At 41.2% G+C, this 72,089-nt stretch overlaps 4 protein-coding genes across 4 annotated transcripts in view; 1 reads left to right on the top strand and 3 right to left on the bottom strand.

Moving 5' to 3' along the window:
* Nucleotides 1-18,919: 18,919 nt before the first annotated feature.
* On the bottom strand, nt 18,920-32,601 carry LOC307253773 (NUAK family SNF1-like kinase 1). The gene is made up of 7 exons (XM_080031939.1): nt 32,167-32,601; nt 27,586-27,706; nt 26,993-27,144; nt 25,484-25,549; nt 22,690-22,809; nt 21,424-21,556; nt 18,920-21,257 (listed from the first exon to the last, which is right to left on the bottom strand). Exons 1-7 carry the CDS (start codon nt 32,488-32,490, stop codon nt 20,032-20,034), a joined length of 2,142 nt encoding a protein of 713 aa, XP_079888065.1. The 5' UTR covers nt 32,491-32,601; the 3' UTR covers nt 18,920-20,031.
* Nucleotides 32,602-35,233: 2,632 nt separating this feature from the next.
* On the bottom strand, nt 35,234-38,739 carry LOC307252879 (kelch repeat and BTB domain-containing protein 12-like; the record flags this gene model as incomplete). The annotated part of the gene is made up of 9 exons (XM_080030703.1): nt 35,234-35,382; nt 35,757-35,954; nt 36,131-36,278; nt 36,446-36,719; nt 36,813-37,141; nt 37,242-37,475; nt 38,007-38,139; nt 38,234-38,415; nt 38,569-38,739. The coding sequence occupies 9 exons, from the start codon at nt 38,737-38,739 to the stop codon at nt 35,234-35,236; spliced, it is 1,818 nt and encodes a 605-aa protein (XP_079886829.1).
* Nucleotides 38,740-46,364: 7,625 nt separating this feature from the next.
* Nucleotides 46,365-58,274, top strand: LOC307252878 (solute carrier family 26 member 6-like; the record flags this gene model as incomplete). The annotated part of the gene is made up of 19 exons (XM_080030702.1): nt 46,365-46,510; nt 47,331-47,470; nt 48,678-48,788; nt 49,029-49,195; nt 49,330-49,494; nt 50,909-51,061; nt 51,269-51,351; nt 52,498-52,645; nt 53,870-53,983; nt 54,220-54,297; nt 54,477-54,572; nt 55,823-55,929; nt 56,049-56,118; nt 56,646-56,738; nt 56,934-57,044; nt 57,146-57,508; nt 57,684-57,738; nt 57,999-58,129; nt 58,245-58,274. The coding sequence occupies 19 exons, from the start codon at nt 46,365-46,367 to the stop codon at nt 58,272-58,274; spliced, it is 2,361 nt and encodes a 786-aa protein (XP_079886828.1).
* A 1,516-nt stretch (nt 58,275-59,790) lies between these two features.
* LOC307253274 (sodium- and chloride-dependent creatine transporter 1) overlaps nt 59,791-72,089 on the bottom strand; it is a 14,247-nt gene continuing 1,948 nt past the window's right edge. The window contains exons 3-14 of the mRNA XM_080031250.1: nt 68,761-68,892; nt 68,253-68,586; nt 66,869-67,001; nt 65,351-65,485; nt 65,097-65,200; nt 62,690-62,814; nt 62,455-62,567; nt 61,635-61,766; nt 61,176-61,278; nt 60,986-61,086; nt 60,725-60,895; nt 59,791-60,496 (exon numbers count right to left, since the gene is read on the bottom strand). Coding sequence (XP_079887376.1) covers nt 60,368-60,496; nt 60,725-60,895; nt 60,986-61,086; nt 61,176-61,278; nt 61,635-61,766; nt 62,455-62,567; nt 62,690-62,814; nt 65,097-65,200; nt 65,351-65,485; nt 66,869-67,001; nt 68,253-68,586; nt 68,761-68,892 — 1,712 coding nt within the window. The 3' untranslated portion in view covers nt 59,791-60,367. The remainder of the gene's footprint in view (nt 60,497-60,724; nt 60,896-60,985; nt 61,087-61,175; nt 61,279-61,634; nt 61,767-62,454; nt 62,568-62,689; nt 62,815-65,096; nt 65,201-65,350; nt 65,486-66,868; nt 67,002-68,252; nt 68,587-68,760; nt 68,893-72,089) is intronic.

Here is a 72,089-nt window from a genome sequence, read left to right as displayed (position 1 = left end):
CTGCCACTGCAAGTAGACCAACCAGTAAGACGTGTCAAAAATAGCTGTACTGGTTGTGGTAGATTTGAATGGTATTCATCAAGAGTGCTGAGCAGATAGACTCTAAAGGTTAACGTCGGATCCCTAGATGGACGTGTGGTTGACTCGGTGTTGCACAAGCAATGAAACGATATGTCTATTTGCAGATATTAAGACACATGATACCCCACACACACAGATATAAACGGGTCCTGTAACTAGCAACTTCAGTGCCATTGCGGCCTCAGCCTGCTGCTTCGATGCTCCATGAAATCCTATGTCTGATGTCTGCTGGAAATCTCCTGAAATAAACCTCTTTGAACCACAGTGATGATTGTCCTGGCCTCACCCTTTGTCTTGGTCGCAACGGGGGATTCGGCTACCACATTTGGCGTCACGATAACGGATATAACAGGAACACGATGAATCTACCTGTACTTGGACGGAAATCATCTGATGAAATGAGAAATGCAGAACAAAGTGGGAATCCCGGATGAACGCCCAAGTTGAAAGGTTCATGTCTGTTCCAGTATCTAAAAATAACTGAGAACTGCTACGGGAGATGATGTGTAAACGGCTGATAGTGCTCTGTGCCAAGTTCAAGGTCACGGCGTGAGCGTCCGGTCTGGGGGACTACACAGAGGCTCCGTTATGGCCAGGTATCCAGTAGTTCCACTGTTATAACAAAGAAACCGTGTGCTGGTTTTATTGACTAAGACTTTGGGAAAAAGGCTGGACTGGATTCGAGCTTGTTACGTCGCTCTGTGCTTTATGTACGCTAAGGAATGAGGAAAAAGATTGGAGACCAACTTCTGTCATCAAGAATGCTGACTGCTCGGGTTACTGCCCCCGCGCTGTCGCAAGTGCATTCCGTGGTCATGGCTGATAGAGGAGATGGCCAAACGCATACCAACCGCATACCAGCTTGGACTTTCCTGGGCCGGTGGCCAACGAAAATTCCACGTCTGGCGGAGTCTGCCAATTATGTAATAGAGGAGCCATCCTCTGTGCCAAAGTTGGATGGACTACATTTCCCATGCAAGCTGATCACGTTTCAAAATATCTGAACTTGAGACTCTTGAGACTCGGCTGCAGAGGGCTCTCGCACCCTATTCTCATTTTATCTTCGTTCAGTGTTTAAGCTGTTGCTTGTTGGTCCCATTCATATGTAGTTTGCTGCAGTAATGTGTTACACCTATGCATTGTCTTCTACATTACTCATAAAGAGTGTTTTTTGTGTTTTGTTGTAGGTTTCTGTTAGGCCATTCAAATATGTTTGGTTACATCTGATTTTGGTAGAAGTATTTACTTCTAAATGGAGGAATGTGGTAGATTTGAATGGTATTCATCAAGAGTGCTGAGTAGATAGACTCTAAAGGTTAACGTCAGATCCCTAGATGGACGTGTGTTTGACTGGGTGTTGCACAAGCAATGAAACGATATGTCTATTTGCAGATATTAAGACACATGATACCCCACACACACAGATATAAACGGGTCCTGTAACTAGCAACTTCAGTGCCATTGCGGCCTCAGCCCGCTGCTTCGATGCTCCATGAAATCCTATGTCTGATGTCTGATGGAAATCTCCTGAAATAAACCTCTTTGAACACAATGACGAAGTCCAGCCTGTTCGAGTCTTTGTCAAGCCATGGGGAAGAATTCGGCTACCACATGGTTTTAAAAGGCCACATGCTATTACATATCTACACCCTATAATTAATAACACTCATACTCATTCACCTGACCCGTCTGTTTTTTTTTTGTTATGTAACTGTGTAACATTTATTTGTCAGAGTATGAACCTGCACTACATTTTCAAGATTACATTTCAAAGAAGCTCCTCCACCTCCATCAGATTATCTGGTTCACAATGAAAAAATATAATCTTTAAGGACGCTAGGGGCTCTTAATGTGATCAGTAGTATTTCATAAATATCTTCAGCTTCACGGTCCAAAACCTATGCCATGTAGCAAATTGTCTGGGCTAGAATCGAACACAAGGCTGTTTAGACAAGGACTTGGCCTTAATGGTATGCACTGAACCAGTAAAGGAGACCTGAACTTTATGACAGCTTGTCAGCAGTTTGCACCAAGGCATATTAGAGGAATTGAAGCACCCTGTTCATTTCACAAGTTCATTTCTATTGTCAAGAAATGAGACTAACGTTTCACTTTTTTGCTCTCACACATGAAGAAGACTTCCTGCAGCAGGCTTGTGAGGCTAGAAGGGTGACTTGAGGGCAGCAAAACACAAATCAATCCTGGGCGAAAACCTAATAAAGTCTGAAACAAACTTGAATATATCACCATTCCTATATCATCACCACTCAGTAAATTAAATAAAACTAGTGGTGGCTGGTATTACACCTTCTCTACCATTGTGACCTTGAGCAAGGTACTTTGGGCGCTGCACTGTGGCTGACCCTTCGCAAGGACCCTCCTGGAGTGTGGTGTGAAAAAGGGATATGCGAAAAGATCAATTTCAATGGAGCCAATGGCCAATAAAGCTACTTAGCTTAACACACCCAGTCTATTAATGAAACAAAAGAGTATAGCACTCCGAGCTCTCCCTAACATTAAACTTGTATTACATCATTTCATACTGCATTCCTTTTCCTTTTAATTTTTTCCCAGCCTCTAATTAAAGCTTCACACGAGTGGCTTGAATACATGCCAATGGGTTCAATACCTGTAAGAACTAAACAAAGGAAAACTTGCACAAACCTAGTCTATTAATGCAACATAAGACCAGGGCTGGGTAATTAATCAAAAATTAATAGTAATCGACATTCAGACCCTGTAATGCATTCAAGCTAGCACATGTCGATTATTTTGATTAGAAGTTTTTCCATTAATCTTTTGAAATAGAGGTGCATTTGATACAGTTGAGTGACAATGGATTTCACAACAGAGAGTTAAAGAAGCACAATCCTGATTTTATTTTGGATAGCATGTTTGTAAATTAAACTTGACCAGTAATGTAATGCTGTTGATTGCGCTTATGATCGGTTCATATGAGCACAGGTGGACTTAATCCGAAAATAAACCATTTTCTGAAAAGTGCGTGCTGTTAAAAAAAGTTAAGTGAATTGGACTTGAAATGCTGGTCAGAGCCAATGTCACAGAACAAATTATGAGAGATTAAGGAAAGGAATACGAAAATGTTGCATGAACCCCAATGCGCCCAAAATAAGGTCAATATTCTCACTTCATACCCGCAATCTTCCTTCACATGTATTTTGCTGTTGAAAGACAATGGACTGTACAACATAGTTAAAATAGCTCAATTCTGATTATATGGTTTTCGCAGTTCATTTACCTTATAGCGTCCCTTTTCTCTTTTCTCTATAAATGCAGTGATGTGTTCATGTTATATAAGCATGTCTTATTATATTATCAGCCACAGCCTCCTTAACAACAAACAATCAATAGAAAAAAATTTGGTCCATTTAAGTTCTTATAGGTTTCCCCACTTTTAATTCACTGCCTGCTTTGCTTTAACTGTATTATATTCTCAATATTCTCACTTCATACAGTTGAGTGAACATTAAAACAGCTGAAAATATACAATCCAGACTTCTATTTGTCCATTTTATACTTCACACTTTGCCTAAAGACACTTATTTATAATTAGTGCAACAGGTAGCCGTTATATCTGCCATTTTTTAAGCACGGATAAAGTCTTGAATTAAAAAAGCGCTATAGTCTTATTTAGGCCAACGAGATACAAATTAACTATTTAGTTTTCCTAACCAAAAACAAACCTTTCTTGTCAACTGGTAAGAATGGGGTACTGGGAAATGGCCCATGCACATTAAATTTAATGTGATGCATTCATCGTTCTAATTTTTACAAGTCTCTCACTGACTGCACACTTGTAGACTGACAATGGATTCCACAACAGAGAGTTAAAGAAGCACAATCCTGATTTTATTTTGGATAGCATGTTTGTAAATTAAACTTGACCAGTAATGTAATGCTGTTGATTGCGCTTATGATCGGTTCATATGAGCACAGGTGGACTTAATCCGAAAATAAACCATTTTCTGAAAAGTGTGTGCTGTTAAAAAAAGTTAAGTGAATTGGACTTGAAATGCTGGTCAGAGCCAATGTCACAGAACAAATTATGAGAGATTAATCAAAAATTAATAGTAATCGACATTCAGACCCTGTAATGCATTCAAGCTAGCACATGTCGATTATTTTGATTAGAAGTTTTTCCATTAATCTTTTGAAATAGAGGTGCATTTGATACAGTTGAGTGAACATTAAAACGGCTGAAAATATACAATCCAGACTTCTATTTGTCCATTTTATACTTCACACTTTGCCTAAAGACACTTATTTATAATGTAGCAAATTGTCCGGGCTAGAATCGAACACAAGGCTGTTTAGACAAGGACTTGGCCTTAATGGTATGCACTGAACCAGTAAAGGAGACCTGAACTTTATGACAGCTTGTCAGCAGTTTGCACCAAGGCATATTAGAGGAATTGAAGCACCCTGTTCATTTCACAAGTTCATTTCTATTGTCAAGAAATGAGACTAACGTTTCACTTTTTTGCTCTCACACATGAAGAAGACTTCCTGCAGCAGGCTTGTGAGGCTAGAAGGGTGACTTGAGGGCAGCAAAACACAAATTAATCCTGGGCGAAAACCTAATAAAGTCTGAAACAAACTTCAATATATCACCATTCCTATATCATCACCACTCAGTAAATTAAATAAAACTAGTGGTGGCTGGTATTACATCTACGGTGGCTGGTATTACACCTTCTCTACCATTTTGACCTTGAGCAAGGTACTTTGGGCGCTGCACTGTGGCTGACCCTTCGCAAGGACCCTCCTGGAGTGTGGTGTGAAAAAGGGATTTGCGAAAAGATCAATTTCAATGGAGCCAATGGCCAATAAAGCTACTTAGCTTAACACACCCAGTCTATTAATGAAACAAAAGAGTATAGCACTCCGAGCTCTCCCTAACATTAAACTTGTATTACATCATTTCATACTGCATTCCTTTTCATTTAAATTTTTTCCCAGCCTCTAATTAAAGCTTCACACGAGTGGCTTGAATAGATGCCAATGGGTTCAATACCTGTAAGAACTAAACAAAGGAAAACTTGCACAAACCTAGTCTATTAATGCAACATAAGACCAGGGCTGGGTAATTAATCAAAAATTAATAGTAATCGACATTCAGACCCTGTAATGCATTCAAGCTAGCACATGTCGATTATTTTGATTAGAAGTTTTTCCATGAATCTTTTGAAATAGAGGTGCATTTGATACAGTTGAGTGAACATTAAAACGGCTGAAAATATACAATCCAGACTTCTATTTGTCCATTTTATACTTCACACTTTGCCTAAAGACACTTATTTATAATTAGTGCAACAGGTAGCCGTTATATCTGCCATTTTTTAAGCACGGATAAAGTCTTGAATTAAAAAAGCGCTATAGTCTTATTTAGGCCAACAATGAGATACAAATTAACTATTTAATTTTCCTAACCAAAAACAAGCATTTCTTGTCAACTGGTAAGAATGGGGTACTGGGAAATGGCCCATGCACAGAAAATTTAATGTGATGCATTCATCGTTCTAATTTTTACAAGTCTCCCACTGACTGCACACTTGTAGACTGACAATGGATTTCACAACAGAGAGTTAAAGAAGCACAATCCTGATTTTATTTTGGATAGCATGTTTGTAAATTAAACTTGACCAGTAATGTAATGCTGTTGATTGCGCTTATGATCGGTTCATATGAGCACAGGTGGACTTAATCCGAAAATAAACCATTTTCTGAAAAGTGCGTGCTGTTAAAAAAAGTTAAGTGAATTGGACTTGAAATGCTGGTCGGAGCCAATGTCACAGAACAAATTATGAGAGATTAAGGAAAGGAATACGAAAATGTTGCATGAACCCCAATGCGCCCAAAATAAGGTCAAAGGAAGCTCCACCCAAGTTGCTCCTGAGAGAAAATTAAACTACTGTTGTATTCTCACTTCATACCCGCAATCTTCCTTCACATGTATTTTGCTGTTGAAAGACAATGGACTGTACAACATAGTTAAAGTAGCTCAATTCTGATTATATGGTTTTCGCAGTTCATTTACCTTATAGCGTCCCTTTTCTCTATAAATGCAGTGATGTGTTCATGTTATATAACCATGTCTTATTATATTATCAGCCACAGCCTCCTTAACAACAAACAATCAATAGAAGAAAAATTAGGTCCATTTAAGTTCTTATAGGTTTCCCCACTTTTAATTCACTGCCTGCTTTGCTTTAACTGTATTAATATTTACACAGGTATTTTTCTACACCATAGGAGTACTTTCAGCCACTTAAACCAAATTACCTGGAAATGTTTCTTCCACTTTCCATTTCCTAAATTTCAACAGCTTCTCCTTTGTCGTTTTCTCTTGCATTTTGAGGTTTTCAGAGGTCATTTCTGCCTATTACTAATGTTTCCAATGTGTATAAGTCTTGTTGTAGATCTGTCAGGGTATCACATGCATGATGTTATATGTGACTTTATATATAGCTGACCAAGGAAGACACCCAGTGTTTGAATAATACGTGGCTTTAATTTCTCCACCACACCTATCAGATTGGAGTGTTGTGATTGGACAAAAAATATTTAGAAACACAACAATCAAAACTAAAAGAACATCAACATTTCTGAAGGCCAATCAAAAACACAGAACTTTATTGTATATAAGGGTGTATTCACACTGGGAAAGTCCGCTAGTGCACTTGCTTTGGTCCAGACCAAATAGAGTTTTGATTTTTTTTGTTTGGTGTGGTCCACTTTCATATTGCCCCTTTTGCAAGTGAACCAGCATTACGAAGCAAAACCACACGTGATCTGAGGTCATTCATTCATTGGACAGACATTCTGGGGTGGAGAGAAACAGGAAGCACGAAGTTTAAACTGCGAAATATATATCATTGATATAATATGGGGCTAAAAATAATAAAAGGGCCTACATCTAACCTATAAATAAAGAGGAAAAACATCAAATTATTGTTGTTTCATATGGTCATAATGTGTAGCCTTATGTCAATGCCACGTTATGTGGCTTGTAGCCTACGATGTGAAACATAATTTTTACTGTATTTTTGGTGCTGGATGCGCGTCACGCGAGAAGAATAGGCTCAAGCTGACACTCAGCTGATTAAGATGTGTATCAGCTGGGTCGGCGCAGTTCAGCTCCAAACTGACATGGGGATAGTATTGACGGTCCCGTACATGGGAAGCAAAATAAAAACACACACTTCTTGCGCAGCGTGAACCTGTAGGCACTGTGCGAGAGACGCCCCTCTCCTTCATCTGATCGCTGATCGCTGAACACATTCAGCATTTATATTGTTCTGGGCTCCCGGTCAAACCACAACTAATCTTCCTAACAATGGCGACAACAACACTTTCCCATAATGTGAAGCTGACGGCTATTTATTAAAAAAGAAAAGAAAGAAAAGGCACAGTGCCTCCTGCATTTGGGTCGGATCGAGTCCGAACAAATTCACACCACAAACGAACTGCAGCAGAGTGCGTTTGGAAACGCACCGAGACTACCTCTTCAGCTGGGTCTCGGAGCGTTTGTTTGGTCCGCACCCGAGTGCGATTGCTGTATTCACACCTGCCTGAAAGATGCGCACCGAAGGCAGAAGTGCATCTGAGTTCGTTTCAACCGAACTAAACACAGCATGTGTGAATACACCCTAAGTCTAGGGATAGTTACATAAAAAGTGTTCTTATTTTGTGTCCCTAAGCCTACTGAAAAACTTTCTAATAGTTGGGGAAGATCTGGGTATTAGATGAATATAGAAACATCAAATCATTGTTAACTTCTTAAATATACCAACCAAGGTCATAATATTTATTTACCTGACCTTCACCAAGTACATCGAGTGGATCCACAGGAAAAAAATAATGCTAATCATGTCCATTCTGTTTACCTGCCACTGCAAGTAGACCAACCAGTAAGACGTGTCAAAAATAGCTGTACTGGTTTTAAAAGGCCACATGCCATTACAAATCTACACCCTATAATTAATAACACTCATACTCATTCACCTGACTCATCAGTTTTTTTGTTGTGTAACTGTGTAACATTTAGTTGTCAGAGTATGGAACTGCACTACATTTTCAAGATTAAGTTTCAAAGAAGCTCCTCCACCCTACTGAAATGTAGTTGCCTGCAGTGCCCTCGGGGTCCTGAAAGATGATAATCTTTTCTATCTATTGAGGTTTTTATCGTATAACAATGAAACTCAATAAAAAACTCAAACAATCAATGGAAGAAAAATATATACAAGAGAAAGAGCATGATTTTCCCCACTTACACACTGTCTGCTTTATTTGTATTAATATTTACACAGGTACATATTCTACACTATACGAGTACTTTCAGCCAGCTACACCACATGTCCACCAGATGTCCCTGTTGCTCAACTGTTTAGGGTTCACTTCACTTTACAGTGAGTGATCCAATAAAACGTGCTGTGCTGCTCAATGAATGACTAATTCTCTTTTGAGATAACTCCTGTGCTAAACCTGGATGGAAATGGAAAACAGGCAGACACTGATGTATGGAACCTGTGCAATCAGGTCAAAGATTTTCTCTATATATGGCGATTAAATCATTCCACCTTCTAAGAATGTGTATCTACAACATCCATAGTATGACTCGTATTTGGATGCTGTTCTGAATCTATCTCCAGAGGTTATGAAGATAGACTATACACTATGGACACTATGGAGATAGGCTTTCCTGTCCTATCCAAAATGGTAAGAGGCTTTGCTCTTTCAAACAGCAAGAAATCGGGTTCTATTTGGTCTTGTAAGCAAAGATTTGTTGATTTTAAGGTAATGTATGGTTTGAATATCAGTTAGTACCACCATAGTTGCTGTTTGGTCAGATAACCCCAGATGCCTTGGCATCTGACTAGACTGAGGGGTTGGTTCACTTTGTGTTGTCAATACATTGTAACCTAATGTCTAGGCCAGTATATTGGGGTTGTGAAGAGTATCAAAGAAAACGTTTAGTGAAATGTTTTTTTTTAAATGTTGTGGTGGTTCCTGAAATGTTGTTTTGTTTTCTGTCTTTTTCTTTTGTTTAGACCCTCAAGGTCACCATAAACTTGTCTTCTAATATTGTAAAAATGAAATGTTTTCTATTTAAAATCCATCTGTTCAATACATCAATATACTTCAAACCCATTACCTAGCATACAGATCAACCCTACTCTGTCTCTTCCCTCCTTAATGAGATTTTCTCAAGTCATACTTTAGGTGTAATTTTTCCTTTTTTTTATACATATCTGTTAGACTAGCTACAACATTTAGCATAAGTCTTAGGAGCAAAGTATTATCGTAATGTAAGACTGCAAAATAAATCACGATCAGTGCTTTCAGTTGAGAACATTTTCCTGAAAACAATTTTTTTACATTAGTCGATTGTAAAAAAAAATTGACTTTAATGGAGTATAAGTTATTTCAACTGTGGGCTGCATGCTAAAATAAAATGGTCATTGTCAGGGATGCGTAGCCACACAGCGTGTGGGTAATGAAGGATTTATCCATCGTAATGCTACTGTTCCCTTACTGCCTGAGCCCCAGTAATCAGCCTAGAAACCAGTATAGTCTGGCCGCTTTTGTTCACTCAACGTTTCTTTTATCCACACGTGAGGGGAAAGGAAGAAAAGCCCTTTGGCCTGCAAGACTTTGTTGTAAACCGTTTTGCCCTTGTTTGCATTAATGATCAATGCAGATATGTAAAATACTTCAACATCTTTAAAGTCCTTGGTCGTTGAGTCCATGGAAGATGACAATGTGATTGTAAATACTTTAAGCTGTCGTTACCCTACAAGTTCTCCTCCTCTGACTGTAAAAGCCAAGTCTTCAATTAAGCTTCTTGAGCTAAGCAGGCCATTGCTGGGATCAAAAAGCATACAGAACAATACAGTTTCAAATACACCTGACCATATTGTCCAGATAAACTACTTTGGAATTAATTTGGTGAGATATTGCATACTGGCTGGTATGCAGATATAAGTTACAACATAAATCCACGGGGTCATACAATGATTATGATTGAATAACAATTTTATGAATTTTAATGTGAAATATTGGATATTTTTACCTAAACGTGTTTAATCCATGCAAGTGGGTGGTATAAATTGAGCCCTATGTTTACGTCAGCCATACCAGACTTCTCCACATCCAAATAAAACCTGTAGGTGAGCTTTGCTTTGTTTCGTCTTAAAGGAGAAGCTAGTGATATGGTCCTTTAAGCTAACTTCCTGTCAGTGACTGCAGTTAGAAGTCCCCTCCCTCGTCCCTACGTCACCAACAGATGAACACACAGCGGTCTTTGTCAGATGTCCGCGATGGAGAGCAGTGAGTCATCGTTTTGTGGGCTCATACACCCGCCTCTTTATAGCGCTGTGTCTACTGATTGTATAAAAACTAGTGGGATACTCAAAATTTTAACTGTCAATTACAGCAAAACTGAATGATAAGACCTGTGTTATGAACTGCACATACAGTTTAAGTGATCGCTGTATGAATATATAGAATGATTTAACACTTATATTAATAAAAAAATATAAAGTACAATACTTCTCCTTTAATAGTGTGAAGACTTGTATGTCCCAAAAGGCAGAAAATAAGGAACAAATAGACTTTTGACAATATGAACTAACTTTCGAAAGGGTTTCATGTGTCTAGGACAGGGGTGGCCAACCCGCGGCTCGCGAGCCGCATGCGGCTCTTTGCCCAGCTTCGTGCGGCTCTTCAGTTCATATCAAATTATGTGATTATATATTTTTTTTTTTTTTTTTTTTTTTATACTTTTTTTTTCTGGGCCTATGTGTGTGCATGTTCGCAAACGTTTCATGCGGCTCTTACGTTCGTTTTACATGTTGTCTATTATTTAATTTTTTATTTTATTAATGTGTAGGCCCTATGTGTATGCCTGTTCGCAAATGTTTAATTGAGGACGCAACATAACGTTCGCAAACGTTTGGTGCGGACGCAACATAAAACTGCCCGCTCAGCTTGGAGGGAGGTTTTCCGTGAGTAAACTATTTGTGTCAAGTTCGCTCCGAAACAGAGTGGGAGAGTTCATATTTTTTGTTGAACGTTATGCCAAGCCATTCTGCCTCATATGCCAGGTGTCATTTGCGCATTTCAAGGCTTCAAATCTTCAGCGCCACTTCAGCTCTCTCCAGGGGTGGACTGGCCATCTGGCATACCGGGCATCGTCCCGGTGGGCCGGCAGGCATTTTGGGCCGGGCCGGGTCCATTTATAAAAAAAAAAAAAAAAAAAAAAAAAAAAAATTAAAAATCTTTTTTTTTTTTTTTTTTTTTTTTTTATGGACCCTCGGCTGTGTGACTCGGCCCGGCCCGGCCAAGTCACACAGCCGAGGGCCGAGGGCCCTTCCCTCTCGGGAGTGCCATGGACATATAATTGTGCGTGCAGGCTGTCAACTTCACCTGAAAGTTAAATAAAACTTTGTCCCAGGCCATTACTCATTATGATTGGTTCTAGGCTGGGCCTGGCCCAATCACACACACAGCAGAGGGCCGCCCATTCAGAGGCTGCATTAAATTGTATTATCATGCATTCAACTTCTACTCGGTAATTATGAGCATCTGACGATGGTCAGTTACGTTCAGGGCCGTCGGACTGCGGACAGGCTTGGGGGGCCCAAGGCAGAGGGGGGCTGCACCCAAAACATTTTTTTTATTCTTTTTTTTACTGGCTCAATATAGGCCCCTGATCTTTGAAGGCCCAGAAAAACGTTATTTAGGGAAAAAAAAAGATTTCATGGGCCTTTCATTCGTCAGTACATTTATGTTATTTTTTAAATAACATTGTTCGGGGCTACGAAGATCAGGGGCCTATATTGGGCCATTAAAAAATACAAACAAAGGAAAAAAATTCCCGAAGCTGACTGGATTTTTTAAACATGTACATTTCTTCTTTCTGCTTTTTGGTCATCTGTGTCTATACATTATTCCAGCAAATAATAGCCTACTAAATAGCTTACATAGGAAACAGTTGATTTATCCTTAGTTTTCTCTTCAAAGTGCACCAGATTGATGAATTTTACTTTAACATTTGAAAAAAAATCTTCCGGGGGAGCATTCCCCCGGACCCCTCTAGAACAGTGGTTCTCAACCGGTGGGGCGCGGACACTCTACCGGGGGGGCGCGAGGGGGATGAAAAAAAAAAACTTCACTTTTTTTGATAGGTAGTTGCCAAGTTCATCACACAAACACTCCAATCCACTGATATGAGATCAGTTTGCAATTTTCAAGTACTGAATTAATGGTAGGACTGTGGCCACTAGAACTGGTCTCTGGTCAGCAAAGGTCTTGAAAACAGCATAAGTGTGCTTGTGACATGTGTGCCACCCATGCATGTGTATGGGCACGTGTCCCAGCAGATTTTTGAAATCTGAATAAAAAAAATTAAGTTTGTAGTTAGCAAGTGTAACATGTTCTTAGGGCAGAATTTCATAAATAAAGGTTTATTTTTTTAGCAAGATATTTGGTCAAAAGCTAGTTGTCATCCGTCCCTCTGTCCAGTTGTTAGGCATCTGGCTGCTAGCAAGTTATGTTGTTTTGCTAATTTTACTATTCATCTGAACTGAAATGAATATTGACTTTTTCCTTTATTATCTTCGCCAGAATGCACCAGAATGCTTAGATTACATGTTAAAAACACAAAAAAATCTTCTGGGGGGGGGGATGCCCCCAGACCCCCCTTCAGGGGTTTAGTTTTCTGACAAACATTACAATGGATACTAACATGATTTGGGCATTTGGGATTATAAATCATCTTTGAATTGGTTACAGCATATCACATGCTATTAATTCAGGGGTGCGATGGCCACCCCACTCTAGCTCTGTGGCCCACCTTGGCCACCCCCAGTCAAAATTTCCTGGAATCGCCACTGAGACACACACAACTCCGCGTTCAGGCTGCACAGCACATTAATCGCAGGTAGCATTTTGAGCTAAATCTGGCCACTTTCCAAATCCAAGACTCAATAGTTGAAACATTCTCTGAACTGGGTTGTCAGACAGCAGTGTTTCCCATTGATCATAGACTTTGTTTTGTGAAGCTTTTTCATAACAGGTATACCTATTGTAGAATGTATTCTGTGTATGTTCTATTTAGGCTACTATTTTCTTCTCTTCTAAGGAGATTTAAAAAAAAAACATTTCCTCAGTGTCACATAAAAGTGCACCAGAATTTAACGTTAAATTATAAGAAATTTCCGGACCCCAACCCTAAACCCAACTCAAAGGTGCACCACTGGCCTAGCCCTTGTGATAATAACAATAATAGAGTATCTATCTATCTATCTATCTATCTATCTATCTATCTATCTATCTATCTATCTATCTATCTATCTATCTATCTATCTATCTATCTATCTATCTGTGTAGGGTGGTGTGTGTGTGTGTGTGTGGGGGGGGACGGGGGGGAGGGGGGGTTGTCAGGGTCGGTGGGGGGGCCCAACTGCAATGACCCAGCTTTGGGGGGGCCCAGCTTGCAGAAGGTTGAGAACCCCTGCTCTAGAAGGTCCAGGGTCCACGACACAGTCTCTCAAATTCCTGTGAGAAACACTGTGTGTGTGCATGGTTATTAAGAGTCATTAGACCAGGGGTTGTGTTCAAGTACGCGTAATGATTTGGTCATTCATCAATAGAAACATTGTGTTGTTATCTGGCTCAGAGAGTGACCAGTCACTCATACGTTTTGGACTATAGACAAACATAGCTTTTACATGTTTGTATTGTAAGACCGCCTCTCAGAGGGCCCATCAGGACTTCCTGTATAGGGGCCCAGAATTTGGAGCAACGCCCCTGCCTCCACATATCGTATAAATAATCATGGTGGGCTGCCTTGGCCAAAAATGCCAGGGCTGAATTTTTGTCCCAGTCCACCCCTGGCTCTCTCCATGCTAAAAGTAAGTCCCAAAAAGCAACATGCATAGTAAGAGAAAAACGTTATTTTAAATTGTTATATTTTTGTTTGTGGACTTGGTTGAACTGAGAGTTTGTGTGTGAGGCAGTGCACACAATGTTCATTGTTGAAAATGACTGCCCTGTCGTCTTTAGTCCAGTCCTGTCATTATCACAGGGGCGGCCTTAACGATCTGGGGGCCCGTTTCAAGTCCTAGTGTGGGGCCCCCTGTTTTTTTTTTGTTTTTTTTTTAATAAATAATGCTTGTGCATGCATGTGGAAGCTCCCTGCGAAAATAAAAACGCCCCCCCCCCTGAAATCTTACTGGCCACCCCAGTTCAAATGTTATTTTTTATTTTTTATTTTCATTTTATTTTTTTAATTACATTTTTTTCCTGATATGTATCCTAGTTTAGAGATGATATGTATTTTTTGTCTTTCTTAACTTTTTTTGATAGGTAGTTGCCAAGTTCATCACACAAACACTCCAATCCACTGATATGAGATCAGTTTGCAATTTTCAATTACTAAATTAATGGTAGGACTGTGGCCACTAGAACTGGTCTCTGGTCAGCAAAGGTCTTGAAAACAGCATAAGTGTGCTTGTGACATGCGTGCCACCCATGCATGTGTATGGGCACGTGTCCCAGCAGATTTTTGAAATCTGAATAAAAAAATTAAAGTTTGTAGTTAGCGAGTGTAACATGTTCTTAGCAAGGGCAGACTTTCATAAATAAAGGTTTATTTTTTTAGCAAGATATTTGGTCAAAAGCTAGTGGTCATCCGTCCCTCTGTCCAGTTGTTAGGCATCTGGCTGATAGCAAGTTATGTTGTCTTGCTAATTTTACTATTCATCTGAGCTGAAATAAATATTGACTTTTTCCTTTATTATCTTCGCGAGAATGCACCAGAATGCTTAGATTACATGTTAAAAACACAAAAAAATCTTCTGGGGGGGGATTTTCCAGGGGTTTCAGGGGTTCCAGACCCCCCTTCAGGGGTTTAGTTTTCTGACAAACATTACAATGGATACTAACATGATTTGGGCATTTGGGATTATAAATCATCTTTGAATTGGTTGTACAGCATATCACATGCTATTCATTCAGGGGTGCGATGGCCACCCCACTCTAACTCTGTGGCCCACCTTGGCCACCCCCAGTCAAAATTTCCTGGAATCGCCACTGTGTGTACCCGTGTGTACGATGTGGCTCTTTGCAGTAACACAGTAAAAAATGTGGCTCTTTGTCTCTGACTGGTTGGCCACCCCTGGTCTAGGAGGTTGACGAATCTATGGAAGAGAATGCAAATCTTAAATATTTCTATATGATATGACAGCTGGGTGGGCACTCCCTATAAAACAGCTTTTCCTCTTTGTAACAAATTATTAAATAAAATGTAAACTAGCCTATACCTGAAGTGACGCATCATTTTATTTCAAATACAGATAGTGTACATTCTCAAATGACCACCGACCATAAACTGCATTTAAATGGTTTCACTTAAGCCTCATCTGACGTCCTCTGCTGAGTATTTTCTTCTTTCAAATTTATTTTAATTTATGTTAAAGGTGAAGTAAGCGGTTTATTTATGTTAATATAAGTGTTAAATCGCTCTTTATTCATACAGTGATCACTTACATAATGTGCGCATTTCATAAAGCCGATCTCTCAGTCAGCTGCTCTGCATGTAATCGGCAAATACACTTTTCGGAGGATCCCGAAATTAATATCCAATCACAATAGAGAACGATACAAACCCACACCCGTCTCACTCATGGTCTCACTGCCGGTGCACGCCAGAGAGACAGATGGGTGAATGTTTATGCGCCTACAATGGCGGAGCAGGTAAAAATCCTTTCCAATGTCTGTTTAGATGGTTTTTATCATGTTTTATCACACTTATGGATCTGAGATGATGCTAGATAACTCACTGCTTGAATACCGCAGTGCATTAATGTGGTGACGTAGGGACGAGCGAGGGGACTGCTAACTGCAGTAACTGACAGGAAGTTAGCTAAAAGAACCATTCCGCTTACAGCACCTTTAATGGACCATAACGCCTGTAGGGTTAATAGAGCTCTGTGTTTATGGGAACTGTTAACAGAATTTAATTTGCTTTATTGTATAATATTTTAATGCACAATACATGCTTTCTGGCTGTTGAACTTTGTCCCAGTTGCTACAAGTTGTTGTTTAGCCTTGAAGAAGAAACTGCCTAATAAGATTTTGGCACATACAGAGGTATGACGCATTCATGTGCACAGTAAGAAAAGACTCCCTAAATTTCCCATATCCTGTTATCTGCCTAATTAAAAACATTTCTGCTTTCGCCAGCAAAACGGGCTGGACACACAAACCGAGTGTATACGCCTACACATTTCACTACATATAATCTCTGTACACTGTTCATTCGATGTATTCAATCATGTAAGCCCATTTGTGATACATGTTGTTTGACCCTTGCATGCTGTTTGCAAGTAAATTCACCTGCTTCCAAGAAGGCCTGACTCAGTTTCAATTATTCAAACACTTGGGTAGTTTGATGAAATAATTCTAGTAACAAATGGTCCTTCGAGTTGCCGGATCCAACATCCTCTTCTCTGGACAAGAAGAGCCTGCACGTGAAGACGGGGGAGTCTGGGACTCTCCACAGAAGACCTCCAGCCCGTTGCTACAGGGAGAGGCCGTCAGCAGACTCTACTTGGACGGAGAGGGGGTGACGGAATCCAGAGCCTGAGCGAATCGAGGCTTTCTTGAAATCAGGTGAATATTAACAGCTGATTTTGTTTTGTTTTGTTATGTTTGTCGATAGTCTACATCTGCTGAGTAGATTTATTAGTTTTATTTAGAATACATCACATAGGGTGTTCTAGTTTTAAATTGGTGAATTTTGTTAATCAATTGGAGGGAATAGGGGTGTTCACCCTGTTTAAATAGATTACTGGGTAATTTGATATTAGATTTTACATTTTAAAAAATTAAATTACTTGTAAAAGAGTGAACAGTAAAGAGAAAGGTGGTGGCCAAGGAGATGAATAAGAGAATGTTGTTGAAAGTGTAAGAGGAAAAAGATTGTTTGGAACTGATTGTTTATGGATGTTATAAAGAAAGAAAAAGTATGTAGGGGAAGGGAGATAGAAGGTTTTGTAAGTGTGCATACAATTGTTATGCTGTTATGATGGGTTATAAAATACTTGTCTCCTAAAGATGACCAGAGTTCTGACTAAATTGCTAAAAGCTTTAAAGTTTAGAGCTAAATATCTTGCCAATCCAAGCCCCATAGTGAACCTTAAAGATTAAAGGTGCAGTCAATCATTTAAAGTCCCAGCATAAACTTAAAAAAAAGCGTTCTTTTGTGTTCTTTTTATGAAAATGTTCACTAAAAGGAATTATTCAATGCTTTTGATTTGAACTACAAGTTAAAAGGGATTTGTGTGCTGAACAATGTGATCATAATGTGTTATGTGATAGATGAAATGCATGTTTGAAAAGAGAGAAGGAGAGAGCACACGTAAAAAATGTGTGTGGGAGACGCAGTCTCTGTGAGGTGAAAAATGGGAGTATCTGAAGGAAAATGTGTGTGTGTGATTCAGTCCCATTCAGAAAAGGGAGGGCCTGCCTGCCTGTGTGTGCTTGAATGCTGCCCAAACACAGACAAAAAATGTGAACTGAAGAATGAAATCAAACCTATCCTAAAATGTTGTTGTGCGTTAATTGTGACATCTAGAGCAAGCAAAATGGATAGGATGATATTTTAGAAACAACCCTGGCAGAATGATGAGCATTTCTTTTGAGAACATGTTACTGCTCAAATTCATTCTGTTTCAGATGCAAGGAGAAGACGAAGCTGACCATGCTTCAATAAGGACAATTGGACACTGAGGAACAATCTGAATAGGTTATGGTAATATCCTACATAACCATTCCCCCAGTGACTGTGATATGAAAGACACTTTGCGTCAGAATGCCACAAAAGGGACTTGTTGACCATCAAGACGATCTTGGTTCCTGTTCCCTGGCTTCTACAAAGACTGTCCTCTCTGAAACTGTACATAGACTGTTGCACCAGTACACAAACTTGCATTTTCACAACTGTGATGTTGATGTACTTGATATTATTCTGCTTGACTGAAATATATTTACTCATATGCTTTGCCCTTTTGCTTTGAAGTGTTGCAAAAAGTTGCATTAAATATTATAAAAAGGGTGGAATGTTAACAGAATTTAATTTGCTTTATTGTATAATATTTTAATGCACAATACATGCTTTCTGGCTGTTGAACTTTGTCCCAGTTGCTACAAGTTGTTGTTTAGCCTTGAAGAAGAAACTGCCTAATAAGATTTTGGCACATACAGAGGTATGACGCATTCATGTGCACAGTAAGAAAAGACTCCCTAAATTTCCCATATCCTGTTATCTGCCTAATTAAAAACATTTCTGCTTTCGCCAGCAAAACGGGCTGGACACACAAACCGAGTGTATACGCCTACACATTTCACTACATATAATCTCTGTACACTGTTCATTCGATGTATTCAATCATGTAAGCCCATTTGTGATACATGTTGTTTGACCCTTGCATGCTGTTTGCAAGTAAATTCACCTGCTTCCAAGAAGGCCTGACTCAGTTTCAATTATTCAAACACTTGGGTAGTTTGATGAAATAATTCTAGTAACAGGAACACATAATAAAATGTATCGCTTTTGGTCTACCATAAACAACGTTCCTTGAAATCTATGTATTGTGTTATGCTCAAGGCAAAAGGAGAAGAGGTCCCTGAGTAGAGGAGATGTCACATTTGGAATATCACATTCATTTCACCTCTCATCTCCTGCTTTCCTTGTTCTTTCAACAGCAAAACAACCGGAACGTTTTTTATATTCATATCATTTAATCCCTTGCTTGAACAGTATGAAAATGACAGATTTAAAATCACATAAATCTACTGCATACATCGGCCATTTCAATGTCCACAGCAGCATTTATGGTGTCACAGTAAAAAGCAATGTGATCCGTCTGCTATTCACACTGTGTCTGTTGGTGCAAAGGAGCAAAGTGTTCGCACATACAAATATACTCAATAATGTGATGACACATCGTATTTAGCATGGGGTAGGCAGTATATAAACATTTAAAGGTCAGTTGAGCTTTTCAAGGTAAAGAGTTGGTGCAACAGATGGTTGAAATTCTCCAGTCGGGTGCCATCAAAATAACTGCAGAAGAAGAGGCCACAACACGATGCCTCAATTCAAAGAGCAAACCTCAAACAGTCAAAAAACGAGTAGTTTGACACAGTCTGATAGAGTCACACCATCTGTGACATTGTGCGACTCAAAGTCTGTTTCTATTGCACTTAGTAGCATTTTGCTTTGGTCAATACACTGACTCTTCCGCCTCAATCTCCCCCCACCCCCCAAGATTCCTCTCGGGTTTCTTATGTGCAAAATGGCCGTAAACCAGGTGCATAGATACACACTTAATATATTTTCTTGGTTTTAATGTCACCATTGACATATTCATGCATGGATTCACATAAAAGATTGCACACTTTGCTAGATCACTGTATTCCCACTCAAATCTTGAGGGCTGATCTTGAAACAGAAATCTGCTTTAAAACCTACAATGAGGATTTATTGTACAGGTGTGGTCAGAGTGAGTCCATCAAACAGAGTGTGCATTCTGCCTCATTGGGACCCAACTCTGCAATTGGTCAGATCCTCAGATGAGTCACTTATATGTGTCTAGGCACTCTCTGTATTACCTCGCATTCACGATACAATGTAAATGACAGTTTAATTTACCATGCGATACTGACAAACATGTCAAGAAATGGTGCTTAACATTGACAGTACAATGCACACTAGGGTCCACGTACTGAAGCTGCAACCCTTTTCAGAGTTCCGTAAAGTCTTTTCAAGATTGCAGGCTGATTAACACAGAGGAGTGAACCGAAGAACCGGCATTTCCACCCGATATTTTCTCGCCACTGATGTTTCCATCATTTGCTATAGGCTTATGTGAGCATGTCCTTCTGTCCTTCTCCACGAACCTTATCCGCCTGAGCCCTCAGCTGCTCCAGGTCCTCCTCCGAGCTGCAGGCGCTGTGCCGCAAACCCCGGGAGAAGATCCTGCGACGGGACTGGGCGCTGAGGTCTAGCAGGTCAAAGGAGTCGCAGGAGAAGAGGCTATCCTCGCTCACCACACTCGAAGGACGGCTGCTGCTGCTACTGCTGCTGTGCCCCTCCGCAACCCCTGCTGCCCTGAGGAGCTGCTGCAGAGCCTCTGGGAACATGGCCGGCATGGAGGCTGAAGAAGGAGACTCGTGGCGGTCATCGGGTAGATCCAGACTGCGAGAGAACTTGCCGTTGCGCTTCAGAATCCCCTTCCTTCTCCTTACGGCCTCTGTGCGCATGGTGGGACTGTCTTCTGCTGCCGGGAGACACGTGTGCTGTTTGTGGGAGTACAATGCATCAGCCGCATCCCTCTCTTTAACTCCCGCTCCAGAGATCCTCCTTTCAGAAGAGGGTCCATAACCCGACTCCCCTCCGTACAAGTTCTTAAGTATCCCCTTCTTGGGCATTTTGGACGAGGGCTGACTGAATGTAGAGGGTGGTGGCAGACTGGTGGACAGGACATCAACAGCATGTGTGTTTGCATGTGTATGTGTTCGATAAGGCTGGGTGGCAGCGTTACACGGTTGGGAGGGAGGGATTTCCTTAGGAGGGCTGTGAAAGACCGAGTCAAAACTCCTCTGGGGTTTCAGAATACCTTTGGGTTTTTTTCTTTCAATGGACGAAGTGGAGGAAATGGCAGCGGATGAGGCAGCTGCTGCACAAACACCACCACCAGAAGCTCCCAGTGCATTCTGGGGAATTGCATTCTCCTTGCGTGACTTCCTGACGCTGAACATCCCCCCGCGTACCCTTCCTCCCGCAGCATGCTCACTCTTCAGAGGGAAGCTGAAGTAAAAGGGGTGTGGGGAGGACTGGGGAGGACAGGAGGAGTCTGAGGAGAGGCAGCCCGGGTCAACGGTCATGCTGCTGGTAGCTGCGACCCGATTCTGCCAGTCGATGTAGCGAGCCAGCAGGGGGGAAGGGCATTCTTGGTGTGGAGATGAAGGGCAGTCACACACACTCTCTTCAAAACCCCAGTTCACCCACCAGTGGTTGGCCACGTCCTCTATCGTAGCCCTCTCGTCCACACGCACTGTCAACAACCAGTCGATAAGAGCGCAGGCGTCTGGAGGGAACAGAGTCAACAGTTATTTATAGCAGCAGCCGAACCGACCAGAACTATTAAAAAGAATACTTATGAGAATAACAATATAAGCAATCACACAGCACACTCGGCTGAATAGAAATGTGTTTATTGTGTTGATGGAGACATGTACATTGTAAAAGTTTACCTGAGGGGGGGTTGGGTCTGCGGTAGCGACCTTGGCTGATCTGCTCTGTGAGTTTGGCGTGGCTGGCTCCATCAAATGGCATGCTGCTGTACACCAAGGCATACAGCAACACCCCAAGCGCCCAGCAGTCCACCTGGCATACAGAAACACACACAATGATAAGACAATGGCATGCACATGACTCAGAACATGTAGGCTTAGATTTGTGACAAGAATTACAGACAAGCCTGTGAACTATCGAGTACGACCATACATGCCCCAATCTGGCAAAACCATGCCTTCCCCCCATCGCTCACAGATTCAGCATTCAGAGATTGGAGTCGGAAGGGAATAGTAACAGTTGAGGACCTTTATATAAATGGTCACTTTGCTATTTGATCAGTTAGTATCAAAGTTTTCACTGTCGAAAGCTCAATTCTTCAGATATCTACAGTTAAGGAATTATGTCAGACAGAATATACCATCCTTTGAATCCCTGCCAGCAGATGACTCATTGTCCAAAATTGTACTGGGCTCACCAGAAGCTAAAAACCTGATTTCATCTTTTGTGGGAATATTTTTAGACCGGCAGGACAAATCTACTTTAAAAATAAAGCAAGCCTGGGAAAAAGACTTAAACATTGGAATAGCTGACGATGCCTGGGAGGGAGCGCTAAAAAGCATAAAATCCTGCTCTATAAACTGGGTGTTGTGTATGTATTGTATGTGTTTACTTATTCTGTTTTCTTTTTTGTCCATATGTAAAAAAAAACATAAAACCACTAAAATAAAAGTTAAAAAAAAAAGAAAAAGAATTACAGACAGGAAAATGTGCCTTATGTTTAGATTTTTCTGTAACATTCAGCCTTATAGAATCAAATATGTGAGATTCTAAAAAATTATATTTTGCCTCACCAAAAACCAATATCTGTAGCATACACAATAGGGCCTACTAAACCAGTGCTTTAAAGCTGCACAATCACACATATACACAATATTTAACGCGAAAGGTGTCATTTGATGTTGGGGAACCTAAAGTAAAATGATCACCTGACCTTCTAGTGCCCCTCTGGCCTACTGATCACTTCATTATCTTTCAGTTAGTTTTTATGTTCACATGCCACAACTTCACTGACTTGGTTGGATGTGGTGCATTGTTATACAATTCACCATAGGTATTGATGTATTGAATCAAGAGGGATGCAATGTGAACAACACACAATTAATTGAAACACATAATGTTTTTAAACAGTTTCTCATGAGGAAACACGCGGAGTGTTGACCCACTTCAGGCCCATAGTAGGGCAGTCCTTTCACTATCTCTGGGGCAGCATAGAGCGGACTTCCACAGTAGGTCTGCAGCAGTGTGCCCCTCTGGAAATGATTGGAAAGGCCAAAGTCAGCCAGCTGCAATGTCAGAAAGAGAGAGAACATAAAAATGAAACATTAGGTTATAATTATTATTATCTATTTATTATTCCCCAAAGTGGAAACTGGACAAAAAACAAATGACAATACATATTAAAAAAATTGTAAATTAAAAAATACAACACATCTCTGAAAAAGAGTCATTTGTCATTCAAATATTCTACAGGAGTGGCTACAAAAGACCAGTCTGGGAATGTGTATCTAGGTTTTCAAATACTCGACACTGCAGATCTCAGTCCAGACCTCTGTTTGCTTGTGTCCGATACACAACGCTTTCATTTCACATAACATGTTGTGACATAATGGTGTCAACACTGAACACATCTCGTTTGCTCTTTTACTTCAATGGAAACAAATTCCTCGCGCAAGTCAGATTCCTCTTCTGTGAGTATGCTCTGCAAACTCTAACCCATGTGGCAGAAACACAATAACACACTGCAATTCCTTTTAAAGGAGCCAAAAATAGGTATGCGGAGCGTTTGCCAATGTTAGTGTGAGTGAGGGAAAAAGAGGAGGGCCAAAAACATCAGGCTGCTCGTGCTCACGTAACGGAACAATCACTCACTCCAGGCTGCGAGAGCCACACGCAGACGTACCGAGGCTCCTCTCTATCTGGACAGAGATTATTTACATGAGCACAGGCCCCTGCACTATCAGCCCCTCCGGTGTTAAAAATACTCGACGTGACAGCTTTATTTCCGTCACCGTGGAACAGAGGTTTGGGGTAAACAGAGACCTCACAGACACTGAAGAACTATGACGCTGTGTATGCCAGGCACAGTTTATATAATATGTAAAGAGTGTAGACTAAGCATGTGCAGTTTATGTACTTGCTGCAAGCTATACTGTGTGTTTGTTTGTGAATGCATCCTGCAGTGTGAATTCACTTTTGCCACGTCATCCATTTAAAGGTTCCTGATATTCAACAGTGCCCAATGATTGTATAAAACACACTCTTTCTTCTTCAAATACAAAGGACTACTGTACACGGTGCCTGGGTATTATAATGGACTGTTGTGAGAAGCCACCCATCCCTTGTGCACAGCCTAAATTGGAAAAGTTTGCAGGCAAATGTTCAACAGCATGTTGCATTGAATTCTTCAGCTGCCTATTGAGGTTATTGTGATAATATCATGTGAGGAGAAAGTGAGACGTGGCGTGACTAGCCAAATGATCTGCTTCGTCTGAGATAGGATCAAGTCTTATTTGTGTTTGGCGTCATAAAAGGAAACATTCAAACCACGCTCACTGATACAATCTGGTAAAATGTATGATTTCAGTACTGCTATTTCTCTAAACATCAATTAGGGATTCACTGATGCATTGGCATATTATTTACTTTGCAATTGCGTGATTGGCTGATTTGTTTGCTGCGTCCCCTGTACTTAAGGGTTAAGACTTCGACTACAACATGCAAACGTCCCTGGTCCAAGTCTGACTGGAAAGCCTCCTTGCATGTTTCTTTCCTTTCATTTCTCAACTAAGTCTATCTAATAAAGGCAAAAAAGAGAAGAAAATCAATAAAATGTCTAAATGGCAATGATTTAAAAATAATGATATTGGCTGCACACCTCCAACTCTTAGAAATGCATCATAATAATGTGCTTGATGAAGGATTTAAGTGCTTACTCAAACTCTAGCATGCCACGTATCTTAAATCAAAACAGTATGCAAAGTGTCAGAGTCTATAAAATAGTTCACAAATACGTAAGAAAAAAAAGTCAGTTCAGAAAACCGGAAAACAAGCCATCCCATGAGGAGACTTAAAAGATATAAACAGTTGAAATTGAAAGCGAATTTTGTAGATTCTTAATGACAATCTGTGACTCTAAACCTGACCATGACCCACTCTTTCTGGCTGTGCTTGACTTTCACACTTGTCACAGAGCAGCTATTGTGCAGACAGAGCACGCACATGCATTGCACAAAGGCTTGGTCATGCTGTGAGAGGCAGATGTGACCAACTTCGAGGTTCGCAATGAATGGAGGTCTGCACGTAGTGTTTTCTTTACACAGACAGAGCATGCTTATAATAAAACCCTTGGATTGGTGCGATTGCCTCTAGATTCCCAGCATTCCCCTTTGTCCGTGCACAGCTCCCATATAAGGAGAGGAATACCCAAATAAGGGAAAAAATTACCCCAGTTTTTTCTGTTCTTTTTTATAGGACCTGGCAGTACGTTTGTGCTGGCCGGGTGCATGGCTTAACAACACATTCAGATAACTGTGGGTAGAAAGAACTCCAGAGTATGTTCTGAATGTGTTCTTTGTATGCACTTTATTTTGTTGGCAAGGTTTAATCCATTACCAGCTGCGCTATGCAACGCTTCCTTCCAGCATGCTCAATACAGCAGCAGTGGAAAAAGATTGCCTTCTGCAATGCATCAGACAGTGTGTCATAAAGATGTATGCCTTCATGTTCCAAAACAACAGTGCAATCAGGGACCTTCGGACAATCTATTATAAACACCCATGATGTATGCAATGCTCAGACATAAGACATAACACTTACTACACGAGTACCTAACTTTTTTTTAAATTTTAATCTGGGTCTAAATATCTCAGCTTTGGAAGGTGACTGTTTTCTGCCAAACATATAACAGTAAATATTTGTTGTAAAGTGAAAGCTCTGTGTACATTTAATCAGTCTCACCTTTACATTGAGGTCTCGATCTAAAAGGACGTTCTCCAGCTTCAGGTCTCGATGCACAACTCCGTTCTGAAAGAGAACAGAGACAAATAAGGTCCTGTGCTGCTCCACCTCCTGTTGATAGTTCCATGTTTTGTCTCTGCATGCAAACACAAGACTCAAGGGTCTAGTTTACAATATAAACCCCCAGCCTGTGGTTAAGGCTGCGTTTTTCTTTCACGTATAAATGTATATCCATTAACATTCCACTCAGGCCTCGTCTTTCAGGGCCAAGTGTTTGACCAATCAGAGAGCTTTGAGAAAAAGGCTTTTGGCTGTTTAATAGTCGATGGACGCATGGACGCAACAGTCTGTTTCAGGATCACTCGTGTTTCCCTGAATTTGAATCAGCAGTAAATCATAAGAAGAGACAATCCCACTGTAGCTGACTGTGGCCACCCATGAAGCTGCGTGACGTCGCTGCCAGTTTCTCTTGAAGTGGCGGGCTAATGAGACAAAATAACCCTTCTTTCGTTAATTACATCCTCTACAGAGCACTTAAGGGGAGGAAATGACCCATGACCTCAGACAATCTTATGTGCACAGTATGTGCGGTATGCAAGCCTGTGTGTGTGTGTGTGTGTGTGTGGACAAGGCAGAGGGTGGGGAGAAAGAAAAGCAGAGGAAAGAAATCTGTGTGCTCAACCAGGTTGTTATTGTAGCTATTTTTAAATATCTATGAATAGATTTGGAGAGCAGAAAGAAAAAAAAGTTTAAAAAAGCAGGCAATGACTGTTGAATTATTATCATTCTCCTTTTGAAGCCTCAATAATCCCTCCAAGCGCCCTGCATACCTCAGAGGCACATTCAATTATTCATTCACGCTGGAACATTCATGTCTATTTTGGGATAATATTTTGAGGGCACCAGGAGCAAAACGTCCACCTCCCTGCCTACTACGGAGCTCCAGGAGCCAACATGATTACCTCTGAGTTGAATGCGGGCCATCCATGAAAAATCAGCACTGCCCAAATGAGAATCACGATGAAACATTTTTCACATTTTTGTCACACCCTACTCAGCTGACCATTAGGCACAGATCCTCACTTCCACCGTATACTAATAGGATTAATGTATTTCCTTGATAATTCATGTTTTCTGGCACCGCTTGTGATGGAATGTACACAACAATTAAAAAACCAAGAAAACAGATGAGAACTTCTTAATTTACCGGGGTTTACGATGATGGGGAGGGAGGAATGATGTTCATTTTTAACGCGTTTGTTAAATGTGTCAGTGTGTTAAAAGCAATCAAGAGATAATGGGCTCTTAACCCAGAGAGATTTGAAAACTCAAGTCAAGTTTTTGCTGCAGTATTAGGATTAGGATTTAGTGGATTTGTTGGTACAGTATTTGCTTGTGCACGTTGAATCCTGCACCATGCAATTCAGCGCATGCCTAATTCATACTGATTTCCAGTGGTGTATTTGTAGGAAGTGTGTGTGTATGTGTGTGTTTGTATATACTGTATACCTTGTGGCAGTAGTGGACGGCAGATGTGATCTGTCTGAAGATGCCTCTGGCTTCTGTTTCTGGCAGCCTCCTCCTCTCCTGGATGTAATCGTATAGCTCTCCCCTGCTAGCGTACTCCATCACGATCACAATTTTATCCCGGCTCTCAAACACTGTGGAGGGCACAATAACATTGTTCACAGGTGTTTACTGTTGTTTTCCTCTATTTTCAGCTGCATATTTGATTTTAATTGATTTTAAATGATCTGACAGTTAGTCGGGTCGAAATAAGCTACAATGCCGGTATTAATGGAAATGTAAAAATACTTCACACTAACTACAACTATGGTCTCATTGGTGTGTGTGTGTGTTAAATAGCTTTTGGACTTCAAAGAGGTCAATCCAATTGTTTATTCAAGGTCATTTCATAGGAAAAATAGAACATTGGCGCAGTCGTTTGAAGAAGAATGACACAGTTTAATTTGACAGCAAACTCTTTCTGTATTGTAAGTCAATAATTCATAATTATGAACCAAATCTCTGTGACTTTTGTGCCGATGATTTTTGGGATGTTTGTGCACATTCCTGTGTTTGCGTTGTGTTCGCAGACTTACCCTCATGAAAGCGTATGATGTTGGAGTGCCTGAGTAATGCAGTGATCTCGATCTCTCTCTGGATGTGAATTCTTTCCAGGTCATCGGTGATGTGCTCCTTGCGGATCGACTTGATCGCCACCTGAGAGACACATGTTTTGATCACTCTAAATGTGGATGGTTAAAGGTGCACTATACAGTTTCAGAGGAGGGGGATTTGTTCATATTTGCAGAGCCTGCAGTTAGTTTAAATGAACATTTTCTCTGCATGTTATTTTTTGATATCGAATAATTATATCATCATAAATCAAAACTAAATTATTTTGAGGAACCTGGTACCAAAAATAAGATTAAAATATGTTTGTAAACCAAACTGTGGGCCTTTCTGCTGCAGTAAACAACAACAGTGAAACAGTAACTTTTCAGGAAGCTTTCTAACTTCAAACAGTGTTCCAGGGATCACATTGTCCTGTGAGGAAAGTTTGTGTATTCAGTTATGAGAATATATCTTTGAAAATGTTCACTTCTCTGACACACCCAAAGTTACATAATGCACCTTTAACACCTTTAAAGATGATAATACTCTGGTGCTCATCTACTACAACAAGGGGGACAGCTTTAGGTTATTAGGGGACAGTTGTTACACTGGTTGTGCTCTGTTCAACCCTTATTGTGGTGACCATTTGCATAGAAGATTCAGTGCCAGATTCCTCTTTACTCAATTCCTATGCAAACACACCATCTAACTAATTTCTCCTTCACCTTCCTATCAACCCCCTTGTTCTCTATAGCATTATGACACTTTAGAAGTTATATACTGTACAGTAGGTGAAGGCTTCAAATAAGCCCACTGGGTTTTCCCGCTTCCCTGTGCTGTATTTGTTTGTTATCTTTGTCACTCTGTTCATTTTAAACTGTTCAAATAATGAATAACATAATCCTAAAAACATAAACATTGAAAAAAAACATACATACACACACTCACAATCAAACACACAAATAAGATCTCCGTGTATTATGATGTGATTACGTGGGTTTTTAGGGCTGAATGGTGAAGGCATGTTTCCTGTAATCTGAGCACGCTCAGAGGCAGAGGGTTGACAGCTACACTGTTCACACTCTACTTCATTCATCCCTGGCACTCAACCACATATAAATGCGCCAAAAAAGACACTCTGACATTAACCCCTGAACAACAAACAAATCAAATAACAAATAAAAAGACATCCGGGTGTCCGAAACCCTGAACGTAATTCAGGACAACCAAAAAAGTGTCAAATATGTGGTATAATGTGCAGATGAGCCTACAGTACTACTTTGTTAGCTTGATATCCTAACATACTGTAGCTCTGACCGTACCTCTGTAAAACTCTGTCAACCCTTATAATGTCCCTATGGGTGTTCAGGCCTTTTCCCCTGGGTCAAAAACTACAGCATTCTCAGCTGCCGGAAAAATGTCAACGAGCGAATGGAAGACGCAATTCACACGCTCCAGCAACCACACTAGTTATGCAATGCAACACAAACACACTCCAGGGAGCTCTCGGGACTGATCTGACCTTCTAAAACTGAGAAGAACTTTTTTTTCTAGGCACGCATCTTTACATACATCGCCACACTCTCCAGACCAATGTGGCCTCTGTGCTGAGTTATTACCGTGTGTACGATTGCATGCCTGTGACTGTTTCCTGAGCCAAATACCTACTGGCTGAGAAAGGAATGAGAAGGAAGGGAAGGGGAGAATGTGAAGTAAGCTGTAGGGGTGAGGAGGAAGGATGTAGTTGGCAGCTAGTAGGACAGGTGAAATGAGTGGGTGAGTGTGTCAAACTATATGGAGTCAGGGCATAAAAAAACTCTTGATCTACCCTTTGGACTTGGCATTAAGCCCTGACCAGCAGAGTTCGCTATGGGCAGCCTTAAGGGCACTAAGAGCATTTTTAAAGGGGAAACAGCAGGGAGTGTGGGTATGGAGGACGTGCATGATCTAACCCTTGTGCATGCAAATGTGCTGCGTATGCGTCATGTCTGATGACCTTTAAAGTATCCTTGTCACGAACACTCTCTCATTGTTCATCCAAATAATGTGCTGCGTGTGAGATTTGGGCCAGAAATACCACACTGTAACAGGATTCATGTAGTAGAAATAAGTAGCTTAAGTGTAATCAGATATTGTTGTTTTGCATTATTAGAGAATGTGTGTAGTGGAACATAGCATACCATATGTTCTGCACAGCAATACCACAATAAGACTAAGACAGAGACAGAGAGCTTGGAAAATGTAGTATTTTTCCCTTCCTCCCTCATGTTTACTGCAGAAATGCCCCCCCCCCCCACACTGCAAAAATATGGACTTTTTATTCTGTCTCTCACACACACACACACACATCCCAAGTGCTTGAGCATCACTAAAGATCCATGTTGCATCATTGAAAGATTTAACAGCAGGATTATACAGGCTTCTTGCCAAATAGACCCTTGACCTCAGAATTCAGTACACACACACACACACACACACACACACGCACACACACACACACACACACACACACACACACACACACACACAGCAGGAACTACACTTACTGCCCGGAAATTGATGCAAAAACAAGTAGAGCCAAACACGATACTGTTCCAAATGCATTGCATAAATAATTGAACTGCTTGATAGAAAGTGAAAACTATAGCATGGTTCACTTTCTCTTGACTCAGGAAGTCACTGCTCCAGGCTTTGATTTGTGTATGAATTATGAATCCAAGTCTATCATGTTAATGACTAAGCTTTGGAGTTGCAGATTTTTGTTACATTTGTACACAGTCAGGCAAGTTTTTCCACCTGTTTCCTGTCTTGATGTTAGGCAAAGATAACCAGCTGCTTGTTCCTTGTCCTTGCTTCATACTGAACTAGATATGAGAATGGTATTATTCTTCTCATAACTCTCAGCAAGAAATGGAGCTTAGCGTATTTCCCCAAGTGTCAAACTATTCCTTTATAATCTGACTAATCATGTAGTCTGATTAACTATATGTTGGTGATTTATCTCACAGGCACCATCTGCCTGTAAAGCTAATCACACTATTTCCTGGAGCATGCAGGCTTTTTCATTTTGCATACTACAACAACAACAAAACACATTTACCATAAAGCACATTAATACACTCCATGATGTACGCTGCACTAAAACAAAAACATCTTATTGATATTTTTTCCCACATGGTTCAACTCTAAAGACAAGTTACCCTGTGTACCCAAGACTGCATACCCAAGATTGGTATTCATCTTTCTTTCCTTCCATGTCCATTATTCACGGCCACTTCCTGCACCTCAGACATTTTACAGGGACACTCTCAAGCACATTTTTAATGTTATCCCAAACTATTGTCACTGTCTCCTCTTTCTCCTCCTTCTTGCTCTTAAATAGTCTCCTCCTCTGCCTCGTTAACGATTTCTGGTCTTGTTTCCAAAAATAATGTCTGTTTTGTTTCAAAGAATCCTTGGTATGTGCTGGCTAATAGCACAAAGAATGTAGGCATCCCCCCCTTGTCCTTCCAAACACACTTACCCTACACAGGCACACAGCTCTCTCTTTGCCCCCCTCCCTCTTTATATTTTTCAATCAGTCTGCCACTGGTCCTCCGTCTCTCTGCCCTGTCTCTCTCACAGATGTAGGTCTCAGAGTAAATGTCAGTCTCACTTCCATCATTGCAAAAAACAGATGATCCCTATTGCAGTGTGTGTGTGTGTGTGTGTGTGTGTGTGTGTGTGTGTGTGTGTGTGTGTGTGTTTAAACAGAAAGGGTATTTGAGGTGTCCCTTTGTGCTCAGTTCAAAGCACAGTGAGGGATTAAAGCCGGACTGTAGACATAAACCCACTGTTATTCAAAGTAATCTAGCTTCACAGTCTGTTTTATTTTTACCTGGATATTGAGAAGATAAAGTTAAACATTCACAGCATTATATAAAAGAGTGTATGTGTGTGTGTGTGTGTGTGTGTGTGTGTGTGTGTGTGTGTGCGCACGCGCGCGCGCACGTGTGTGTGCACGCGCGCGTGTTCTGGTAAAGGGGACGAGATTCCTATTGGAGGAGACCTATTGTCGTAATTGTATCTCCTTGTTCAAGTGCTGAGTGAGTCAGACCAAAGGCATCTCAGCCTGGCAGCACAGGAAGCAAGTACTGGGTTTAGCATCAGCACATGAGCTCACACACACACACACACACACACACACACACACACACACACACACACACACACACACACACACAGGCAGTCAGGAGCTTAACTCCACCTCCAATTTAATATTCAATAAACAATGGTCAACATTCTTGGAACAGCAACACATCTCTGTCCTCACACACAAACACAAACACAAACACACACACGCACGCACGCACGCACGCACACACACACACACACACACACACACACACACACACACAGGAAAGTAAAAGCATGAGCAGCATATCACATCAATACAAATATTGCATGGGTCAGCACAATCTTTGCCCATCATCAGGCCTTATAATTCACAGATTTAAGATGATTAAATAAAGCCTACTTTTTTCAGGCAGACACAAATACTTTGCATCATGTTGACCAACACTCACCGTCTTCAGGCTCACTCTCTCTATCGCCCTCTTCACTTTGCCATAGGTGCCTTTCCCCAGAGTCTCCATCACCTCATAGCGGTGTTTCAAGTTGTGTTTATGCTGGTGCTTCTTCACTTCCATCGGCGCTGAGGCAGCCGGTGCCAGGCCCTTTGCTTCCATGTCTGGTATTCTCTGCCGCCTGTCCGCGCTGCAGTGGCGGCGGCGGCGGCTGTGCAGCCTCGGGGACACCTCGCCGGGACGGTGGCCGCTCTGCAGACAGCCGAGCTCGGAATGATCGCTGGTGTTCATTGCGCCTCTGCTGTCTGCCTCACGTCTGCCCATCCTCTCTGCGCCCCGTGCCCACCTGTCAAGAGCCGCCTTGGCAGAGACTGGACCCACCCCCAAAATGTTTTACTTTGGGCTCTGAACAACAACCAAAAAAAGCAGTGCGTTATCAAAGAACCATTGAACTAGTCCGATGGCTTAAACATGAGCAGCCGATCTATTAGTTTGTGGCAGCAGCTGTGTTATCTTCTCTCGCCCTCTCCTCTCCTCAAAAACGCAGCAACAGGAGCGGTGGGAACCACATGGTCTGGAGCTAAGGGTGGAGCCTCCTCATTCTAGTGTCAGCTCTCATAGCAACATCCCGACGCGTCACGCTTATTTGGGATCATTTAGGGTTTTCCGAGGGTCAGCAGCAGGAGAGAGGAGGAGTGAAGGCATGTATGGAATGTCACGCGGGTCCGAGTCTAAACCCTATTAATCAACCACTTCAGTCAAGCATGTTTGTTGATGTTTTGCCATGCGGTGAGCCTGGTAAAATAAATAAATCCTTGAAAATCCTCTGAAGAATTTGGCAAAGATGCGGAGATTCATGGAGAAGGAGTGGTGGCAGTTGGTAAGACTGCAGGGATAGCCTATATTTATTTATTTATTACAAATCCTCATATAGATAACAAACCTGAAAGGGGGCTAATCTATGTAAAGGCAACTTAACTTGTTTTCAATGTATTAGCCTACCCCTCACAGCTCCATAAATGCATTAACTACTACATAGTTTTTCTTTGTTTTTTGTTACTGATATACATGCATAACTACTACATTTTGTATATAGTAACTACTACAGTATATGCATTAACTAGGCATGCATAGGGTTTTTTCGTGTTTCTTTAGTAACATAGCCTCTTGTGCATAACTACCTCAGTTTTTTTAGTAACTACTACTAACTAATTTTTTTAATTAAGCTACGTTGTAGTTAATGCATTACTATATCAGTGGCGGACTCAGACTGTTTGAAGGGCAGGGGCGAAAAAAATTAAAATGGCACATTTTGGACAACATGAGGCCCCACCAGCGCACACAGTGGCTTTTCAAACTTAGCAAGCGCTGCCGTTCAGGGCACTTGTTACATCTCCATGTAGCACTTACTTGTGGCACTTAGTAGTTTGGTTTATTTGCAGCTATAGTACTTAATGTGATTCCTGTTGTTCTGGGTTTGTACCTTCATTGTTGAATGCACTTAATGGAAGTCGCTTTGGATTAAAGCGTCAGCTAAATAAAATGTAATGTAACGAAACACCAAACACTGTGTTTGTAGATGTTAAAAAACGGTTGGGCTCATACAATTAAAAGGGGTGTCTGGGGGTCCCCCCCCCCAGAAAAAAATAGAGCTTCAAAGACACTATTTCTCGCATTCTGGTGACTTTATAAACACCAAAATGAGTTGTTCACATCATTGTGGACTTTCACATTTTAGCAAAAGAAGGAAAGGATTGCTGCCTTCATCTTTACTAACATTTAAGTAAAAATGAGAGTGGAGAAAATTCAATGTGCCGCTACCATACAGTCTTTGTCCGCTAACAGCCAGCTACGGAAAAATAAAAAGGAAGTTTGATCATGTTGAGCTGATAGCTGACTATTATCGTCTCTCTTGCATGAAATGACCTACACTTGAATGAGGACCGGATCTTGAACGCTCAAAAAATGTACATCAATTTTAAACGGATTATGCAAACTGAAAATATTAAATTTTTCTAACTTGGCATCTAATTGCGCTTTTCCACTTTTTGCTTTGTTATCCAGTGGAGATTTAAGCACCACTCGATGTAACTCTTTGTCATAGCGACGGCACATGAAAGCAACGCCTCTTTCGCATTCATCAGCTACCAAAGAGAGGAACGTCTGCACCTCATTTCCTAACCACAACATGTTTTTTCGGTTTGCCATATTCTTGCTCCAGAGGGCACATCATAATCATTTAGGCCTATTGTATGGAGGGGCAACCTAGGGCACTCAATCATTTTTGTTGACGTGTAAAGGGCAGCCATAAAGGCACTTCTCTCATTTTCACCACCATAGAGGGCACTTTAGCAAAACATTTTTAAACCTTGGGGGCAGCAGACGGGCAGAAGGGCACTAGAAGGGCACCAGACGGGCAGAAGGGCACTAGAAGGGTAACAGAAGGGCACTAGAAGGGCACTAGAAGGGTACCAGACGGGCAGAAGGGCACCAGAAGGGCACTAGAAGGGTACCAGACGGGCAGAAGGGCACTATAAGGGCACTCATTAAGGCATGTCATCGAATGTTCTTGTTCTAGAGGGCACATCATCATAATTTATTGTATGAAGGGGTACCCTGGACGGGCATCCAATCATTTTGTGCACTTGAAAAGGGCAGTCAATAAGGCATTTCCTCTCGTTTTCAACACTCTTGAGGGCACTTTAGCGCGCTTTTTCAACCATTGAGGCACGAGTCCGCCACTGACTATAGTTACTAAAAAAACTATGTAGTAGTTAATGCATGACTATGTAGTAGTTATTTAGAAAAAAACGAAAAAACAAAACTATGTAGGTAATGCATTACTATGTACTAGTTACTACAATTTTGGGTACCTTAATGGAAAGTGTTACCAGTAAATGTTGTGACACTTTTACGAAACTAAACAATTTAGTTGTTAATATGTGTAAAGTAAGGAAAGTTCAGGAATCAAGCCAGGTTTGGGAAAAGCTTTATATAAAAGAACGGAAGCTCTTTTCCCCACTCATCCTGGCTCCCAGCATTGTTGCTCAGAGTCATAGGACATTAATTAGGGTGTGACGAGGTCACGAGGATTGAGGTTAGCCACCAGACAGACATCATAGCTGTCATGCATGGCCGCTCGTCGCTCCACCACCGTCCACACATTGTCTGCTGGGTTCAATTCCAGCATCTCCTTGGTGATGATCTCATGACGTCCTACAGTCAGAAGAGGAAGTATGTAAAGTTGAGTTTGGCCAAAATCTAATTTTCCTGAGACAATGCATCATCAGTTAGCCGGCATTCCCTGACTTAATGCAGACCCGGTGTGCACCTTGTTTTTGTGTGACAGGAGCCAGTTCACTCAATCAACCATGAAGTTAATCTTACTGGGTGAAAATAAACTCTTACAGTTTTTCACAATTGCTTAAACACATTTCCTGATAGACTACCTCACTTTTTCAAAACCCTAAACTCAAATTTCAAAACTCAAACACAAAATGCAAAATCCTTCACTTCTCTTGCAAAAGCACACTTTACCCTCAAAACAGTGTTACAGTAAATGAGTAAATGGCAGGCATTCACTAACTGACCGGCGCCCTTGTAGTATCCACAGAGGTAGAGCTTGCCCTCCACTACTCCTATGTTGGAGGCGTTGGTTCGGAGGGAGAGCAGAGATGTGGGCAAGGTCGGTCCCGCCCTCCAGGTGTCTGTTTCTGGGTTATAGATCTCCACAGAGCTCAGGCAGCGACGTGATTGTCCACGGTCCTCTCCATCACATCCTATACCACCTGAAGAACACACACACACACATACACACACACACACACACACACACACACACACACACACACACACACACACACACACACACACACACACACATCAGTATCATCATCTGACCCCAACCCTTATCACGCTGAATAAACAGTTAGGAATAAAGTTACAGTCGGTCTTGTAGCGGGACCTATTACGTAGATTTCTCCATTGAGTGCAGCCGCGCCACAGCGGTACCTTGGGTACTTCATCCTGGCACACTCTGCCCACCTGTCCCGGGCTGGGTCAAACTGAAACACACGGTTACTCAGCTTATCAGGATCATCGTCGGGCTGGTGCTGAGCGAGGAGAAGAGAGAGAGAGAGAGTGGAACAGATGGAGATAGAAAAAGACAAAAGAAAATTGAGGTGAGAACTAAGAAATGGGGAGAAGAGGAGAAAGACCTTCTTGTTTATTGAGTTTGACACAGTCAACCTCATATTTCATCACAATGTTGTCCGTTTACCTGTGGTGTCCAGCCCCCCAGCACATAGAGATGATCCCTGAGGCTGACGGCACAGGGGCAGGCTAATGGCAGAGGCAGCGGGGCGAAGCTGAGCCAACTGCCTCCTCTCTTCAGCGACCATCTCTCCACACTGTTTGTGATGATGTAGTGATTGTGCACTTTCATCTGACCGCCTATCATATAGAGGGCATCACCTATCAGCCCCAAAGCAAACATGTCCCTGTATGCTGCTCTGCACAGCTCCACCCAGCCGTGCTCCTCTGAATTATCGTACCTGGAACATGAAAAGGCTGTTTACCTCTGATGTCGAATGCAGTGCCTTTAAAACAAATACGGGTTTTCTATACAGATAAACACAAATAAACACCTGTAGAAATCCACCCTCTTCATCCTGTGTTCGTCTTCTGCCTCTACGGCCACCACAATGTTGTTGTCCCGTGTGACTGCCCCTGCTGTGATCTGTCCCATGCCACCACAGGCCCTCAGTGGAGAGGGGATGTAGTAGGTCCTTCTGCCATGGGGCGCAAAGCAAAAACTGAGGTCGGCACGTCCTCCTCGGCGGGCAGGCTTTCCCTCCCTATCCAGCCCACCCAAGCAAAGCAGCAGGTCGGCCGTCTCCATGCCGTAGCGAAGGGCCGGCCGCGGTGGAGTAGACATCTCACAGAGATCACCTGAGGTCTGGTCCAGCAGCAATACCTGGAAGAGTATTTAGAGTCTATCAGTCTACTAATGCCTTGATAAATATGGAGGAAGAGGACTGTTGTTAAATGGCCCTTCCCCTAACGTCTTCTCTCACCGGGTGTCTCCTCTTGGCTTTACGGAGGAAGCCAGGGTCCACAAGCTCCAGACGGACATGTCTGAGTAAGTCCGAGGCCTGGGCTTCACTGTGAGAGTCCCCCCTTCTCCTCTCTACCCAACGCAGCACCAGCTCTAGCACAACCTGCTCCTGTGATATGTTGAGGTCATCCGAGTCCAGCAGATCCCCAAGACTTTGGGCATCCAGCTCCAGCACCTCTTCTTCTTCACAAACCTCGAAAAACATGACAAAGAAGTTGTTAAGAAAGTAACAATTTCAATCAAAGTAACACTGTACTCCCCACAGCTTCCCACACCTGTTCTGTGCAACAAAATATGTGACTACTGCCCCCTAGTGGCAGCTTTAAGTAGCTGATAAACAAAGACTTGTGAAATACTAAGCAGCTGTCATGTATCCAATAGTATCCAGGACTGCACTCCATGTATCTGCTGTTGATTTCAGTTTAGGTTATTTTGTGTCATGTTTTAAAATTGTTGTATGTTGTCTGTCTCTCCTTTTGCATTAATAAAAACAATTTTATGCAGCATAATTGTGACAACGAGCATCATCAAAATATTGTATCAACCGTTAAGTAAGTTATTCCTAACTTATTATAAGGCAGTTATTTTTTTAATATCTATATAAATGATAATCTGGCTGTAAATTGTATAAGGCCTTGTTACATGTTGTATCATGGAGCCAGTAATTATTAGATTATTATTAGCAGATTATTATTTGTTTTTTCACTTATAATGTATGGCCTACCTGTGCAAAGTGCTGGCAGAGGTATCTCAAGGTGCAGTCGGCCAGTTCAATGGCCCCCAGGTTTCTGGCCCAGTGGTACAGGCCAACACAGTTGGAGGGCTCCATACAGGCCTCCATGTGGCTCTGACACAACCTGAAGCAGTAACAATAAGGTGGTAATAATACCAATCAAATATCAATCCATCTTTTTTGGAACGATACTCAATTTCCTAGTCTTTTGTCCCCACCTGAATGCTCCATCTACATGGAGCAGGAAGGCAGCAGCGGCCACTCCTTGGATGTTGTCATTGGAAAGTGGAAGTTGAGCTGTGTACATGTAGTCCAGTAGCATCTCAAGGCTCTGAGCAGGAGTGTCTCTGAGAGCAACCTCCCCTCCCCGCGTCTCCTTCAGACCACAGGTAAACATAGCCTGGACAAGCAGGATTCAACAAAATAATGGAACATGATAAAGATTGCAGTCTCACAGCGTCACCAAAATGTATGCTTTTAACCGTTCAGCATAACACAGGTTGCATCTAATGTTATTGTGTAGTAAGACACTAAGTGTGCATGGCCACTTTACCTGGAAGTAGGGGCTGAATGAAGACAGCACCACCTTATGGCAGTGGAAGGGAATCCCCTCTGCCAACAGCACCACATCAGTGAGCTCCTCAGATGCTCTCATTCTCTGGAGCTGCCTAAGCAGAAGTGACCCATGCTCTATCTGTGCACGGTCCAACACTGGATCGTCCATGGTATCCTTTTCTGGAAGGCTCTACTATTTTTGCCAGCATAGAGAAAATACCTTACATTGGTGCATGTTGTGGCAATCACACATAAAAAGAGAGGAAATTAGGTGTGAGTTTGGGATACACACATCAAAAAATCATACTTAGAGAGGTGTAAAAGTGCATTAGCAGCTGCTAACCTAGGATGTACAGTATCAACATGTTAGTAGCATTTTACTGAGTTAAGCAGTCAAGTTAGAGCTAGTGTAAACAAATTTATGAACATAGATAGATAGTTTAATCCAGCAGTTCTCAATTTAGGGTCTGGATGCCTTCCAGTGGTTAAAAGAATTAAACTGGGTGGTTCTGAGATGATTCATGGGGCAAAAACTAAGAAATAATCAAAGTCCTGCAACTAAGATTGGAATTAATATTTTCGACTTTTCTTTAATCCTATTTTTGTTTGGCGTGATGTTGTATGAATTTACATTTTTGAACCTTAAACAGTTATTTAATTTAAACCATCAGAGAAGAAGAAGGAAATGTCTCTGGTGAAACTGGGCTCACAACCAGAAATAGTTGGAAACTTTTTATTTAAATCTTTTACAATGTGCTGTATATTATAAGCTCATGATATGTTTCTAATATTGATTTTGAAACTCGATTTTACTCTGAGGTTTATCATCTGACCATATCAAACAAAGCCACAAAAAAAACTCACAGCAACCTGACAGCTAAACATCCAATGTCCATTTGTGGTTTGCTTTTATAATAATTTTTTGTCATTTCTAAATTTAGCTCAAATCACAACTGTAATTTCACTAAAAATGTGAATCAACTGGCTTGACTTTTAAAATGTAATATAAAAAATGTCCAAAGTAAATGCTGAATTTAGTATGTTATAATGTTAAGTGAACCGGATCCATGTATTGGTTCTATCTTTTCCCCTTTTTTCAGCCCTTTGGGCTGTGTTGCTTCTGCAATTTTGCCACCTTCGATCATTCAATTATCAATACAATTAATGCACAAAACACCCTGGACGTCACTCTTGGTTATCTACTGATATGAAGCGAGGGAATATTTAGTCCATATTTAGTTTTGTTTTATAACAGGCAAATTAATAGTATACAGTAAAACACAACATAGGCTATAAGGACACGCAGTAGAAGGGTGCCTCTCAGATGGTGTATGGTTGATCAAGAGAAGTACTGAATGGCTGTGCTTGTCGAGGCGAGGCCTTTGGATTGGATTGGATTGGATTCACTTTATTGTCATTGTGCAGAGTACAAGTACAGAGACAACGAAATGAGGTTTAGCGTCCAACCAGAAGTGCAAAAGAGCAGTAAGGTGCAGTGTGTACATGAATTGGAATAGTATAGTGCAATATAACAGTAGAGTAAGCAATAGAGCAGTCAGTGCAGTATGAGCAGTATCAGATATGTACAAATATCTTTCTATCTTTCTTCTCCATGCTGGCCAGTATTTTAAACTGGTTCCGCCCCTAAGCAGCTGACCTACCAACTCACATACTTACAGATAATAATGACACTCTCTGTACGGGTGGGCTAAACATACACAGTTCACCTCACTCCAGGCAGACATGCACAGACAGTATGAACAGTAGCTTGTTAGCATGATTTAAGCTTAGCACATGCAAAAATAATAATAATCTGCTATCGTACCAGCTAGTTCCTGAGGCCGGGATTCAGAAGTTTCTGAATTCAGATGACATCATCTTTGATATTCTAGACTATTTTTAAGACTGTTTTTGGTTTTTGTCTACTGGCAGGCCTGTCTTGTGTTCGGTGCTATTTGCTGCCTGTGAGTGGGGGGAATAGCATGCTCAGTGGTAAATAGGTTTAAAATAGACCAGCAAGTGTTAGTGGTCCTGTTGGTCTGTTCAGGTTACTCTGGGCACAGTGTACTTGCTCTTTGTAATTCGTTTTTTCTTAGTGGCAATTTTATCTAGAAACGGCAAGAATCAGAGCAATAACATTTACAGGTTGTTGACACATGTTGAAAGAAAAGAAGGCTTTTCAGATGTAAGCGATCAGATATATTTTACACTGTGAAGATAATGTAAAGTGTAAGTAAATATTTTAGTTAAAGGACCACTGTAGGCCAGATCAACAGACCAGACTGCACATCTAGACCTAAACAGTAACATCAACAGACATTCAGGAGAAAGGTGGCAAGAGGCAGAATAATGTGTCTATGAATTCATCTTCTCTGGACCCTCTCTGTCTTCTCACCTCTAGGCAGCTTTGCCCGACTTGTGTGATTGTCTGAGTCATTTTGTGCTGACTGAAATATTTTGCCTTCAGCTGAAGGTAAAGTTTCCTAAGGACCACCTTGCCTGTCAATCTCAATCTTGCCTCTTTATGTTCAGCTAAAAGCTCTTTATTTCAATCCAAAATTAAATCTTCCTGCTGCAACTAACACACATTATTCCTCTTCTACATCCTCTTTAATCCCCCACCCTGCCTTCTACTTGTCAACTCTGTAAAAAAAGATGCACAAGAAATGCTCCTCATCTTCTATTGTAGACTCACTATTGGGGTTCCCTCTGGGTTCTGTTGTGGGTCCCCATCTTCTTTACTCGGAATGTTGTGTACCCGGCAAACATGCAGATTCATTCTCCAACACATTTGGAGGATACATCTATCCCCCACCCAGAAGTGGGCACATTGTCGGTCAGTTGTGTTCGTTCAGGGTAAAAAAAAAGGTAAATTTTCTTACAACAAACAAACAAAATAAAGTACAAATAATATAGCAGAATTTTCCATTTTTGTCTTCCATACCCATTTTATCATGTCACAGCCCTTTAAGGTTATTCTTGAGACCTTTTGGAGACCCAACCACTAGGTTTGGAGGCAATGGACTAAATTAACGTTTCCTAACCCCGGACCAGTGCCGGCCCGTGGACCCGATGTGCCGGGGACCCGTTAGTACCGGGCATTGAAATATTTGAAATAACATAAACAAAAAATAGATCAAAATGTTTTTCTTTGAGCCGAGGTCTTGTGATCGCTTGGCAGCTCATTGGTTCTGGACAGCTTGTACAGTATCTGACCGGGCTGCAGAGCTTGGTGCACACAGTGTGATGTGGAGTGGTTGTCCATAGTACAGAGATGCGTGCAATTTTCCACTCTTTTTCTCCAAGTGAGGAAAAAAGGAATATTTTCAGTCTGTATAATCCGTATGAAATGCATATTCACTATTGTAGCATGTCATGGAAGAGAGAAGATAAAAACAAATACAAAACACTTATCATTTTGACATTTAAACCTGCAGTGTGTAGAATTTTGGGTTTTATTTCCTAGCAGATTTTGTAGAAAGTAATTATAATATCCATAAATACATTTAATTTAGTTCATAATAGCTGAATTTTTTTTTTTGAATTATAATTTTTTTCCTTAGAAAGGGTCTCATATATGTCCATATTTCTGCATATTTTGGACCAAGGCCTAGTGCCGCCATCTTGAAAGTGTCATAGTTGGAATGTCATCAGGTGCATTGTTTAACATTTAGAATTGTTCTTGTCCTTGAAGGCCACTGTAGCTTCTGTTATTATTCAAAAGGGTTGGGGTTACCCAGGGAGCGTTGCATTCTAGAACTTTGTAGAACTTTCTTGATGATGTCATATTACACACTGCACCTTTAAGGTGGCTTAGAAGTTGCAAACTGATATCACTCTATGAAAATCTTAAATCTCAAATCAGGGTTATTTCAGGTTAATTGTTTTCTAACCATATAACTCTCAGCTCAAAACAATTTGGTCCTTGGAGTTTACAGGCAGTGCAGATTAATCAGTGACTCCTGGTCAGGATGCATGTGAGCTTGTACACATGTTAAACGTGCCTGCTTACATGTGTCTACCAGCTCAGTTCCCAGCTCTTCATCAGGAGATTTGGTCAAGTTTGTACCTCAGGACGGTCTTAGTTTACAAAGCAAGAATCTGCATTGCTGATGAAATGAAAGAGGCTGATATGTGAAATGTTTAGAAAATAAGAGTTAAAATAAAAAAATGGTTGTTTGCTTTTTACTTATTTTAATAATACATTACATTAATATGCCCTCCAAAATGTGTGGCAATTTATCATGTATTTATTTTCATGTATATCTGGTTCAACTTTCAATTGAATAGGGATTTATTTTGGGTCCAAGCATACTTTTTTTTCACCCTTTTCTTGATTTGATAACTTTTTTATGTAACTTAAACACTTAAGTCTTGATAGGTCGGTATTGCTTCAAGAATGGAAATGTGTGTCTGATAAAAATATATTTCCCCAAAATTATGCAAAGTCCCCAGGGGATGAATCCGAATAACTTTGTTGTGATTGTCTGACTTCTCAAGAGAAACCACAAGCTTGACCTATAGTATTGTAAGACCTAAGGACTTTGAGTTGTAATGTTAAACCAAGATGGTCAAGGTGGTAAACATTCTGTTGTACAGTATGTGTTAAACATCTACATGTTAGAATACTTTCTAAGCATAGGCATGGACACTTACGATAGCATCAAGAAAAAAGCAAGGCCTCATTGGGCCATGAGCTTGGCTACAAAGTCTACTCTTGTTAAACATTTTCTTCTCCTTCTCTTTTATCTCCTTTTTCCTGCACAACACGTTTTAACATCTGTTTTAAAAAGTGCTGTATATAAGGTTGGTTTGCTGGATTGCTCTGTATGTCAACCTGTTCTTGCATTATTATTTATCCCCCATCCCAACTACACTCATTTCTACAAATACGAAGCTTTAAAATACAAAAATAGCTTTTGAAAAAACCAGACCCGACTTTTTAGCCTAAGAAAATGTATCTTTAACAGGTTATCACACAACCAGCAGTTAAATGATTGATCAATATTTACCTATAAACAACAAGGGGCCAATACGATGCTATTGTTGAAAGTTACACAGAGTTCAATCATTCATTCAAATTATCATTAATCTCGATAGATCATTGACAATGATGTTGAGATTATTCATTAAGAAAACTAAAAATTAAGTCAAATCAGTCAATAAAAAAATGTTCAACTGATCAATTGATATAAATGTCCTGAGTTTGAAAGTGCTCACATTAACTCATGGGGTTTCAAATGTAAGAGATCCAGACCAATAATGAGCCGAAATAGGATGGCAAATCTATTTGCAACAATAGCTTTACACATGAAGACATGCCAGTGCCTATCCCGCATCTCGGCCAGGGACCTTATTGTGCACGATACAATGATGAGTCCTTGAATCTCAGTCCTGAGTGACATACAGAGTCTAGTGGAAGCATCAGTATGTCTAGAGACCACATCTCCATAATCCAAGACTGACAGGAAAAACTGCTCGACTCTCTTTCGGCTCAAATGTGGGAAGCTGTTTTTTCCCCCTGAATAAATAGCCATTTCTCGCTGCAAATTAGCGAAATTATTATCTTTATGGAATTTAAACACACATTTCTCATAGAGCCAGATGCCAGGATTGAGGTATTGAGAGACTCTCTCGATGTCAGACCCATTCAAAGCGGATACATGCAGATGTAGACAGTGGAAGTGCTTTTAAATGTTTCAGAATGACATACTATTGTTGACACTGGGCATGTGTGCTCGTTAACTAGTAATTCCTGCGGGGCAATGTTGATGCAGTTAATGACACATCAAACACAAAATAACTGTTAATCTTTTTTTCTTCAGCTAACTTATTCTGTTCGGTGTCCCGTGCAGCACATATGTTGGTTTATTTTATTATGCTTTTGTGCCTGTCCTCTTTAGTGGGTACAGTATTCCCTGCATTTAGAGTAAGTGTTTAAAGATGAAAAGCAAATATTATATATTATTAATAAAAACAGAATGGGCAGTGAATTTCTAAGAAAATCTTTTTCAAAGATCTGAAAATGAAAAATTATGAAATTGTAGAATATTCTCTAAATTCATGCTCGTTATGCTTTTAGCTGTGCTAAGTCATCACAATGGTTCCTGATTTCACTAGTATACATTTACATGTGACAAGGGGCATTGTTAATGTTTGCAAGAAAGTCCCCTTTTATGTTTAACACTAATCTACTAGCATCATTTAAGTAACAAAACAGGAAGGTTTTCCTACAGTTGTTCTTTTAAGTATTATGTTTGTTAAGTCAATGATCATTGCAAAACCTATAACCCAGGAAAAAAACAGGCTCATACAAGGATAAAATGAAATAAAATAAAATACAACTTTACAACTTAATGTCTAGTCTAGACTTCAACCTCATCCGGTCAGTAAAAACATAAAATACTGAAGACAACATTTTAAATGTAAAACATTAATGATATCACAACGAGGCCATGCCGAGTATGTATCACTGATGTAGAGTGCAGGGTGCAGTCTAGGAAGATAGTGATGCTAGAAGGTTAAAGAAAGAAAAAATGTCAGGTTTAAAATTACAGTGGGAGTTGAACAACATGCTTTTGAAAATATAAAATAAATGTTTGCTCCTGCAGGACAGCTGTTCTGCTTTTTATAAATACATCCAGCTTCAATTCAGTAAGTGGCAATGTTGTAAACTCTATGTAGGCCTATAAATAATATCATTTTTAAATCGCTTGTAGAAAAACAGTTATTGGTCTCAACAGGATACCGACTCTTATCTGATTTAAAAAGAAAATTCCTGTTTAAACCTGCATTCCCCCTCTGTCTACCTTTGAGCATATTCAGCTCCTTTTATCACAGACTGCATAACAAGATAAACCAGAATCAATAATATAAGTATATTAGACAAAGACCCCATGTTAAACAGCCCACCATAAACATCTAATAGATGTGTTGGAGCCCTGTCAGGAGCGTTAATAATTTATTTTCTAAGGTTACCTCGTTCAAAGGTCAATTGGCTTAGATATAAGGCCTTACGTATATACAGAATGTATATAGAGAGAATTATATGCATATTGTGTATGATACAGCTTATTTCAACCCTTGTTCTGTTTCAGATTTTTTGTGTACGAAACATTCATTCTGTTCAGTAACTTTATTCTATTTGCGCAAGAGGAATGTGCCATTTGATTAAGTAAAGGAAAAGGGTTTTACTTACAAAAGACTTTCAGTCTTCAAAATACTTATTTTGAGTTCATGTGAATTTTCTTAGAAAAAAAGGTAGTTTCGCCATGTCACAAATTCCCGCTGACATGAAAGTATTGCCTCCTTATCGCTCAAAGGAGGCAAATGGGCTCCCATAAAGATAAGATGTTTTATTCAGTCTGACACATACACGCAAACCTAATCTTTTTGGCTGCAGTTTTTTATCACTGTAGAGTGATATTCAAAAACAAACACAAATAAAAAAAACACAGACAGACACAGAAAAAAGAAAACACACACACACACACACACACACACACACACACACACACACACACACACACACACACACACACACACACACACACACACACACACACACACACACACACACACATTACCTCAGGTGTGTGTGTCTGTGCAGAACGAGAGCATGGGGGGTGGTGGTTGTTGTCTTATATGGACAGGAATGGAACAGTCACTCCCACAGTCCCAAACCAAGCAATGTCAATCAGTATAGAACAGTGAGAAGGCTTCACTTCACTCACAACACTGTGCTCGGCTTATGTTGTGCAACAGTGTAACAGCTGAGTTTGGTCACTAACGGACATGGATTCAAAGGAGGAGGACTGTTTGGTTGGGGAGTATTTTGTGCAGAGGAAGGTTCTGGATGAGTTATGTCTGGATGAAGTGGCACAGAAAGGGACGTGGTCCACCAAACCAACTTTGGGTGAACGGGTGAAGGAGTCGCTGAGGTAAAAATAGAGGAGAGGGTAGGAAGGTGGGGAGGCAGGTGTGACCAACAGACAAGTCCATTTGTGTTTGGATATGAAAGTACAGTATGTTTGCTTGTTTGTTTGTGAGTGTGTGCAGATTTATAAGTGTTGGTGTTAGTTAGCTACCTGTTTTTAACAGTGAGGACTATTTGTTTTATCAGAGTTAAGTAATGCCAATAAATAAGCAAAGTTCACAGTTATATAATAACTTTCATAATAACCTGTAACACATAATATGTGACGTTTAAAAGTAATTATTGGCAAAAACCAGTACACAGACAGGACATATTTTAAGACCAAATATTTCCAATCCAGTTAATGAATGGCAATCCAGTAACATTCCAGCTGAGGAGGATAAACGTTTTTGCTCTTGATGTCAAATTAAAAAGTTGCTAAAACTCTTCTTGGAAAATATATAACATATGTGTTTAGGCAGGCAAACCTACATTTAAAAATTCAGCTCACTGCTAAATTCCGTCATAGGTAAATAGTAGCACATTGACATGCATGCGGTGTTATGCATCACTTCACAAGGCCATCTGATTAAAACTCAACCAGCTGTTAAAAATCACAAGCCTCATTGTAGAATAACTTAGGCATGCTAACTTTTTTCTACCGTTTACAGTGATCACTCATCATCAAAATATTATTAAAATGCAAAGACATTAACATATTATTTTAATTTCCTTACACTTGAATTAAAAGATTATCATATTGTTTTTTTGAGCTGGTGCACACTTCCTTCCTCCCTGTGCTAACTGATATGAATGTTGTATATTTTTGGGGTTGCCTGTTGCAGATGCTCGGTGCCCAGGCTGAAGCACACGTTGCTGTGCTGGATCCCTGTTCTCAGCTGGCTGCCTCATTACTCCTTCAGAGAAAATATCATTGGGGACATGATCTCTGGCGCCAGTGTTGGCATCATGCACCTGCCACAGGGTCTGTATATGAATGTGTAGTGGAGGGAGTGGAGGGAGCGTACACACATACCACCTCTCAACTTGTCACTTTCCCCATATTCTTTTAAAGTTGTAAAGTTGGAAATGATGGGAAATACCACAAGAGAAGATTATTAGACAACACATTTATATCGCATGTTTGTATCTTCTGTAATGGGAAAATTAAGCAACAGTGATACGTTAATAGTAGCAATAGGTTTTATTCAATCATACAGCAAGGATCTCCGCGGAGAGGTCACAAGTTCCAACACACGTGGGTATGTTACAAGGAGTGACGAATTCTTCCTTAAAACGTCATGTATTTAAGGAAACTCTGCCCCCCAGGGGGGGAGGCGTCCAACAATGGTTCGAAGGGGAGACAGGTAGAGAGGCAGACAGTTCTAATGTACCTACTTAACCATGGGAGGAGTTTGGGCATAGGACAATAGGAGTAATTGTGAATAAGTTAAACATAGGCGTGGCTGTCCGAGTGGTCGTTGGGCAATCTACATCTCAGTTTCAGTCACAAACAAACATGCAGTATATCCAATTACACTTATAAGTCTATATAAAACAATGGCTAAGTAAGCATTCCAATATCTGAGTCTAGAGATATATCATATGCAAAATCTGCTACCACACTTCAATATGATGCTCATGAAAGGAGAGGGTTAGCTAAGCTTAGCATAACTGGAAACACAGGGTAACAGCTAGCCTGCCAAATGTAACTGAATCTACCTACCAGCATCTTTAAAGATCACCAATTAACACTCTATAGACTATCTTTTTTATTTAATTAATTTTTTTGAAACCAAAGTGTAAAAACGTTCTTAACTGTTATCTATTGGAGTCTTTGCTGATTTATTAATGTGTTGCTTCACGTTTTGCAGAGACTAAACAAACAGGATATAATGTTAATTACTAAACCTTAGAGGAGGTTAAAGGCAGACTTTGTTACTTTTTTTTTTTAAAAGCCAAAGCTAGCTGTTTCCATGTGCTTCTAGTCTATATGCTAAGCCAAGCTAACTGTCTCCTTCCTTCCCCTTGTCTCATTCACAATCAACCCACATAGAAGAGAGTGGTATCAATCTTCTAGTCTAGCAATTTTATTTCCTCAATTGTTTTAAACAGCAGAATTTGTATCCATCCATCCATTTGGATAAGAGACTGAGCCTACCTTTTTACATTTTCTATCTTTATTTTACCAGGCATGGCATATGCTCTTTTGGCTTCCTTACGCCCAATATATGGCCTTTACTCCTCCCTCTACCCGGTACTGGTCTACTTCATCTTTGGTACTTCAAGACACATCTCAATAGGTGAGTGAGAAAAGTGTGTGTGTGTGTGTGTGTGTGTGTGTGTGTGTGTGTGTGTGTGTGTGTGTGTGTGTGTGTGTGTGTGTGTGTGTGTGTGTGTGTGTGTGTGTGTGTGTGTGTGAAAAGGAATGAAAGAACATCACTCAACTCATCCGTCCTTGTGTCTTTGTCATTATTTACTATCTATGGTCTTTGTACATGGTTTTGTGTCTTACATGCACATACTGTATGCTTTATGTTCAGGTACGTTTGCTGTGATCAGCATCATGATAGGGAGTGTGACGGAGAGGCTGGCACCCAACAGCGAATTTGTGGGAAATGTCACTAATGGAACATTGGACAAAGATAAACAGGATGAAGTCCGAGTACAGATTGCATGTACCCTTACAGTATTGACGGGAATCTTCCAGGTTTGTTTGAGTGTCTGTTAAGACCAAATTCAAACAATGAAGTGACTGCACTGAAGTACTAAAGGATCCGTTTAAGTCATATTTCCTAACTTTTGTCCAACCCTCTTTCTCTCTTGCTCCTGTTCCATTCTAAGCTGCTGTTGGGTGTGGTGAAGTTCGGTTTCGTGGTCACCTACCTCTCTGAGCCCCTGATCCGCGGCTACACTACAGGATCAGCCTGTCATGTGTGCGTCTCACAGCTCAAGTACCTGTTTGGAGTCGAGCCAGATCGCTTCACTGGTCCTCTCTCCCTAATTTATGTGAGTCTATGATGCATTTCACAATTCCACAATTTGTATTCTGACAACAGATAGAATGATGGACTTACAGCTGGAGCGATCATCCCTATTATTATATGGTCCCTCAGGCCTACATTCCCCCAGCATCAGGACTGGCCCTTCCGTTATGCACATAATGTGTTTTGTTGTTGTTGTTTTTCTTGCAGGATAATTTTTCTTTTAAAAAAAGGCTTATAAAGCAGATGGAATTAATTTTTGTTTTAAAGACATATTTTTTGGCATTTCTATGCTTTTTATTGATAGTGTAGAGACAGAGAGGGGAGTGACATGCAGAAATAGACCGCGGGCAGGAATCGAACCCGGATCCGCTGCTGGCCGAGGCCCATGGGGGGGAAGCCCTACCAACTGAGCTAAAGGCGCCCTCTTAATTTTTGTTTTAATCTGAGGGAAAACAGAGCTGAGGGAACATAGACACGCTCCCTCTGCTAGTGAGCAACGTTCAGATAGCATATTATTAGCTCTGCAGTACATGTTTGGTGAAGCTTATAATGTTCTGGTTGGGCCTGTCAGAAGTGTCCACCTTGTGTTCCTAGTTTGAGTAACGTGAAAATCCTAATAAGTATAGTTATTAAGTAATTTATTGTATTCGGGGATGAAGCTTCTTGTTAGCATAGCACAACCACTGAAAACAGAGGGAAGCAGCTCTCCTTGCTCTGTCCAAAGGTAACATAATATGACTGCCAGCACCTCTCGAGCTCACTGATTAACTAAATGGATCTTGTTTGGTTAATATATTAAAAAGGAGAAAAAAAGGAGGATAAGATGTGCAAATAACATTGCAAAAAGTAATGTGTTATTTGCACACTTTTACATGCCCGGACTTTGTATGGGTTAAACAAATGAGACATCATTTGTCTCTTTGGAAAGAACCAGGACCCCTGAATCAAGTCTTGTTCTAAGATTAGAGTTAAGATTGAAGTTGGGTGGCACTATGCAGAGCACACTATTTGGTAACATATGAAGATATACTGTAAGTTGTTTCACCCACTAACAGGAGTGCAAGGGGGATGTCAGTAAAGCACAATTCAAAAGCACCAACAATCTCCTCAGAAAAGGCCCAATCAGGCAACATCAGTAAAATTGCGGGTGTGAGTGTACAGTGGCAGGAGCTTCAACGCCTGCACAACATGTTTTACCATGATGTAATGTAAAAAAAAGGAGAATAACTTTACTTTGGGGTCGATGTCAATTTTACTTTGAAAGTGACATTCACCCAATATGACCAGGTGTTTTGTTGGATTGTGGGTGTTTTCACGAAGCGGTATTTTGTAACAAATCTTTTGTAACAAATCTGAAGTAGACATACAGTGCGTCAATCAACTGGATATCCAACATTCTCCCTCTGTTCCGTCTTTCTCTCCTCCTTTCCCCAAAGACTCTGTTAAATATTTGTGGGCTGCTGCCTCAGACAAAGATACCAGAGCTGGTGGTCAGCCTGGTGGCGCTCGCTGTTCTCATTGCGGTCAAAGAAATCAGTGAATGCTACAAACAGAAGCTGCCCCTGCCCATCCCTATAGAACTCATAGTGGTAAGTCCTCCTGTTTGGCTCTTCCTTCTCTTTTATATTTTTTAAAACTCATACAGGTGTGTTCATTTATTTGTCCAGCAGGGGGCATCTGGTGCACAGTGCTCATAGGAAAACAATGAACTTTTAACCTTGTTTAACCCTTGTCAAAACAAGGAACTGTAAGCGAATGATTTACCCTACATACTAAACGGGACTAATTTTTAACAGATCATAGGGGCGACAGTCATCAGCCACTTCTGCGGACTTCCGAGTGAATACAGCATTGATGTGGTTGGAGAGATTCCCAGTGGGTGAGTTAATCTCTGAAGTGTGTGTGTGTGTGTGTGTGTGTGTGTGTGTGTGTGTGTGTGTGTGTGTGTGTGTGTGTGTGTGTGTGTGTGTGTGTGTGTGTGTGTGTGCGTGTGTGGACCAAACTGAAAGTGACAGTGAGGGGGTGATCCAGGACAGCTGTTGTTGCACAAGACTGTTTACAAGACTGCAGACACAGAAGTTCCACATTTCCTAGTTGAGTTGATAAGGCACACTAAGTTGCACACCCCACAAACAAACAGGGTCATTGTGTGTGTGTGTGTGTGTGTGTGTGTGTGTGTGTGTGTGTGTGCTCATGTGAGTTTCTAAGAGGGTTTTGTCCCTGAGAAAGCTCCTGTGATGGAAATATCCATAAGGCCTGCCGCCTGAATCGGGGATGTGTAAACATAGGATATAACAGCAGATAATTGTGATATAAGCTAATCCGAGTTTTTCTTGCATTTGCCCTTATTTTTTTATGTCACCAACAGCTTTTTTATATTCATAAGATTCTGATACTGGTCTTTTTCTGTTTATAGTGAAGGTTGGGGCAATTTGAGGTCACACTTGCTAATGGAGTTTAGAATTCAAGTCGAGCAAGCCGTTTGAGAATAGAAGCTTTTAAGTGGCTCAGGTGGTTAAGTGGGTTGGCCAACGATCCAAGGGTTGGTGGTTTGATCCCTGCCTGGCCACTTGTGTCATGGTTGTTGTGTCCTTGGGCAAGACACTTCACCCACCTTCACCGTGCCTTGAGTGAATGTGTATGATTGCTGTGTGTTTGAGGTGGTGGTCGGAGGGGCCGATGGCGCGGAATAGCAGCCTCGCTTCCGTCAGTGTGCCCCAGGGCAGCTGTGGCTACTATCGTAGTTTACCACCACCGGTATGACTGTGTGTGAACGAATGGAACCTGGAACCCTGTAAAGCGCTTTGAGTGCCTTGAAAAGCGCTATATAAATCCAATCCATTATTATTATTATTAACATCACTACAATAATATCAAGAGTTGTCTTTTTAAAAATGTGAGCTTGGGAAACTGTAGGCGGTACTAATGCCCTCAGCTGTTTAAAGATAGGCCTGTGTGTCAGGACTGGATGTGCTGTACAAGGCGAAATTAAATAAACATTTATCTTGTCCCCTTGCTCCTCCAGCCTCGTCGCCCCTCGTGCTCCAGACTTCAGTTGGTTCCCCCAGGTGATAGGTGACGCTTTCGCAATTGCCATTGTGGGCTATGCCATCAACATTTCTCTGGGCAAAACATTCGCACTCAAACATGGCTACAAGGTGGATAGCAACCAGGTGAGAGTCATTGTTTGGTATCTTTGGCCTAACATTGGACTTTAATCTCTGCTTGCTCACAGTTGGTGTTGATTGTCACATCTGTGAATTGCTGTGAATGGCAAAAGCAACACATTCTTTCATCTCAGGTTCAGATTGCAGCCATGAGATGTTTTTTTTTATGTCATTATAATCCCTAAATCAACTGTTTTACTAAGTGTGGTGCTGCGTTTCAACAGTGTTGTTTGCAAATATTGCATATTTGAATGATTTGGGAAAAGCTATTTCTCTTCTTTCTCCATACTCCTCATATCCAAACCAATCTATCTGCATTATCAGCATCTGGTTTATAGCTGTTAGTAATGACAGGCAGAAATGGGATCCCTCAAACCACTTAACGAGTTGGCCAAACAGCCGTTTTAGCCAGTTATTATACAAGTGCAACTTCCGCCTGTGCGTACCATCATGCCACAAAGCCCTCTAGCATTCATCTCAAGATTGTGATCATGTTTTTCGTGTGTTACTTGTTTTTAGCATCTGGAGAAAAATGATTAGATGAGGTCTTTCAAATGAAATGCAAATGCAGGTATACATTGGATTACAGATAAAAGAGAAGAACATGTGTCACTCTCTCTGTCATGGAGACATTCTCTCATTCATTCTCATCCAATTATTCATTGTTTATGCCAAACCACGGCCTGGGCTCAAACTGCACTGTCTTCCCTTTGCTAATAGATCAGCTCATTTCATCACTTTATTAGAAACATGTAAAATAGATACACACACATATACACCTCTAACAATTTGTACTTTTTTCTGCTATTCTTTAGGATATGTAGATGAACAGAATTCTCATTTAATCTCTTAATCTTGTCTATAGCACACAGGCTTGTTCCCACAGTCACTTGCAGAGGCATGTGACTGGGCTCATGGTGCTCTGGGAGGTTGAAAGCACTCACAGCCTCCCAGAGTTGGCCTGTTAAATCATTAATGCCAACAGGCTTCAAGCAATCAAGTGTGTCTTAATGGTGCTTGGCACAGCATCTTGGCATCAGCGTGGCACTGACGTGTTGATATGGCCGTAAAGTTATTAAGGAGTAAAGGATGTTATCGAGCGAAAGGTTACGTATATAAATAGCATCAAATATCAGCATCAGTATCAAAGGTAATCCGTTTTTTCTCTACTTAAATGTGTTGAGTTTTTACTTTTGATTTGAAATGTTGTGTATTTCTTTCTATTTCCAGGAGCTGGTTGCTTTGGGTCTTAGCAACACTGTTGGTGGCTTTTTTCAGTGTTACTCTGTGACTTCCTCTTTGTCTCGCAGCCTCATCCAGGAGAGCACGGGATGCAAGACACAAGTAATCACACACATAGACATATGTGCAGATACCTTTGATTACATCTTAATCTTACAGTCACCTTGATGCCATGTATTGTAATGTGTGTGTGTGTGTGTGTGTGTGTGTGTGTGTGTGTGTGTGTGTGTGTGTGTGTGTGTGTGTGTGTGTGTGTGTGTGTGTGTGTGTGTGTGTGTGTGTGTGTGTGTGTGTGTGTGTGTGTGTGTGTGTGTGTGTGTGTGTGTGTGTTTTGTCAGGTTGCGGGACTGTTTTCGTCCGTCATTGTGCTGGTCACGATTTTAAAAATAGGTGCTCTTTTTGAAGATCTTCCCAAGGTAACTCTCTCCATCCACTACCATATCTGTCTAACGATTAGTATGTATCTCTCTTGGCAGAAAATTTAAATAAAAAAAAGCATAAGACTGTGGGGTATATGTGTGTGTGTGTGTGTGTGTGTGTGTGTGTGTGTGTGTGTGTGTGTGTGTGTGTGTGTGTGTGTGTGTGTGTTCCTCAGGCTGTCCTATCCACAATAGTGTTTGCGAATTTGAAAGGGATGTTTAAACAGTTCATGGACGTGCCTTTGCTGTGGAAGACCAACAAGGTTGACTTGGTATGACAAACTCCTCCTCCGAGTGTTATTCTGCTCAGTCACAGTTTTTTTCGATTGCTAAACCACAGTGGACACAACTGGAGCAACATGTGCAAAACTCTAACAACAGTATGCAGAGCAGCGGTTCATTCGGACCAAACTGTAGCTCGTTTTTCATTGATTAAACAGAATTTTCAAAACTCTACACACCTATCTCATGGCTTAACCACAGCCTGCACAACACTGTGGATTTCCAGCACTTTTTTCAAATGCTAACACACTGCTGCCACAACTGTAAACCACACATTCAAAACAGAATGAATGCCTAGTGCATTTCAAACACTGCAGATTGCAATTTCAACTGAAACACTAAGATGTCTTGTTTTAGACTTGTTAGTGAACATATATACAGTATAAAGGGAAAGCTCAAAAATATATATTTTTTGGAAATTGACCAATGAAGAGAGTTGTTGGAGGGAGAAGAGTGGCAGTGAGAGTGTGGATGTGTGGAGGAAGACCTAGAAGACATAGAGCTGTAATGTCTGATGAAATACAGTAAGGGCTACACTGATAGACCCTGTTGTGAATCATGGTCTCTCATTGAGAGAGGCAGGGTTGAGAGTGCAACCCAATCTGCAAAAATCTAAAGTTGCATCTGTAATACGAAATTTCCAGCAAACAAACAGCTTAGAGTTGCATCCTTACAGTAAATGACAACATTACAGGAATTGATTTCTGTATTATAGAATATTTACACAGATAAATACTACATTTGGAAATGTTTTCAATAAAATATACAAAATGTGTATCTATTGAAGCAAAATTCAGATTTTAATTTATTTTTGTTTTCCTAAAAAAACTGGTATGTTATAAAATATACAATGTCATGTGAAAGAATTTAACCCTTTCATCAAATAAAATATTACTTAATTTGTGTGAAATAACTAACATTATTCAAACTGTAAAGATTAAAAGTTTGTAATTTGTGTATTGGGGTTTGATGCTAGTGTTTGTACTCGGAGCATGTTCTGAGTGACAGTGTGTGTTATCTCAATGAGGCTGGTTCATAGTGTCATAGTGCTGCACTGAACCTGTTTTGCAGGTGAAGTGAACTGTTCAGCTCCAGTGAATGTTGGTAGTGCAGACTGTAGTTAGAGTTTTGCACATTGAGCTACAGTTGTGCCCACTGTGGGCTAGCAATCGAAAAAAACTGTAAATACAGTGTGCACCCTGAATCCTGCTTAACTGTTCGTGTTTCTGCTGCCCTTTAGCTGGTGTGGCTGGTAACATTCACAAGCACCATCCTGCTCAACCTGGACCTGGGTTTGGCTGTCTCCGTCGGCTTTTCCATGCTCACTGTCATCTTCAGAGGGCAACTGTAACTACACAGCACTTATTGATATTTATTGATGCATAACACACACACATTCCAAGAGATTTTAACAGAGCCGCAAGGCAATCACTTATTACTTATAAAGACGTTTTAATATCCTTCAGACCCCGGTACTCTATCTTGGGCCACGTGTCAGGCACTGAACTGTATCTGGACACAGAAACCTACAAAGAGGTAAGAGCATTTTACTGATACAAGACTGATATCAATAGAAACACTATCTCTGCATTCAAAAATATGCTTCCCCCCCCATGAAATTTGAGTAAACTGACCGTTTACAGGAAAACCCTGAGGATAAGGTTAACCAACTTGCATTCTTTAAAGGTGGAGTCAGCTATACTAATGTTGTCAGAATCACTTTTTCTCAAAATGTCCTCACCATCTGCTACCTGTCTGTAGGCCTACTGTGTGTGTGCTGAAAAAAATATCTGATGTTAATACACAGCCTAGGCTCTGTAAAATGGTATGTAAAAAGAGGGGGCTCACCGTAGCTTGCAACATATCCATTTACAGAGCCTAGGCTGTGTATTAACAATGGATATTTATCAGCGCACACACAGAACGGACAGCCGGGACAGGTATCGGATTGTAAAGAGATATTCACTGATTTTCCATTTAGTTATTCAATACCCAGGAGAGGTAGAACGTGCAATCAAGAGAGGATTTTCTGAACTCTTCTCCCTCATAATGTGTCCCTGCAGGCTAAAGAGATTCCAGGAATTAAAATATTCCGTACATCTACAACTATCTTCTATACAAACGCTGAGATGTACTTGGAGGCCCTACAGGACAAGGTGTGTGTGTGTGTGTGTGTGTGTGTGTATGCACGTCCATGAATGTGGACGCGTGTTTGCGTGTGGGCTTGAATTTGATTACAACATGTAATCCCTGTCCGCTGCCAACAGTGCACTTAATTGCTTTCATTATCTCTCTCACTCGTCTCACTTTCTCTTCTCTCCCTTTAATGCCATGCTCGGCTTTCTGTGCAGAGTGGAATTGAAATTGGGAAGATGCTGACGGCCAAGAAAAAACGGGACGCAAAGTTGAAGCGTAAACAAGAGAAAGTGAAAAGGACAGCTAAAAAGGAGGCAAAGAAACAAGTATGGTATTCTAAATGACACCTCCAAGTCACCAAAATCCAGTGGATATATGAACTGATAAATCTCTCATAGTTATTTCCACTCTTTCAACATTTTGGTAGGAAAAAGCAGTCAGCCGCATGTCCAATGGCACATCCTCTAAGATGAAGTGGGAGATGAGTGAGGGGAAAACCTCCACAGGGCTGCAGGGACAGAGTCAGGGGAATCCTGTACCTGTAGCCCTGACAGACATCTACAATAATGACCTCAGCAAAGGCCAAGTAAACGTGGCTTTCCAACCTGACCCAGCCATGTTGGACTCAGATTCGGACACAGGTTGCCACGGCGATGACAGCATCACCCAGGTATCGCCCGACTGTGACGAGGAAAGCGGAGGGGCCTGCGGATCGCGCACGCACAGCATTATCTTGGACGTCACGGCCACCAGTTTTGTGGACACGGTCACTGTGAAGACATTGAAAAATGTACGTGTGTGCCAGGAACTGTGTGTGTTGAAATGATTGATGCAATCAAAAGTGATAATAAAGTGAATGAAATACGTGAAGACAGAGGGGCAGGCGTGTTCACCTAAATGTTTTAAAAAAATAGAATAGAAGACAAAAGCAAACATTAAGCAATATGTCTGTCTCTTTCTCCCAGATCTTCAGGGACTTTGGAGAGATTGATGTGGACATCTATCTCGCAGGCTGCCAAGGTGAGTGGCGCACCAGACAAAACATAGATAGAGTTAGTGTCCTTAATGCGGACTCAAGACACTGACGCTTTAGATAATAGAGAATGAATGCCAATGTCAAGGTCCCAGCCTTAGTGGCGCCATATTGTTCCCTGGCAGAGTCTAACCATTTTCATAATATGTATTTATTTATGTAACGGCATGATGCGTTGCCTCTCATGCATTCATAAGGCCAGTCATTGTCATTCATGCTTCTGTGTGTGTGTGTTTTCAAATATCAGCATGCGTCGTGGAGCAGCTGGAAACTGCAGCTTTCTTCTCAGACACCATCCCAAAGAGCAGGCTTTTCGTCACGGTGCACGACGCAGTGCTTCGCATTCTCAAGAAAATGCGACAGACAGACTTAATACCTGTGAGTTCATCTCTGTGACTAATAACTAGACTTTCAACTTCTTCATTTATCATTGGCCATCGCCGCAATACATTTTGATACGTTCCTCAGACCCGAATCTTCCTCATTCTTTCAGGATGTATACTGCAGCAGCACCAAGATGTGACCAGCAGGGGTCAGACTGTTCCAACTCTAGACATCCTCCTCCTGTTCAGCATTGCTCTCTAGTCTCCTCCTTCTTCAGTGGGGGAGAATGCACCACTTTGACATGGCGGCGGGTTGCCATGGAAATACAGGGAGCCGTTGCTGTGGCAACAGGCTTTTTATGATATCTTCTAATGAGATGGCCAGCAATACGTCATTGCAGCTCTCTGGCTCTGTGGTGTGTGTGAGAGACAGAAAAAGGGGCGGGGGTTGAGTGGGAGAATGTAACACTGGACTAATAGGAGTCTGTATTTATAGCCTGTGTGAGAGAGTAGAGAGTGAGTGAAAGGTTGACTGTGTAAGGGGAAGCTCATATGTGAGACGTGTTGTGAACAGACGGACCACAACGTGCGTGCATATGTCCATCAGTCAGACAATATTATTGCACCTATGCATGCAGTTAGCCCTCCTTTTCTTTTAGACGAGGTAGTCCAAAATATCTTCCATAACAAACCAGTGTTTATGTTCAGAAAGAGCAGCATCTTTTCAACACAACTCAGGTCTATTTATAGTCAGAATTCACATGTCTGATACCCCTGGCATCTTCAGCCCCCTTTTATTTTTGGGATCCAGTGTCATTTAATCATCTGGTATAATAACACTGTATTGGATTATTTGTTATATATGTTTGAATGATTTATTCAATGATTTGCATAGCTCCTCTAAAGATATTTGCTCCCAGCCATAGAATATTGTTTATTTTTGATGAGCCAAAATGCAAGAAATATCCATTTTTTCCATTATATAGTTCTTGTTTTTCAGGTGACTTTGCGAATTGTCAGGGTTTCCTTACACAGGGGTCAACCTCCACAAATAAATGATCAACCTAGGGAAAACACTGATATGTGTGTCAAGTGTAATCAATTATAAATAAACAAATAAAATGTGCAAATTGAGTTAATTTTTTTATACAGACCTGTGTATCTTTTGTTTGATTGAGCCAGAAAGAATACTTTTGTACTTATCAATTGTATGTTTAATACATTTTAAGTATGAATGAGACCATGCACTGTAAATAAAGACTCTTAAAAACACATTGCATCCATCTTTATCTGGTTGTTTATTGCTTCTTTCGTGATGTAACATCAAGTCTCTTTCCCCTCACCATGACCCAGTCTCCTACTGTCAGACTTAAATTGCTCTCCGTCTCTTAAGATGGAAAATACTGATCATCATCCCCTCCAAATATTGTTAACACTGATTCACAGACCCTACAATACACTGGATACTTAAGTTAGTTCATAACACACAGCTGGAAGTGGTGATGCATTGTCTTTTTTTTCCTTTTTGTTTTTTTTAAATAAAGTTATTTTATTATTATTATTTTTTACAGTTAATTAGGACAAAACAGTTGGCAGAAAACAATGGCCAAAAGCAAAGTCGTATGTAAATGAAGACACCACTGCTATGATCCAACACACACAGCTTCTTACAGGCACATGCATAACCCCCACTCACACACTTCCCGCACACACACACACACACACACACACACACACACACACACACACACACACACACACACACACAGATACACAGGCATATGTGCATCTACACACACCCACATTCAGACCAAGGGATATCAGCAGCAAATATGAGGTCTTACATTTAGAAAGTTTCTTCAGAATCAGAATCACAAGATGGCATGACATGTTGGAACAGATGAGACAGGCACAGAAAAGGGAGCTATCACAGCTACACTGGACACATCACACTCACAGAACGAGACAGGACGGGGACAGCACAAAGGCAGGGAGCAGAGAGAGGGGGAGAGCCAGCGAGGTAGAGTCAGAAAGCAGAGTAGAGAGGGGGGGATATCAGCATGTGATGACTGCATGGGTGTGGGGCAACTTTTCAGTTCTCCTCCCGTCTAATCTTTGGTCCATTTGTCCAGGGACTTTCCGTAGGTTTTAAAACTGTCTGGTGTGTAATCAATCTCAATCTACGCTTTTCTCTTACCGGGGCCTGTTTGGTGTATGTGTGTACTTTGTGTGATTGTGTATGCGTGTTATCAAGGGGCGATGTTGGCTGTGTTGTTCTGTAGGCCTCGGCTCATTAGATGACACTTTCGAAAAGCAGCGTACTCTTGGTTCCTGCAGGGGGCAGCAGTTTGGCTCCGCTCTCAGGGGCCATGTACTCCAGGTGATGTCGGCCCCACACTGGCGTGGTGAGGTGCTGCCACCGCTGCGTGGGGGGAAAGACAATGAGCACAGGGACCATGAGCTGTTTGTCGGACAGATGCTTCCGCCTTCTCTAATGAGTAATGAGGAGATCAGCAAACCAAATAACCGACAGAGGAGATGGAGGGGGGTATCCATGGAGACACATTTGTACTGAATACAAACATAACCCCCCCCCCCCCACACACACACACAACAGAATGTGTATGACCATGCACCCAAGCATACTGACCTCCCGCAAGGATCCTTTGCAGCGCAGCAGTTTGTAGAGGACTGTGACGGGGATGCAGAGCATGGAGGACAAGGCCAGCGCCCAACCAAGCAATTCACCCCACAGGGGGTAAGTGTACACTGTGTTGTAGGTAAGGGGCTTGTAGTTCACCACGTGGAACAGGAAAATGGCCTAAATGTACCAAAGAAAGCTGTGAGCTGTTACTTTACTTGCAACTGGTACGTTAAGTCTTTATAAAAACACATAAAGAGCGGTACTTACCACACAGACAAAAGGCGTGATGTAGGACCAGCACCACTTCATGTAGGGTAGGGGCTGATAGCCGATCATACGAGCCACGTCGTCCATGAAACGGTCTGCCCCTGAGAGAAACGACGCAAAGATGACGTGATAATGCATTCAGTTGTGACGTTGGTGTTGTGTGTATTGTAATTGTGTGTAATTGTCTCACCATAGACCCATGCAACCACCACACATTCCCAGAAGGCCTGCCACAGCAGAGTGATGCCACTGGCAGAGTAGTAGTCAAACAGCTGGAAGACATACATTCCTCCCTGACGAAAACAGAGAGAGCAGTCAGCATCAAGGCCACCCCGTTAATACTGTATGTGTGACCTATTTCCAGGCCTGTCTCCATTTTTTAGGCTCTCATTCAAATCTATTCCTAGCACTGCTAGGCATAAGCCCAATTAAGTATAAGCTACATGATCCATATTTTATCATCATAAGAAACATTTAACAAACTTCCACAAGCAAAACAATCCCAAGTATCGGTAAAAGGCCATTGGCTTTCATCTAGTTACTGAGTGGCATTGTAAAAATGTATTGTTTATGATCTGCCGGCATCCTAATTACAGTTTTTTCCACCAAATTCTTAAGAATACAATACTCTGGGAATGTCTCACTGTACCTCAGTGACCATGGACATATCGATGAGGCAGCAGACGACGCAGCAGATGGCTGCCACCACCTCTCGCCGCAGGGCAGATTTAGCGGGTAGCATGTCCATGATTCCCGTTATCAATCCCTCAACCCCGACAAACTAGAAAAGAGAATGAAGAGGAAACAGAGAGAACAAGAGGAGGGGAAAAGTGAGTGATATTTCAAACAATAAGTGTATGTGTCGGATGCTCTGAATTGCAGATGTGATTGACAGGCAACTCAAATTCTGCAGGTAAGCATGCTGACGCAACCCAAAAATGTTTATGTGCACATCTTTGCAGTAACATATTTCAACCTCCAGTGTGAGTTAAGAGGACAACAGCTGCGCAGCTATTTTTACATAATTTACTGGAATTGGCAGCATAGTGTATGCATAGCCAATGTGGCTATGGCAGGAGAAAGAGAGAGATGGATACGGAAGAAATGAGGGAGAGAATGGAAAGTAAGTGAATGGATTGGAGGGAGTAGACAGACGCTCTCTATGTGAAACAGACAGAAGCTCATTGACAAATCCCTGGGCTGTAAAACAATGGATGTATGCACAGTGTCTCAAACAGACCCACAACTAACAGTCTGCTAAGAAATGCTTTGCTAAAACTGGACTTGATGTGCCCCGACTGTTTGTGTCATAGTTGTGTGAGAAGAGGTGAGAGAGAAGGGGCGAAACATTAGCTATCTATTCTACATGAAGGGCAACAAGACTGCGAAAATAGAACCAAGTCATATGTTGCAATATGCTTTCTACAAAGCTTTTAAGTGTAAATTATAAAACATTTAATTAGTGTTACCTGGCTGTCCAGGCCCAGTATGAGCAACATAAAGAAGAAAAGTGCTGCCCAGAGTGGCGCCATAGGCATCAGAGTCACAGCCTTGGGGTAGGCTATAAAGGCCAGGCCTGGACCTGCATATTAAGAAACAGCGTCAGAAGCATAAAGCATCGAGGTCATATATCTCTTAGCGTCAATACTCAGCTAATTGCATTGGGTTTGAGGCAGCCAGCTCATGGCGAAGCTGTGTTCTTACCACTCTCAGCCACCTTACTGATGTCCACGCCTTGCTCTGCAGCCATGAAGCCCAGCACAGAGAACACCACAAAGCCTGCAAAGAAGCTGGTTCCACTGTTGATGAGAGCCAGCAAGAATGCATCCCTACAGAAAGATACAGAGAGAAAGAAAATGATGCATTATAATATTCTGTGACATGAGGCTAATGGAAGATACTCAAGACAAACATTGGCAACAGGAGACAGGCTGGGATAGTGAATCAATAACAATCTCTATGCTGCTGTTGTCTCTGTAGTTGGCAGGTGGTGTGCAGAGAGCAAATACGCCAATGGGAACTCTGCTGTCTCAAGGTCTGAGAAGGCAAAGAGTGGAAGAAAAAAACCCCATTGACTATTTGCTACATATAAATATGCCTAGCATTATAATAATGCATGCCTGCCTCTATGAATAAATTATGTTGGAAATCTAATTCTCATTTCAGTTTCAGTACGAAAGTCAACAAAATCCCTGTTATCTGCTCCACATGCAGAGGAATGACCTTCTGTTTACCCTGACAAGTCCAATGTAGACGGCAACACCGGCCAAGAATCCTCTCTGATATGAAGAATGTATAAACAACAGCGGCACCATGGTAGTTATATATAACACCGTTGCAGCTGTTTTCAGAGGCAACTTCCACACAGTTAAGCGTCAATGGCCCAATTAATCTGAAGAAGTAAGCAAAGGAATGCTCGGGATGTGTATAATCAAGTGAGAGTGTTTGGGTTAAGAAAGCAGACCATACCAAGATTATTAACTAAAAGTCTCCAGACACACTGGCAGCCCTACGAGGAAGTAAGGTTCATGACACCAAAGGAAACAAAGTTGTTGGATGCAGAACACTTCACTTTACTAGTTGTGCAACAATATTACTGCTTTTTGCACAAGAGTAGTGGAGATGTTACATGAATCAAAATGGTTGATCTACTTTAGAGTGGTAATTGTAGGACATTTCAGCTCAACTTTTATCAGTCTAAGGGTTGGGTTAAACTAGAAAAAGAAACCTGATCCGAGTATATAGAAGAAACAGTTGTTCCAGACAGCAAGGAGATAGCTAGTGAGAGAGGTTCAATCCGTGCATCCTCTCACCTCCACAAGGTGTACTGAAGCCTCATTTTACCATAGGCTAACCTACACTTTGAGCCGAATGCTAATATTAGCATGTCCTTTTGAAAATATTAGCATGTTAACTATTGGATGTAATTATTCTGATGGTTGAGCATGTGACACTTCACATTCTGGCATGCACAATCTCAACGCATTGAAGTTGAACATGTAATGCCTAGTTAAACATTACCTAAGGTTAGCAAATGTTAGCATGCTACAAAAGCATTAGTTGTGTACATTTTTAATCTATCCAGTGGTTTATTCAGGATATTACACTTTGGACCAAAGTCTTTGACCAACAGATGACATTGAGTACTGAACCCTCAATGTATTATACTGTATATTGGCATCTGACTCTGTGTACACGTCTCCCCTCCCTATTCCTGTGCTACCCCCGAGTGTGTGTGAGAAACAGAGCAGAGCTGACATACCTAAGAGTTTTAACTCATCCCTCAACTTCCAATTAAGGTCAAGGCAGAGAAAATGTGATATGGCGGGGTATTTATTAGGCTCCTCCTATTATGGGCATATAAGTACACATCTGCTGAGATTTACAAAAAAAATAAAAAAAATATCCCTATTGCTGCTATGGAGTTGTGAACTACATCGCAAGGATCTGGATATCTGCCTGCTTAGGGTAAACACATGCAGGATCATTTAGCAAGCCTAAAAAAACAGCAATATTGAAGCCAACTGTTGTTGGAAACAGACAATTTAGGTCGGGTCTGCCCTACAATCTAACTGACCCTTCTAGAGTTCCATTTATAAAGCCTTTTAAAAAACATAATGGAATGCATTCCCTGAAAACACATTTTCAGATATTAAAGACACTGCTATGAATCTCCCTGGCAACCTACTTGCTTCTATTTTGATCAGGGAGGGAAATGTGAGTAGTGTACTAGGAAGTATTATGGACTTTGATCATGATTCCCTAGGACACTCATATAGTGTATTCAAGTCTAAGGGTTGTTCCGGTCGCCAGAGAACTGCACAGACCATATAACATGGCCCTTTATTCAATGCAATTAAGAGAGCATATTTTTGAGATAAATCGTGTGATAAGTCAATACAGATTGAAGTTGCTCTCTTTCTGAGTGTCTGTCTTAAAAGAAAGCCTAATTCTAGTGGTAATTATGTTTTTTTCCTTTTCGATTGATAGTAGTACTCAAGCCAACAGTCACATTCAGGAGTAGGTAAAGTCTGGATGAAGGTGTTTGTGTTGATGTTGGCCTCCTTCCAGTGATGGTGGTGTCTGATTGTGAGGCTGTGTGTAAACTCACTGGTAACAGTTGTTATGGAAGCGGTTGTAGCTGCCAAGCGCTGTCAGGGCGCCCAGTCCGATGGCATACGAGAAGAAAATCTGAGTGCCGGCATCAATCCACACCTATCAGAAACAGAATTATCCAAGTAATGTTTCAGAGTCATATGACCTATGTTTCTTGGATGTTGATGTTGATGTTCAATGTGTCTGCCTGTCTGTCTGTTTTTTTCACAACGCTGCTAGACAGATGTGGAGCTTCTGCAAGAGTCATACCTGTGCTTCTCCGAGTTTGGACCAGTCTGGTTTCAGGTAGTAAACAATCCCATCTATAGCTCCAGGTAGAGTGACTCCGTGGGCCAAAAGAACCACCAGAACCAGGTAGGGGAACAGAGCTGTGAAGTACACAACCTACAGAAAGATGGAAAAAGAGGGCGGTGAAGTACACTTCTAGATACTGTGGGACCAATTTGTAAGGGTATACTTGGGGGTAGGGGGTGAAGTTTGAGTGCTATGCATTAGAACTTGCATTTAGTGAAAGTAGGCAAACCCTTAAAACAATATACTCCTCACATTACATGAAGTAAGTACATACACAAATGATCATATGATGAATTTAACACGCTAGCTTAAAAAGTAAAGTGCTTATCAAAATGGTCAATCAACTATGGTCAAATGTTTCAACAAACCGGACCTAAGTATGTTTTTATCACTTTGATTAAGCAATTACCTGCTTTGCAAATACTCAAGTCTTAAGTAGAAGCCCATTAGGTCCTTCCTGTAGTAGATGTGTAATGGGCCCTGTCATGTTACTTTGAAGAAAAGGTAGCCTGTAAATGGAAAGCCAGACAATTTGTAAACCTCCTGCAATAGCAGGGGTTTTTGGCACACCTTTTTCAGAAGGTAGTCTTTGTCAAGTTATGCTTAGAAAGCTGCCCCCTGCTAGCAGAAGCATCAAGTCCCAGCTAAATCCGTGTAGTAAGAGAAAAGTAGTGAGAAAGCACATATTTGCCTCGATCTAGGGCGAACATGGGCAGAAAAGCCCCTTTCCAGCTCTCAGACATGTACATGATGGAAAGTTACTAATCGGCTTACAGCTGGCTGGCTGGTTCAATCTCCTTCATTATATTTCCCTCGCTCTATGAGCTTTGGCTGCCCTGGAGACAAGGAGAGGTATGCAAACACAAGCATCTCCAGGTGCCTCAAAATATTGATGCATAGTTATGTCAACGAAAGAGAGTACACACATTTAAAAAGAATAAGAAGTGGGCCTCTTTTTTAAACTTATACATGGAAGTCTCTTGGAAAAATGTGTATGTAGAGTTTAACAATAAAGGGATCTTTGGATCAGTGGAAGATTATAGCTTTACTGAAATAATAAGCTGCTCATATGCATGGATATACGTGAGAAAACCAGCAACTACACAAATTGGCAGACATTCAAAGAATATGTGTGTGTGTGTGTGTGTGTGTGTGTGTGTGTGTGTGTGTGTGTGTGTGTGTGTGTGTGTGTGTGTGTGTGTGTGTGTGTGTGCTTAGATTTGTGTTCACATGTGTTTGAGTCTAGACACTGATCTCCGCACTACACCAAGGCGGATTTGGGGTGAAAGGGCAAAATGCTGTAATTTTTAAAGACTTTGCATGAAGCCATGGGAATATTAGTCTGCACTCCATAACCCCTGACAGTGGCAAGTAAAGCTTCACATACAGTAAACGTATTAAACCTTAACTATTCATCTGCAGTCCATGAACCCAAACAGTGACATGTAACATAAAGAATCATGAATTGTTTACCTTGCCAGTAGATTTAACTCCTTTCCACATGCAGAAGTAAACAATGACCCAGGTGACCAAGAGACACAGCACCAACTCATAGCTGATGTTGCCAGGCTCGTGCAGCCCACCAGACAGACGGAGTACTTTACGCCTACGAAGAAGAAGACAAATATGCACTTATTATTATTATTATTATTATTATTAATATAGAAAAAAGGTATTTTCCCTAACACACCTTGGGCAAAGTCAAACAGAATGTATATAAGTGATAAACAGGCTGACTGCAACATCAATTATGTTTTGCAAGTCAAATTGGGCTTTTATAGACATTGTAAATGCTAGACAATATCTGAATCATTAGAATAAAGGACGCATGACTGTACATTCTGGGTACAAAGTGCACTAACAGTAAAGTAAGACCCAGAAAAAATAAATTGGCAGTAAATCAGTGTTTTTTTAAAAATCTTTAAGGTGTTGACTTTAGATAACAGAATGTACACTGAACAAAAATATAAACGCCAAACATTAGTTTTTGCTCCAATTTTTCATGACTTTTTTTACATACACAAAAAGCCTATTTCTCTCAAATTATATTCACAAATTCGTTTAAATCTGTATGAGTGCGCACTTCTACTTTGCTGAGATAATCCATCCACCTGACAGGTGTGGCATATCAAGATGTTGGTTGGACAGCATGATTATTGCACAGCTGTGCCTCAGGCTGGTCACAGTAAAAAGACCAATCTTAAATGTGCAGTTTTATCACACAGCACAGTGCCACAGATGTTGCAAGTTTTGTGTGGCAACATTTGTGCAATTGGGATGCTGACTGTAGGACTGTCCACCAGAGCTGTTAAATGTTCATTACTCTACCATAAGCTGTCTCCAAGGTTGTTTCCGAGATTTTGGCAGTTCATCCAACCGGCCTCACAACCAGAGACCAGCCACCTGGACAGCTGGTGCAAAAATTATTTTGCATAACCAAAGAATTTCTGAACAAACAGTCAGAAACATCATCTGCATGCTCATCAAAGTTTGAGTGGGCAAATGTTCACCTTCGATGGCATCATGGGGTGAACAGTGCCTAATAAATGTCTCTTTTCAAGAAAAAAACATTTTAGTGGCCTTTTATTGTGACCACCTTTAGACAAACCTGTGCAATAATCATGCTAGTCTAATAAGCATCTTGATATGCCACACCACCACAGGTCGTTGGATTATCTCGGTAAAGGAGACTTGCTCACTAAAAATTGTACATAGACAAGGGCCTAGACATTTGATTTCAGCTCATGAAAAAAATTGGATTGGCGTATAAATATTTTTGTCGAATGTATTCCTGGAGATTGCTGACATTCTGCTCCACCCCCACCATGAGAATTCCCCTAGACAAGGTATGACATACTCCCAGAACTCAATGACTGGGGAGCGCATGCCCTCAGTCTCCGTGCAGTTGCTGTTGGAGAGGAGAAGCTGGGCTGAAGAGGACAGGTTCAACGGGAAGGCGGAGGACAGGAGGTTGGATGGGGTGGCAGCAGATGACGCTTGGAGGGCACTGCGGTTGTGACAGTTGCGGCGGAAGTCCTCTGTGCAGTTAGGGGTGTTCCAGGGGTGTCCACAGGAGGCCCAGGGCAGCTGGTTGGTGAAAGAGTGGAAGAGAAAGTAGAGGCCCCACACAAGGATCATAATGTAGTAGGTGTTACAGAAGAACACTATCACCATTGAGGCCAAGCCCAGACCTGACAGATGGGGAGAGAGAGGAGGTATATGATGGGATGTTATTCTTTTTTTTTTTTTTTTTTTTTTACAAACGAGAGGCGATGAATGACATGCAAACACCTTGTTCGGAGAAATAAAAAATGTGTGTCTCTTTAAGTCAAGACAGCGTTCACAATATACACAGAGTTTAGTACCTTTGAAGAGGGGTGCGATGTTCCAGGCAGAAACCCCTCCCTGCTTCATGAATTGTCCCAGTGCAATCTCCAGGAAGAAGACTGGGATGCCTCCGATGAACACAATCAGCAAGTAGGGGATCAGGAAAACCCCTGTAACACACAACACATTTATTTGTCACATGGTCACATTCATCACGTGGTATCCGAAAAAACAGGTAGGTAGAAATTACAGTCCGACCGATTCATCGTGCGATTATAGCCTATCTCAGAATAATCGGCATCGGCTGGAAAAAAAAAGGCAGATTTTTTTAAATTATTATTTATATCAAGCAATCGTGTTTAGTGAAATGCATTGCTGCCCTGGAGGTAGCCTAAATGAATTACATTAAGGCTATAGCCTAGCAGACGTGTTGTAATACATTGGATTCATTTACACTACATTGACAGTTCCCCCTGCAACCAATAGCAGAGACATTGGTCATCTCTTGCCTATTTATAACTTGTAGTAAGATAAAATACTTCATGTCTGAGTTTAAAAATGCCCCATGTCACTTTAGACATATTTGTAACACCTTATTATGTCCAACATACAGCATTTTGTTGTTGATATTATACGTATTCATTAGAAGGACAAAGACCGAGAGAGACAGCAGGAGAAAGAGTTTAGCTAATTTAAAGAAATAATTCTCCCGATGATAACACTAATAAAATCTATCTTCTTTACCTGGGATTCTTACTTCAACTCATCACATTGACAATCAACAATGAGTTTTTTATGGGTTTATTATTAGAACCAGCCAGGGTCATTAGTGTTGTCTTGCTCTTGGAAGACAGTGTTTATTAACAACACTATTGACAGTAGCAATCTGACTATAATGCAATGTTTATCAAGTCTTTAAGGACAAAAAGCTGCACAAACACTAAGGGCTCTTACTAATCAAGCACTCAACACAACAAGGTCAAGAGGAGGAGGAAGCCATAAAGGGCGAAAGCGAAGGCACGGGAGGAATACAGACAAGGGCACGGATAAGAGATGCATTGAAAGAGTGTGTGGGAGATAACCTCGTCTCCCATTCCACAAGTGTTTGGACAGTTTTGGTCGTTATTGTCCTTGAACTTGAAAGCTGCAGAGAGCGCAGTCAGATGGATGTCTGTCAAACAGAGTCTGGGAGGAAGACAATAAAGCCCAGCAGCAGGAGTTATTAGTCCTGATAGAGACATCTCAGACTTGTTTGATTTTGATTAGCAGTGGTTGGTCTTGGCCTAGGGGCAAGTGGTTTGTGCTCACTCAGTGTTTTCTATAAATAATCTCTTGTTGTGAGTCTCATACTGCGCTGCGATCAGGAAGATAAACAGCAGATACAGATAGTGAAAAAAGACGGAAAAGGCATTCAACCCACTTCATTCAAATGCCACGATTTGTTCTGAATAATAACATAACTGGGTGATGCTACCACAGTGCGCAGATGGGAGGGATTCACATGACCAGCTATGGCGCAGAGCAGAGAGAGGCCAAGAAGAAAGGAGGGAAAGATGAATACGTCACGGGATTAGTGGGCCGAGAAACTGGGACAGTGCTGTGGTAGGTGAAGTTCAACAAATACAAACTAACACACTATGCATGCACACACCTGCTGATTGGCTCTACGACTGTGCCATTAATTGACAATGTGTGCCTTTTTCAGTCCATCATTCTCGGTCATTCTCTGAGAGCGGAGGCCTGTAGCCTTATAAGGGAACATTTGTGAGTGTGAGTCAAGAGAAAGGGGTGGGAGAACGAGAGACTCGGAGAGAGAGAGAGAGAGAGAGAGAGAGAGAGAGAGAGAGAGAGTGGAGAGAGAGGCAGGGAGGGAGGGATAGAGTGAGATGCATGGGAGGCGTGAATGGAATGAATGGAGAAAAAGCTTATGCTGACATAACCCAGCATATTGACCAAATTGTTAAGGAAGTGCATCCTTAATAGGCTAAAGTAAAGCCTCTACTCATAACCGGAGCAGACACCTCAGACCTTGCTGCAGAGTTAAAAATAAATAACATTTTACAGCCATTAATTCCACACAGTTCCACTACATTCATCAATTGTGTTCTCCAATGGAGTTTGTCCTTGTTTCTACCACAAGCTGGTGTGACTACGAGCACCAGGCCTTATCTGCTACTGTTGTTGTGTTGCAAGGTGTACCCTGGGTCGGTCAAAGAGCATGTAGTGTATTAGTGTAGCAGATGTGGCTGTGCCTACACTGAGAGGAAGGGAAAGATGGGCACGGTCACAGGACGGTTATTGTGTGACATATCCACATGCTCCTTATCAGGAGGAGAGTGGGAGAGAGCACCTTTGTGTATGCTACATGAGTGCTGGGCAGGAGCACAGGGGGTGGACTGTGTGAGGCAGGGCCATTGTTATACGATACCAGAAGGTGGGTATCAGAGCATTGGGTCACAAGACACACACGAGGGAGAGGGAGGGCACACGCACACACACACACACACACACACACACACACACGCACACACGCACACACACACATTCAGTTCCATTTAAACCAAACACCTCATAAAAATAAACAGAAAAGTGGGTAGGGCAGCGATAAGAAATGTCAATTCCTCTATTCCAAAAGGTGCGGTCAGGTTACTATTGGACAAGGTGGGATACATGAAAGGGGACGGCATACATATGCCAGTGAGAGAGTAGGAAGTCACTTTAGGGCAACTTTTACTGTGTCAGTCTGTTAAGCAATGGGCGGCAATAATAAATAAAGTGTAACCATGTGGGCAGGCACGGCTATTTGGCTACGTGCTCAGAGCCACGCAGGCCCTGCTCTGTGTACCTATCACATCTATCAGGGTATTACATTTCGCCAGTCATTGCTGCTTTTTGCTGTTGTCCTACCAACTGGCAGGGGTATGATACGGAAACTCCTCTGCCCTGAATAATCACTCGTAATATAGATAACATTTGCTCCAAAACTGTTATTTTACTTATAAATAATAGTTCTTTGTATTTCAAGAACGCTGAATAAGTCAGATTGACTTTTGACAGCATTTAACACAATCACTACCATGAAACTAGTAGATGATTAAGTCTTCAATGGCCAGATTGCAAGCAACAATGATGGATCATGCTGTGAAGAAGTTATAAACCTTGCAGAATGGTGACCTATATGAAAAGTTATGCACAGAAGAACTGTAACACAAGATAAACTCAATATTTAATATGAATGACTTAGTCCCAACCTTTGCTTGCATAACATTTTATAGTCATCTCTAGCTCATATAAAAAGCCCTACATTGGGCCTATAGAGATTGTAAAGTGAACTTCATCATGTGTTCATTGCAAGTAGTGTTCATGT

This window comes from Ammodytes marinus, assembly GCF_949987685.1.
Source record: "Ammodytes marinus genome assembly, chromosome: 7".
Taxonomy (NCBI): domain Eukaryota; kingdom Metazoa; phylum Chordata; class Actinopteri; order Uranoscopiformes; family Ammodytidae; genus Ammodytes; species Ammodytes marinus.
Note: the sequence above shows the minus strand (reverse complement) of the source record. Positions and strands in the feature narration are given on the sequence as shown.

Excerpts from the sequence above, each read along its gene's own strand:
- LOC307253773 (XM_080031939.1), bottom strand. The coding sequence starts at position 32,490 with ATGGGCAGACGTGAGGCAGACAGCAGAGGCGCAATGAACACCAGCGAT. Across the intron at positions 22,810-25,483 it reads ATCGAGACCTCAATGTAAAG|CTGGCTGACTTTGGCCTTTC; the intron begins GTGAGACTGATT and ends CTGACATTGCAG. Across the intron at positions 21,258-21,423 it reads CAGACCCAACCCCCCCTCAG|ACGCCTGCGCTCTTATCGAC; the intron begins GTAAACTTTTAC and ends TGTTCCCTCCAG.